The 60,989-nt window shown below is 44.7% G+C and overlaps 1 protein-coding gene across 1 annotated transcript; it reads right to left on the reverse strand.

The window, feature by feature from the left end:
- Positions 1 to 15,605: 15,605 nt before the first annotated feature.
- TMTC1 (transmembrane and tetratricopeptide repeat containing 1) lies at positions 15,606 to 60,470 on the reverse strand (the record flags this gene model as incomplete). Its single annotated transcript, XM_010018207.1, has 11 exons — positions 15,606 to 16,548; positions 17,274 to 17,351; positions 18,392 to 18,514; positions 18,880 to 19,017; positions 19,131 to 19,275; positions 20,073 to 20,208; positions 23,161 to 23,263; positions 29,161 to 29,269; positions 35,649 to 35,792; positions 52,033 to 52,146; positions 60,306 to 60,470. Coding segments are annotated over 11 exons (1,396 nt in total), but the record flags the coding sequence as incomplete, so codon positions are not given.
- Positions 60,471 to 60,989: the final 519 nt, after the last annotated feature.

A 60,989-nucleotide genomic window follows, 5' to 3' on the forward strand; every position in this document is an offset into this window, starting at 1 on the left:
ATTCCTGTGCCAGCAGCCCTGACCTTCAACGGTGTTGCATGACAGGCCAGCTTCATTGTAGAAGCCAACACAACCTTGCTTGTGTCCCCCAGTGACAGGGGGCTGGCACCATCCTTGCTCATTCAGCTGTTCTTGTTTAATCTAAAATGCACCAATCTAGGCTCTGTTGTTTCACTCCCCTGATCCGACTTCCAGTTTGGCAACCTGCCCTTCCCTGTACACAAACCACTTTTTCCATGAAGAATGTAAAAATGAAAGCCATTTCACTAACATCAGCTGCAGCACTGCTTTGAAAATGTTCACACAAAGTAAGACAGCGGACAGGGAGCTTCCCATGCTACTGCTTGATTAAAAACATATTCATGCAAGTACACTGCAAGGAAACTAGTATCAGCCAGGTCAGCAGCCTTCCCTAGGGCAGGGCAAGACCGGCCCCATACACTGTTAGGGCAAGCAAAGAGGAGTTCGGCACTGAGCAAACTCCTCTGTTGCAGCCCATTGCCCAGTGGGACTGTCTTGAGTGAAGATATCAGAAGGCTGGAGTGTGTGTAAGGGGACATTAAGGGAGAGGTGAGAACTGCCCTCTTTCCTACCTCCTGGTAGCATTGCCCATGCCAAGGCTCCCTTAGCCATTACCTGGAGTCCCACCACTGAAGGTCCCCCCTGGTTTCAGCAGAAGTGGTGGCACTCGCAATGCCCTGGTCCTGCTGTTAGCAGTGCCCAGGGCAGGTCTAGGCAAGAGGGCAATCATGCTTCAGTTTCCTGCCTACATCCATACTCCCATCTGCAAAAGACTCCTTCTGCCTTCATTGTCCCAAAGCACCTTGTAAAGCCCTTGCTCAGCAAAGTGCTGACAGCACTCCGAGTGCTGCTGCTTCCCTTTCTCCCCAGAAAAGAAGGTGTGCAGGTAGGCAGGACAAACCTGCTGCCCAGCAGGAGCCAGGGCAGATGAGCTGTTACCTTGCATGTGTCCCCCTACCATCAGGAAAGCCAGCACACAGCATGGAACCCCACACCGGTGGCAGGTTCATGCCCTCAGCATCATGCTGCAGGTCTGGCTGTCAATGAGGAGCAGCTCCACCTCCTGCAGAACTAGAACCAGTGCCACAGCTGCTGCAGGAGCAACCAGGCCACATCCAGCATCTGCAAGACAGCTCACTCCTCCAGCCAAATGATAGCCAGCAGCCCCATCGCCCGGGAGCTGCCCACACCAGTTGCATACCTGTAACATTTTTTGCAGTGACATTTTGAAGCAGTTTGGGATCACTGAGCAGATGCTCCCAACTAGGCAGGTAACGCACTGGTTTGCTCCCAGCCCGTGCCTCAAAACAGGGTTGCAGTAGGTCATTCCCCTGCAGGTCAGACATTGCTTTCCTCTTCTGAGCACCCGCTACAGGGCTGGAGACTTTCAGGGGGCAGGACAAAGCCCGCAGTGAACTGCTTACCATGAGATAGAAGCCCTGGCTAAGAGACAGCATGCTGTCTCCTGGGAGGGCTGCTGGAGAATGGGGGGCACACAAGTGTCTTCTGTCTCCTCTACTGTGGATGAGCCCCAAACCACTGGGAATGTAAAATTAAAAAACAACATTCACAGACATTTCCACCTTCTTTAAAATCTACCAAATCTCAAGCAAGCCTGCATCCTCTGAGGTAATGATTTTCTGATATCTAGAGGAGAGAGTATAAGAGACTATACATTTTTACAAACAAGGGAACTAGTCCCACTTTTGTAACACTTTGTAAGGACAGCTCTGCTTGCAAGAGGCTCCGATATACACACATGAATATTCACAGCAGCACTGCAAAGTGTTCCAAGGTCCCATGCTGCAGGAAAATGCTGATCTGCACATCCCTACTGGGACTGGTCCTCTGACAAGCAGAGGAGACCTGATGAGAAAAGGGCTACTTGAATTTTCCCATCTGGCAGGATTCACCTTCTCTTACATTTCTATTTCTGAAAGTAACTCCTTTCCCTTATCCATTACCTTTTATTCCTCCAGCCGTAACCAGAAGACCCTGCCATTTGGCTCACCTTGCCCCAGACACTAACCATGCTGTCCAAGCCTGGGAATCTTCAGCCTTGTGGGGAAGGCAGATGGGCTGAACCTCCTCCCCTGCGGAAGAATGGGTGCACAAATGAGTGCATGAACCCATGCTCCCAGAAGCATGTCTGATTTACAAGTACAAACAGCATCCTTCAAGTCACACTGTCCCTTTTCTACCCTTCACAAAACGCCACAGTCACATGTGGGTATTTATAAAATAAGAATACAAACTGAATTTAGTAACACAGTTGAATTTATACATGGCAAATTCAGAGACAGAGACCAGGAAGATTATTAGCCACCTTTGAACGTTAACATAAGCAGAAGGATACTTGGGAAGGGGACAAAAGAGGAAGGGAAACTGCATGGCAGAGACGAGGAGACCAAATTGCCTCTGTATCAGTCTCATATAGTGTGGGAAAGACTTGTGAGAAACTCTTTACATCATTGTCACCAAAGACCAGAGCTGATCAGATCAGAGGAGCTATGCAGGACTGAAAAACTCAAAAGATTCAGCTCACCCCAGACTCATACTGCTCAATTTTCCTTGATATTGGGAGAAAAATGGACCACAGTTCTCCTTGGCTGCCTTGACAGGGCACTGGTGGTGCCAAACCTTCAAAGGACTAAGCAGGGAGCTCTGTAGTTTCCTTAGGGATTGTCCATACCACTCAGATGATGTCATGGCCAGTTCATGCCAAGAGACATAGCTGTTTAGCTGCAGAGTACAGCACATCTCCACATCCTGCTCTGTAAGGAAACTGGCAGCCCTCCTCGTGCTTCATGTCAGGATGTCCGAGCCCCAGAACGAACATTTCTTGGGTCTAATTTCCCTTATTCCTGCCATTATGGGCAAACCATAATTCAAGCCAGTGAGTTAGGACATGACATGACAGAAGGTTATTTTATATTGGCTGATCTGCCAGCTGATGGTTGCAGGCAGTCATGGCCAGTTGGCTGTAACCCATTGTAGTTCTATACAACTCAGGAAATTGCTGCTGAAAAGCCTAGGAAGTCAGAGACTTGTACCAGTTCCCCAATGCTGACAACCTAAAATTACCTCAGAGGCTCTGCCTTTGCCAGAAGTAGAACTTGGAGCAAGCAGCTTTTAATCCAGCCTGCTTCTCAGTGGGCAGGACCCTTGCAGCTAATAGCCCAGGGTGATGGCCAAGAGGAAGCTGGTGGCTTTCCAGCAGCTAGCTGAGAGTTAGCACTGGCACAACAGGGCTGAAGGAACTTGCACTGGTACAGCTTGTGTGAGGGAACACAAGGACATGAAGAAAACACGAGCATAGACAGAGCACAGGCCCTGACTGAGAGATAAACTTCTGGGACAATTCATCAAAGTCTAGGATAAAAATGAACACAATTGTGTTACTTAGATAAGAAATAAAAGCATAACTGAGAGGACATTTCTCTAGTATAGGGAACATGGGAAGGAAGAAGGGTGTTTTTTCTGGACCAGTGGATCAGATGAAGACTTTGCCTGCATAAAGCAGTCTCTTGCAGTGGTACCTCATCCCCTTGGGCTCCCACTTACCGTATCAAGCTGGGTGCTGCAGATGCAGCAGGGCCATATCATGATCCCTGTAGTACAGCCAGTTAGCGCAGGGTGGATGATGACATGCGAGACAGGGATGCTCTGTTCCTGCTTCTCTGTCTGCTGGAGGTGGCGCTACCCCACTGTCACCAGCAGGCTCTTCAGAAGATTCCTGGAGGGAAAACAATCAGTGCCAGGGTGATGAAGGAAGGGGCTTTTGCCACAGAGCAAACCCTGACAGTGTCTGCAACCCTGCAGTGTGCTTCTGCCTTGGGAACTGAGGCTGGACTTTGGTAACAAGACTTTCAACTGGGCTGATTTCATATTGGCAGCAATGCAGAGCATCCCTGACCTCCAGCTGGAAAACCTGGACTTATTTTTCAGTAGATAGAATGATAGAATATTTAGGGTTGGAAAGGACATTAAGATCATCTAGTTCCAACCCCCCTGCCATGGATACATAGGTTTCTTGTTTCATCTGCTATCCATCAAGCCACTATTCATACCTAAGCAACACAGAGTTGCCAGGAGGCCTGCGGAGGTGCTAGCAGATTTCACTGCAGCCAGCTCAGTATAGGGAAAAATGACAGCTTATCTTTCGCCTTAGGTCTCACAGAACCCCTGTGTCATTTTTGGCCTTGAAACATGAAGCTCAGCCCTTGTTTCCTGCAGTTTGGGATCCTAAAAGACACATGAGAAGCTTTAAAAGCAATGGAAACTGATTGCCAATTCATTTTGGCCCCATAAATCCTCCTTTCTAATTTTATCAGTGATTTTATAAGAGGAGCAGAGGCCTACATCCAGCAGCTTTATGATACTAGAAAAGTATGGCCATTGTGTTTTTCCTGTATATTTGATAAACTCTATAGTGTCACAGTTAAACTTAGAGCAATGAGCTCCAGCAGAGTCAAAACACCATTCACTATTTCTTTTAGCAATTAGGTAGATAGCTACACTATCAGAGCAGAGTTACACAATAGATGGGCTGTATATCCCATCTTTAGCAAACCAGATCTTTAGCAAAGGAGTTTACTCTCCTCTAGTGACCCAGCAAGTGCTCTGGGGCACAGGATGGGATGGTTTTGCACTCAGTAGGAGACTTGAGCTGGGTGCATTGATCCACCTGGTAACAAGCACTGTGGGAAATGCCCGCAGGAGCTGCACAACTCCCTCAGCACAGGGCACAACTCAGCAGTGAGCTGTCTTTGCGATTTGGGCTGATTAAAGGTCTGCCTGAACTACTACTGAAATAGAACAAAACCCAGACCTGAAGCAACTGCCTTTTGTCTCCAGACTGTGTTTAATTGAGAGTCCAACAAACCCTACTGCTCAGACAAGAGTTTTGAAGCCTATTTGCTACTGATTTCTAGTAGGTGTTTTCAAACCCATCCTCAGTCTTTTCTCTGACCTCTATGAGATTGTACCCCTTCATGAAAGTCTGACTGCTGTGAATTACCACCATGCTCTTTCACCCTTGCAGCCTCTGGAGGTGGCAAATCTGGGCAGCCTGGTTTGAGGGGGATAGTACATGCTTTATTATGGCTGCCTGCCCTGAAGTACAGCTCCAAACATTTTGAATCAAGCTATGGAGGAGTTCAACCTGAGCCTTTGCTTCAATGCTTTCTACTAAATTAGGATTTCTCCTTTTTCACTCCTCGTTTAGCGAAACCCTTCCTCTAATTTTTTAATCACTTAGAAAATAAGTAACAGACTTACTAATGGCACAGCTCAGCTTTAATCCCAGGAGGCAGTTTACTGGCACTGAAAGATCCCATGCTTCCCAGCAATGTCTGATACCAGGATTGCCTGGCAATGCAAATGCAGTTAATGGGAACATCAGAACAGCATTGGCAGCATAACATGGAGATTAAAAGCACTGGGTAGCTTTGCACAGAACAGAGAAACAAGGACGTGCCTCATTATCAAGGTTACTCTTGCACATTGAAATTTTTATACCATAGCAACTTTCTCATTATTCAACATTAGTCCTCAAAAATGATGCTCAAATTGAGCGAGAAACAGATGTGAAGCTGACTGGTCGGCAATTACATTATAATGGATTATAAAAGGGCTGGCAAAGGGGCCACTTATATCATTGTCCCTGCACATTAAGAGGTCTTTAGCACAGCCCATGAAGCTGGTCTTGCATTAAAAGTACAGAAACCAATGTGACTGCTAGGAGTTAACGGGACAGTTACCAGGAGCTGCTTTTACCAGGAAGGGGCAGTGCTGCTTCTCACTCAGAAATGCTTCTCTGGATGCTCGCTTAGTGAGCAGGGTCTTTTAAGGACAAAGCCCTAGAATGATTCAGACATTTAGGAGAACCATGGTAGCATGGAGACTTCCACACCCTGATTCCTGCCCCAGGACTGCTCACACCTCACAGAGGTCCTACTTGCTGAGCAGGACTTGCTGCTCCAGGCTGACCGTGCAGTGAGCAGTGGTGACAACCACATATTCTCAGACCACACTGCCACCATGGAAATGGCCCAGTTGAGGGATATCTCCAGAGAAAGGGTCAAGTACCTTTTGAGATGATGCGACTCCTGTTCCCTCCCAGAATATTAGTATTAGTGTGTGGGATGCCCAGCTACCTGGAGCCCATGGGAGTAATTTCCAAGCCATGGCTGACTCTTGGCAGCCACCTTTAGCCCCAGTGGTGCCTGAGATAAATGAGACCCTGGAGCATCCCAAAACAGAGGGGATCAGATGGACATCTCACTTTCTTACTGCTGCAAGAGCTTCCCCAGGTCTTGATGCTAGCCAGGGGTCTATAGATCCATCCTCCTGGTCCCAGCAGCCTGCCCTCTTCCTACACCACTCCCTCTTGTGCCTTCCTGCACTTCATGCTACTACTTGCATGCAAGACAGGCTGAGAAAGTTGGGGCCGTTCAGCCTGGAGAAGAGAAGGCTATGCGGAGACCTCATAGCAGCCTTCCAATATCTGAAGGGGGCCTATAAGGATGCTGGGGAGGGACTCTTCATCAGGGACAGTAGCCATAAGGTAAGGGGTAATGGGTTCAGACTTAAACAGGGGAAGTTCAGGTTAGATCTAAGGAAGAAGTTCTTTACTGTGAGGGTGCCAAGGCACTGGAATGGGTTGCCCAAAGAAGTGGTAAATGCTCCATCCCTGGCAGTGTTTGAGGCCAGGCTGGACAGAGCCTTGGGTGACATGGTCTAGGGTGAGGTGTCCCTGCCCATGGCAGGGGGGTTGGAACTAGATGATCTCAAGGTCCTTTCCAACCCAAACCATTCTGTCATTCTATGACCTGTCAACTGAAATCATTGCTCACTGCTTTTCCTTATGTGAAAGAAAGCAAAATAACTCTCCTCTGCAGCAGGGGACCAGGGAGGCATTTTCCCTTCCCACCTCTGCAACCTGTTTCTGCACCATAAACCAAGGAAGTCCTCAAAAAAACTGCAGCTACATTAGCTCACACCAGCCAGAGTTCTCATCTTAAGCATTACACCAGCTCATTGCCTCCCACTCTGTGAGGGGGAATCAGCCTGGGAAGCTGGGCAATAAGGACTTCTAGTCCAGCTTTCACTCCTGCAAAAACAGCATTCAGTGATTTGGGGATGAAGTAGAGATGGTTCCTGCCTGCCTCTCCTCCCCCTTCCCCAGAAGGAAGGGAGCACACTGCAACACAGACTTGCCAGGGCTGCCCTTCAGGCACCAGCTGCCTCCTATCAATGATTAGAGAGAAGAATCACAGCTGTAGAACATTCTACGGGCTCTCCAGGTCAATAGGACGAACTCCACACTCCAGGCCTAAAAAGAAGACAGAAACAAGAGTGTTTTGCTGTGAGATATGGCCCCACATGCTCAAATATATTGACTCAGGCTCTTCTGGCAGGTAGGGAATCAATGGGACAAATCCCAGGTGTCACAGTTACCCAGACTCCAGCCTGAGCTCCAAGCTGAAGGCAATTATATGGAGACAAATGAAAACACACAGGGATGGCATTTGTTCCTCAGAAGCTGATGTGTGCAAAGCTGAGGTCTCCTGTGGGGTCCTTTCATGATGTGTATGCAGTAATTAAAAAAAAAAAAAGCAAATTTAGATTGCATCCAGTAGCCTAATTATTCTTAATGAAATGCAACTGGGACTTACAAAATGAAGTAACAAGTGCAACAGGCTGTAATGATGCCACCAGACTTTGCGAGTTTATTTCAAAGCTTCTATACCTTAAGTGCCCTGGGGCACTTAACTGTAAACAAGTAAAGTCATCATGAAGGATCTTACGTCTGAACTAAGCTGGTCTACCACTCAGTCTTGGCTTCGGTCTGAAACACATTGCAAGGAGACAGCTTTCTCACATCACTTTTGACCCTGACTGCACCTTAGAAATGTGGACAATGAGCATGGGAAAAGACTGAAGGATGACTATGCAGTGTGAGATAAATTCCTGGCAATCCCATTCATGTTTCCTCAGGAAATCCTCACCAGTCCTCACCCAGCAGGGAGTGATACACACACTGACAGGCCTGCCAGACCTGTGCTGCTCCAGAACGTGGTCATCACAACAAAGATGTCACAGAATGAGCAATCTCAAATATTTGGTACTCAAAGAAATCACTACAACTTCTAATATCAGAGGTCTCCATCTCCAGGCTGGGTGCTGGAGGGAGAGGGGTAGCATCAGGCTTCTGGCTCCTTTGCTGAGGACAGCAGCTCTTCCTTGACTCTTTTCAGCTGGCCTGTCTGCACCAGCAAAAAAATCACTCTGTTTATCACTCCTGTCCAATGTCAATGTTCCTCTTATCAATAGGAATCGTCCCCTGCCTCTTCCAAGCCAAGGCTGGGATGAGTTCAGTTCCCAGCCGTGCAAATATAAGCAACACAATGCTTATGATTTAGGAGGTACTTGCACCATGTCTGCCCCAGTAAAAGCCTGCAATAATTCACTGAAGTCACCAGGAGACTGAGCCTGGATCCAGACTCAGCCCTTTCTAACTTGGAGCGTATGTCCTCTTGCGTAGGCTCCTTCCCACCAGGCTGACGGGCATTAGGAAGCCCACCAATCTCCTGCGTGAAGAGCCCACATCCTCCTTCCTACCCAGACAGCCCACCATCCCAAGACCTCAGCAGTAACAAATGGTACTCACCCCACAAGCTTATGGGCATACATGCACAACTCCTGACGCACTCCTGGCTGTAGAGGGGCTGAAGTACTTGCTGCCCTGTTAAGTCCAGCTTCTCTCCCTCTCCCTTTCTTTAACAGAATTTTGTCACATTCCCAGAATTCTCTTTGGCCTCAAAGCATTCAACTACTGCAGAAAGCTCAGTCACAAAATCAAGCACAATTTTCTAAGCCACTGACTTGGACCAAGCTCTCGTCAGCCCTTGCTGCTGACTAGCTTTTCCAACAAGAGACTGGGGTGATTATTGCTATAGCAGCAAGTCTACTAGTGAGATAGAAAATAAATAGACTTTATCAGGGAGGTAAATGATGGAGAAAACACCATTCCCTTAGGTGGGGAGAGAAATAACACTAGCAACAGCAGAAGGACCAACGTACTATTGGAGCAGAGCAGGAGTGACGGCAGTTGGATGATTATGCCATCTCTTGTCTCAGCTGGGCAGATCTTTCTAGCACTAGTTTCATTACAAGGAACAAACCGCTCCAATGATCACTATTCTTGTGCCCAACTTGACCCCCTTTGCAGCCTGCCTTGTGCCTATTTCCCTCTCCTACCTAAAAGCATCCCTAGTAAATGTATTTTTACATAGGTGCAGGAGCAGGCCAGACAACAAGCTGTCAATACACTAGCCACTGCAGGAGAATGCGCAAGAAGGATTGAGAACATGCTGTCATTCATGGCCCTCCTAGACACTTTGCTGGCCTGAGAGCCCCAGGGTCACCAGTTAGCAAGCTCAGCAGGAGCAAGCGAGTCCTTGCTTGCACGGCCAAGGGATCACACAGCAGCTGAGTAGGCTGCGTGGGGGGAACGTGCCACAGCAGCCAAGGAGAGGGCTGTGGTGAGCAGGGCCTAGACAGAGAGGATAAGAAAGGCCTCCAGTCCCAGCAGAGCTACAGTACCAGCAACCCAAAAATCACTTGCCAGGGGCACGCACACAAAGCCCTGGCACAATATGTGAAATCTGGCTGGTTACATTCACTTATTTTATACCTTAAAAGAGCTGTCCACCAGTGCTTGCTGCGGTAGGCTCCACACCAGGGCATGTGTCCCACAGCCCCCCACAGGACTCACCACATGGAGCAAGAAGGAACACCAGCAGCAAGAGGAGCTGTGCTCCCAACCACGGCCCAGACAAACACCCAGTTCTGGAGCCCAGGCTATGCTCTGTCACACACAGGAGAAACAACCCTCCTCCTCCCAGCTAAGGAACCTCTTTAATAGGTGAGGGCCAATCAGTTTTGGCAGGTGAGGCCGCAGTGCTGCAGCTCAGGTGGGTTTGGAGGCTCTCCAGACATGGCTTGCTGGTTGTCACTAGTTCCATGGGCTCTCCTGGTCGCAGTTTGCTGTCCCCTACCCATGGGGACAGCATCAAGATCTAATGTCCCCCCTCACCATTGCCACCAGGCCTGGGCTGCCTCAGTGGAAACAAACCCCATTGCTTGTGCAGAGGAAGGTTAGCGCAGGCAAAGGCAATCCAAGCTCCTCGCCCAGGCAGAGCATGTCTGTGAGGTATGGTGGTATGTTTGCCTCTTCCTTCCCAGAGGACACCAAGAGAGTTGGACACCTCCAGCAGCTTTTCATCTGTGCAGCAATACATGGGGTTTAATCAGCTGCTGTAAGGACGAAAATTATCGGATGTTTTTACAGAGGGAGCTGTTACCCACCTACTGCAGGACCAACCGAAGCACGGAGCTGCCTTTTCTCTTTGGGCCAGGAGCTGAGAGCCCCGCTGGGTGCTGCGGTGCTGCCAGGCAGCTGCTGAGCAGCTTTGGGCATGTATGGCCGAGCCTGTCCCCACTTGCCAAGCCATTGCCCATCCTCACGCTGCCCTGTGGCCAGCTGGCAGCGGGAATTCCCCTCTCCTCTGCTAGTAACACCACCAAACTCTGTCTGCAAGCAATGGAGGGAGGCAAGACCACCATGCTGTGCTCCTTGTTCTGCTGAGAGGGCAAAACCTGCTCTACACTGCTCCACGGGGCAGGAGCCAGGTTGTGACCTGGACGTACATCTTATTTCTTCATCAGTACAAAGGAGGTCCTGGGCAGGTGGGCACTGGGTAGCAAGCTCCATTAGGAAACCCTGCACTGCTGGCATCTGGGAGAACTTCAGGATGTATGGGTTGACTTTAAGGTGAGCGTGCAATTCCCCTTCATGCTACAGAGGGGTTTGCACACACCAAGATGGCAGGAAACACTATGGCTTGTGTTCAGGGCTTTTGATTCTCTTTCAGGTCCATTTTCAATGGAGGTGTTTATCACCCAAGCCCTGGGAGCATACAGGAACATCAGGAAATGTCTGCCAGGATAAAGAGAAGTAGAACAAAGTGGATTTCTTTTTAATTTCTGTTCTGTTTTTCTCTTTGCACTCTGTAGACTTATTTGATACATTCCCCATAGATGTATAAAGCCTGACAGGAAGATCTTGTGTCAGTATAAAATGTCCAATCATCATAACCATGTAAGCACCAGCCCTCATCCTTTCTTATGCTCAGGCTCCAAAAAATGCCTGCTCCAGTACTTTTATATGGCCAGACACAAATACATGGGTTGCATAGTTGCTCCTATATGACCAATAACTTGGATTCCTTCGGTAGTGAAATGTAAGTCAAGTGGAGTAACAAACTTTGGCCCTTCCACCTCCAGAAGAACTTGTTCATGGTTGGTCCTAAGAAACAGACTGACCCCACAGCCAAGAGAACAAAACCAGACACAGCACTTACTTTTTTACTTTTTATATAAAATAGACATTTACATACATTTTCTTTCACAAAGTCTTTGAGCATAACTCCTTTATGTGAAATCTAGCCATAAATCCCACAGTGAAGAAAGCAAAGACTTTGCAAATTCCTGTATCACTGACGTACATCCGGCTGCTGCTGCGTGAATTTAGTTTAAAAAGATTTCTAATCCACGGGCTGTTTTCTGGTTGTTTTGTCAGGTTTTTTTTAAAGGTATGCACCGCTGATTAAGAAAAAAGATAGATACAGAAGTAAGAACCATATGAACAACAGGCAACGCAAACAACTCCTGCATGAGAGGAACACGCAGAGTGACATCCACTTCAGGCAGAGATTTCTATGGTAATACGACTGAAGAAGCCATAACTTTTACAGAGGATACCACTGGGGGTATTTTCCAGAAGAAACAGTTTTTCAGCAAGTCAGTACAAACATGGCAATGAACTTCTGCACAAAAGCATCGAGATTACCTGAAGCAACTTTGCCACATTGAATCACTAGTGAATGCCAAGCGCTGTTTTTTTTCTTCTTTTTCTTATTTTGCTGCTGGGTTTAAATGTACATGAAAGCAAAATGGTGCATTTAGAAACTGCTGCAAGAGACTGATGGTTGGGGAAAAAATAACCCTCTAAGGGCTAATTTTTTTCCAAAGATTGTGCATAATTGCATATATAGAAATAGAAATTGAGCACTTGGTCAACTTAATCACATACAGATTGAGGAGATATAAGCATATACTGTTACACTGAGCTGGAGGACGAGTGGGGCAAAAGTTCATACACGTATATTCTAATTTGCCTAATTGCTAGAATTAGAATGACAATTATCTTCTTTCACCAAATATTGTACACCATGTCTGCCCTGGTTTCTATAACTGTTGAGCTCTCATAGCTTTTGCATAATTTTAGGGGTGTCCAGCCTCCCCTGCAAGTTAGGCTCCCAATTTTGGATTTTTTGGACTTAGACTTCTTCCACCCATGTGCAAGTATGCACACCCCCCTGTTCTTGTTGAGATCTCTGGAATGAAGGCTACTTCCACTGCTGCATTCACTTACTATTTGGCCAAAACAAGCTGCCTGCACATTTGTAGGAAAATCCAGTCCAAGGATTCTATGAGAGAGAGAAAATGCCGCCACCACACCATTTATCCCAGGGGCGGAAAAGGAGTGGAAACAAAGAATGCTGGACTTCAAATAAGCAATAAAATAAAACAAAATCCATCAGCTGAGAATATTATTCATGGAGAAACGAAAAAGCAACACAATTATTATGTTTTTCATTTAGGATTAAAATGCACAGTGAGTACACAAGAGTCCTGTCTAACCAGCTTTATGTTAATTCTCCACTTTAATATTGGTGAGCATTGAGGTTTAGCCAATGCAATTTGCAGAGAGAGTGAACTCTTCCCCCTCCAGGTAGAGCTTCAGCCATTTACTAATTTGTAATCTTTGCTAAACATGCTGAGTGCTCGAGCTGGCAGAAAACGATGTATTTATAACTCATTATTTTAGAAGCTGTGCAATGCTAGAGGAAGAGGACATTGCCTATGATTAATTAAGATAATATCCAGTTTATCATAAGGTAAGTCGCTCAATTTATCTTCACAATAGCATTCTATTTTGGTGGAGGTAACCCATTTCATACCATATTCCATCCTTCTTCGCCTGCAATAAACCTTTCACACATGTCCTGAACAAACACAGCATTTCAGCATGAACACCAATGAGACAGGGAGTCAGTTCAGAACTTCACAAGCGTTTTAACTGCTTTGGTAGCTCATGGTCTGAATCATTCTCCAAATATGCTGCCAGTTTGCAGACCGTCATCCTGCATAGATGGGGTATAAAGTGCTAGTTCAGGAAAGCAGGGTTCATTACTGAGCCCTCTTCTCTCCATAACTACCATAAACCCAGGACCAAAATGTGGAGAGTTGGCCTTTCTGCATATAAACATAATCAGGTTCAACTGGGATTGAACTCCATGGATATGTTACCTGCCTAATTCAGGTGAGTGGATGAATATACATCATGCCTTCCACCAAACCACCTCCCTCACTGGGAGGACAGTCTCTCTATCTATCTATAGCCTATCTATCTTTCTATGTTATTCTGCAAGTAAGACAGCGTTGCAAAAATGGTAATCTTTCTCCAGGATCTGGGAAGGAGGCACCCAAATCTATGTTATACTTTTACACATACACCAGATTTTAGGAGGTCAAGATGGTTCTTCTAGGACAAGAACGAGACAATCATTTCTACCAGGTCTCTCAGGGAAAACAAACTAAGATTTAAACCAAAGTTAAAAACACAAAACCAAGTCTTCCCCCTCACAAAGTATTGATATAAAAAATACAACTTCTTTGAAAAAATACATTTCATCGGCCACAATTTAAAGCCACACTGCTGTGGGGCTTACAGAATATATAAGTATTTATTTAATATATCTTTATGAAGCAAAGGTTATAGCTGATACACATTTTTAAATGAGAGGTATCTCCTCCTACCTCTATCCCCATGTTTTAGCTAGCTGTCAGAGCACTCTGCAGATGCCTCCTCTGCAAGGGGCTTTGCATGGCACCGCTGTCCCAAGCTGCACCTAACACCACTCTGCCAGCTCCCAGACTCGCTGCCACGCAGGGGTTCCACAGGCAGCCAGACAGCCTGAGCACGTGGGGCTTTGCTGAAGGCAGGCTCACCCTGGGGAGAGGCAGAGAGCTTTACGGTGCAGGTACCTCTGAATACCCCGGTACTCCACCATGTACAACTCTGCAATGCACGGTGGGGAACTGACTGCTCTCAGAGGCCATTTAAGCTTTGGTTTCCCCATCCCATGGGACTCTGCTGGCATGACCCCATCTCCTCCCAGCCATCCTGGCAGTGCAGGGCTGTGCAAAGCTACTCCACGCATGGCATCAAGCGGAGCGGACTTGCAGAAACTTCAGGTCAGCAAGCCCATGGCTATAAAAGTCACATGAAATGACAAGGGTTGCTGACCCAGCCCCAGGACCTAAAACCTGCCTTGGCTCCATAAAGCAAAGCAGCCTGCTTGGCATGGGGGGAGAAGGGAAAATTCACCAGCAAAAGTCTTGCTTATTTTGGTCCCAGCTGCTCCTCAAAGGGAGACAGCAAAGAAACATATGTCACCACCTTTCCCCCTGCAGTATTCTCTCCCTCTCACCTCCGCCTAGCTGTAGGCACTGGTTGGTCTCCTTGGCCAGTGTGGATCTGTACCTCACAAGTCCAGCCTCATCTCGGTGGGCACACAGCCCTGGCAGGGCAGACATCTGCACCAGTCTGGACTCCCTCTAAGCTCCAAATGCAGTTGGAGTCATGTTAATTTGTCAGTAACTTGACCATCAGTACTGGCTAGACACAGAGCTTTCTAAATGAAGCCACCAGCACATGGCTGTCCCATCACACTGAGAGAATCTGGAGCTTGCTGAGATGCCATGGCCAGCACCAACTAAAGCCAGGTGCCACATGGATCGCTGGCACATTGACTTTTCTTGGCAGGTATCAAGGCATCAAATACCTAACCTGAACTGTCCTTTACTAATAATGTCAAACCCTGGGCTGCTCTTCTATGGGGACTGGCCACAAACCTTGTGGAAGCAGCAAAAATGCTGTTATTGCAGAGACAGTATGGTCCAATGTGCTCTGCAGCCATTTGCTTTAGAAACATCATTAGGGGGAGTTATTCAAGCATACCGTGGTGGTATTGCATTTTTCCAACTTCAGACAATACAAGTCACAACACTCAGCCACGTGGCTAGCTGTGAAGGGTACTGCCCAATTCGTATAAAAAGAGAAAATATATTAATTATTTGATTATTATAAGTTAAATAAATAAAGCTTAAAAATAAAAGCCCCAATTCTGAAGAGACTTTGTTTTCCCGCTTCAGTATTCAAAAATATAGATTTATGACTGATCAGCTATAGGTCATTTTCTGTATCTTTTGGGGGAAGGGGGGATGACACGTTGATAAAGTATTTTATCAGTGTTATCACCATGATAAATGGGCTTTGTCCCTGCATACCCATAAAAAAAGCCTCCTTAGCACCTTTCCAGTCTAGGAAATCTTCCCTCATTGTCTGTGGCTTTACCTCCTATACTGATCAGATTGGTTGGTTTTCTTTACTGGGGACTGGACAGGAGGACAAGTAATCCTAGAGCTTTCTATTGCCTTTGGATGCTTCCATGTTTTTCAGAGTAATAATTATTTGGCCTGGAGGGAGAGGGAAAAGGGTAAAGCCATATATTTGACAGTATTGTCAAACCCGAATTACTACGAAATGACTATCTTATGAGTAAAACATTCAGGTGAGGTCTTCCCTCAAAGGTTCATTTGTCCTACTTGTAGAATCATTCTTCTAGGGTGATATTTAGATATTGTTTTCCCTTCTTTTAGAATAATTTTAAGTCACATTTATAGCTGTACAAGTGGCCACCACTTCCTCAGCATTAATCCCTTGAAACCTTTTTATGTGACCATTATGACCATTTATCCTGACTCAAAAGGACCTGGCAGCACTTGAAATGAAGCCCATTAGTGGTACTTTACGTGGACAAGGTGAGTCTGTGCTGAGTAACCAGAGGTGTTACTTCACCCCTGCTGCAATGGATGAATGCTTTGTTTCCATGGTTTCCCCACTGATAACCAAGATATTGAAGGTACATGTCCCACCCACACTCCCAGTGTGCTTAAAATGGGTCCAGCCTAAACAAAAATCTTGATTAAAGGAAGGTTTTCGTTCATTCTCCAGCATGTCCCACAGAAGCCAATGTCTCCTGTAACTTTGGTCAAACATAAGCATGCATTCAAAATCTGCCTTCCGTAAATCTGAGTCCTATCAAAGTTCCATCAGCATCACTTCAAGAATAGGCTTCTACCATACTCTTCTCCAAGAGTCATGAGATTCATTCCACTGGTGACTGAATGCTATGTTTGGTCTTTCTCCTGGACTTCCTGAAACCGTTTCTCCAAGCGATCCAGTTTGGCCAGATTCTCCTTCAGCAACTTGCTGTTTGGAACCAGCTGTAAGGCTTTCTCATAGTAGCCACGGGCAGTGATGTAGCTCCCCTACAAAGAAAATGAGTGGCAGATCTCATTCACATTCCCTGACATACAAAGTTAATTCCTTGGGAATGGTGAAGACCATGATACAAAGGAAGAAGAGTTTATAAAACCTGATGTTGTTAGGTAACAGGAATACTTCATTATGAAATGGATCACTGAGTGCCATTAGCCTAAATGTGATTGAACACACATGGCAAGAAGTAGATTTACACTTTTCCGTTATATTGTACCAGAAGAGTTAATTTCACTCAGCAACACACAATGTGACTCCTTAAGACCCAAATCATAATGATATGCTAAAGTATTCAAAAAGACAAGCAATCACAGGGCAGGCTGTCTATTTCCATAATTTCATGCCAGTATTCTGCATTAGACATCTTTATTAAGTTAATTCCATAGAGAGGAATCTTAAAAGTTAACTCACGGTGACTTTTTCTAAGGTAGGTAAACAACTGAAGCAGGAAAGCTTTAGAGATGGGCAGGTTGTTCCTTGCAGCCTGCCCTCTTAAACTATGAGACTTAAATTACAAGATACATATTCCCAAGCAATCTGATTGGGAAATTCTAGTTGGAGTGGACAGATTTTCCTCCTTTTTTGGATAAAATATGTCAGGGACACTCACTGTTCACACACATGCAGCTCTTGGCAGCCTGAAACAAGTCTGGCCTTCTGTCCTGAATAGTAGTCTCTGCACTTGACATCTTAAGGAAAAGCAAAACTGTCATACCTTGATGTGCTCAATGCCTCCCATATTCATCCAGGCCTGCGCTTGGTCTGGGTTGAGCTCCACAGCCTGTTTATAGCTCTACATAAATATGAAACATTTTTAGGTTAAAAGTCTGAATTTTCAAACAAATCTTTCCCAGGAGGGGAAAGAGAAAGTTTCCTCTCCTTCTGAATCCATTAAAAATATAATTTGGAATTCTTCTCACATACAATGCACAATGAATTTAAGCTTCTTCACAGCAGAGGCAACATAATACACTGCTTCACTGCCGAGCTCATCTCGCAGGTTTTCCCTGCCCACAGCACCATGAGGAGCCTCTCCAACCCCTGCAACCCTCTCTCTGCACCACTGAGGTCTCCTGCACGTCAGGGTCATTTCCTTGGGCAGGTGCCTGCCAACCACAAGCCATGTGTTGGTTGTGATGCTCCTCATCTGCAAGGCTTTAATTTGGAGCTGGCAGCAGACTACTGTACAGCCACTTGCATGGAGGTTTCACAAGGACCCGAGGGCAATGCTGTTTCTCCCCACCGCTTCTGCCACTGTGCAACAAGGACCTTCTGGACTCTGTCAAACATCATTTCTGTGGTGCCACAACAGGAAAGGATTCAAATCGGGATTAGACATTTTGAGGGGTATTGAGAATATTCAGAACAGTCCCAGTAATATTCTGTATATATTAATGCTAAGATAATTTCTGAGCTATTAAGCCAATCTCTCAGCTATTAGGTAATAAGGTGAGATATAAGAACATGGTGGGTTCTCACAATTCCCCATGCTTCCAGCTGAACCACCTGGAGTTAGCGATCACTGGGAAGGGGGACTGGACGGATCAAGGGTCTGGTCAATGAGAAAAGGCCTAGGTTCCTCCCTAATCCCACTGCAACTCTGCCCTTAACCTCTCAGAGCAGGGAGCTCTATTTCCATACAGGAATAAGGAAAAAAGTTGCAGCCAGGTCTGGCAAAATTAGCTGCCCCACAGCTTTACCTGTGCCACCGGTGAACTTGCTGAGCTCCCAAGGCCAACAACTAGGGTGCACGCTCCAGGGAGCATTAGATGCAATGACCTAACTCTATCTTTAAATCTACAAAACTATTCATAGGGCTTAGAGCAGTCGTACCTCAAAAGCCTTGTCAAGGAGATTCTGTTCTCTTAGCTGGTTTCCTTTAGTGAAAAAGAGCTCTGATATGACTTTTGGATCCTTTGGTTTTAGCTGAAGAGCTTTTTCTATAGCTTCAAGTGCCTGTGAAAATGCAAGAGGACATTGTACTACTGTATTCTGTGCCTTTGCACTTATGGTCTCCTCACCACTAGGGCCTCCCAGCATAAAAGCTACCTTTCTCCTTTCCCTTGTTTGCCCCACACCAGTAACACACATGGAAACGAGTGTTTTATACGCTTGCGGCTGAGGGGCAGTGGATTGACTGCAGCAGGAGCAGTAAGTGATAAAAACCCCATATCTAGATTAACAGGAGGTTTTAGTAAAAAAATAAACCCACTGGATGCGCACTAAGGCACCTGACATGTCTCTGGAGAGATGGAGTATAAAATTCAACCTGAGCTCTGTGTGTGAGCCCTCGGGACAAGGGTATCCTGCAGCCACAGTACCTTAGTATAGTGCTCCTGCTTGCTGTAGATGGCCGAGAGAAGGCGGTAGCACTCCAGACACCTCACATCCTCATTGAGAATATGGTTCGTCATCTTTTCAGCTTCCTTTGTCCGCCCCATCATTGCTAAAACCTGAGCCTATGGAGCCACATTGTAAAGGGTTATGATCTTAAAAAGCTCAGCACTCCTTAATAGATGCTGCTGCACCCAGTGACTGGTGCTACACTTTTGTGGTCTCGCCCTGCACTCACCAGTGCCAGTCGGATCTCTTTGTTTGAAGGCTGCAGTGATGCTGCTTCTCTGTAAACCTGCAATGCTTCTTCATACCGCCCCGTGTTGTAATACAGAGCCCCCAGTGGGGACAGGATTTCAGCCTTCCGGGATACCTTCAGTGCCCTGGAAGTTGGGAAAAAGAGACGCTCTGGGTGGTGTGGGGATCAAAGCAGAAGAGTGAGGTGTGGCTTGTTCTGGGACAGAGCAGCGAAGCTCTGCACCCTGCTCATCCCACCCCAGAAAGCACAAATTTAAGGTCTCTTGGAGGGGTGAGTGTGCCTACAACAGCAACCATCTGGCCACCTGAGAAGGATAGAGGGCCACCTGCAAAGTGTATGTGAGCACGCATCAGGAGTGAGGATGCCTGATGGTGGCAGAACCTGGGAAGCGTGAACACAAATCTGGATGCCAGAAAGTAGGAACCCACCCCAAAAAAACAATCCACCCTGCTGCATAGTCAGAGCCTGCCTACTGGCACATTGCTGGGATGGGCCAGAATTCCTGATGGTGCCTAGGTTTTAGTGCTGGTCTGTGCAGCAGTTACAGCTGTTATTGGTGCGGCACCCACAGGCCAGCTCCAAGCAGGGTGGGAGTCATGCTAACAACCTGTTCATGCCAGCAAAAACCCTCTGACTTCATCTTTAGAGCATCCCCCAGCCAAAAGCAGCAGTGTGTCCATCCTGGGGGGTTGGGAACGGTCCAGAGAAGTCAACACTGCCTGAGTCTGTCCTGCTTCTCCAAGCACTCTCCAGAAATAGCCAACTAACCGAAGGTAACCTGGAGATTTACCTGGAGGTTTTTATCCAGATGGAGAAAGAAACATGCACTCACAGAGTCATCTGCCAGAGGCTCTCTGGCAAGGACAAGCCACACGGGGGGAGGAAGGAAACCTCTGTTTATCAATCATCCCAAATTCTTACCGCTTATACCACACTTCAGCCTCTTTGTTCTGCCCCAGGGAGCGGTGAAGCCTGCCCAGGTTGACCATGGCCACATGATGAGTGGGGCTCAGCTGGATGGCCTGCTTGTAGTGGGACACAGCTCGCTCAGGAGCCCCTGGAGAGAAACGGAGTGATTAAACCGGTGCATTGAAAAAAGCCTGTCACAAATTCAGCACACAATAATGCTTTGGGTTCTTCTTTCATCTGCTGATCTATGCATGGAAACCATTTTGAGAAAGAAATCCTGCCTCAGCCTTTTGAGATTCAGTGTAAGGAAAATTGCTGTCCAGACTAATAGGCTCCAATATTCAGAGATGATCCTGAGAAGCAGATTTTCATGGGGTGGGCTATTGCAAGTCAGGTCAATGGTTGTAGCAATCATGCTGCAGGGGGGATACATCCCCTGTGCTAAGCACAGAGCCCACCCCAGAGAGGGGGCTGGGCCATGTGTCTCATCTGCTGGTAGAGCATCCTTCCACCCTAGCCCATTGGAGATACAGGCAACACAGACATGGAGAATAAGCCACCCTGTATTCCCCAGAACCCCACGAGAGCTGCAAATAGTTTCAGGTCTTCCCCAACAGAGCTTATTCCCTCCCACTCTGTTGGCTGGCACTGCTCAGTCTCTGTGCATTGCTCCACAGGACTGGGACTAGCTGCCAGTGACGAGGTAATTCCTACCTTGGGGCAATAAATCCCAGACCAGAGGTGCCCAGGTGCCTATTTTGGATCACGTAGGCACCATCTCTGTGTTGCAAAGGAGCCATTGGGTGGCACTGCTTCACTGTGTGACAATGTGTATTGGTGCAAGGTCCCGCAGTCCATGACATCACCGAGCACCACCACAAAATACAATGCCGTGAGAAAGGAAAGGTGCCAGACCACTAGCCCCAAAGCCTAAATTTCTATTTCTAACACTGTATTTTTATTTAGCTCAATAATGGCTTTGCTCGGGAAGGATCTTGCAGTGCTTTCCTCAGGCAGGGCCTGCTGACTACCTACTAAATAAATTAACGGAGCACAGGATAAAGTTCCAGCATTCCAGCAATGCGAATATCTTATTTTTAACCCCAGTGCTCGTTAAATTGGTTTGCACACTCTAGACCAGATAATCTCCTGATGAAAACCGATACTCACAGAGCTTCATCCACCAACAAAACTTTGGGGTATTGGCATTTTTCTAAGCCAAATCACTTCACAATGTATTTAATTCAATTTCTAGCTGGAAAGCAGAACTTGAAAGCAGCCTGTGCGTGCTGGAGCACTGAGCATCTGCTGCCGTGGGAATTTTATTTTCATAGCTCTTCAGATCTAGTTTGGTTTTTCTGAGACCATCTACATAACATAAAAGTAACATTGACACTTCTCAGCATCCCCTTTACAGGAAAGAGGAGGGACGTCTGTAGGGAGGTTTAGAAGCACTTAAGATTCATCAAAGGCCAATGACATATCTTCCAGGGCAGGACTTTTTCAAAACATCCAGCAGCAGCCTCGATCTTCTCCCACCTCTGAGCAGGCAGATGTTTTTGAAAATCATATCTACAAAACATCCTGGGAAGCAGCTGGGCATGCACCTGAGCCTGTAAGTCAGCCCCTGCCTCCCCTGCTCAACACACAGGGGAAATGTGCATCGTTAAGGGAGATGAATGCCTGTGGCCACTGCAGAGCTGTCTATTACGGCTCCCAGAGCTGACTCTTGCCAGAGGCTTGTTGCACAAAGTCCTGCAAGTTAATTGGTGTGGTGCTTCACAGCATCTCCCTGTGCCCGCTGGGGAAGAACCCAGCCTATGATGGGCTCACTACCAACCACTTTCTTCATGTCTTGTCATGTCCCCAGGAGGGTTATTTACACATAATGTCTGAAGTACCAGAAGTCGGTGGTTTTTTTAATTCTAGTTTGTGTGTAGGGAAGTGTGGTAGTAAACCAGGAAAAGTTAGTTTTTACTTTGGCACAAGTGCACTGCAGTGCATTTGGACCACAGTTTTTGGCAGGAAAAGGGCAGTTTATCTGGGATTGCAAGCAGAGATAAGCACAACATCAGCGTGAAAATACTGAGGAATTTTGCAGGGCACTAATTCAGAACCTCATCCTCTGTTGCTAATGCCAAGATGCCTTTTTTGATTATGAATATTCATTTTGCCTTTGTGTTTATTTCACACTGGTACTACAGAAGACCAATAGCTGAGTGTCAGCTCAGATGTAGGACAGCCAGCTGCAGACTGATGGGCACCATTGTGCTTTCTTCCCAAGCACCACTGGAGCCAGGCATAGTGGGAAAGGGGCAGAATGGGTAGCAACCAAACACATTAAGCCTACAATATTTCATCACTGGCTCTCAGCTCTGTTCTGGAAGGAGCAGAATGAGACAGTAATTTGATTTCCACTAGTCATTTGTCAAACTTGTCTTTGCTTATAAAGCTGTCAATAAAAGTCAGCAATTACAGTGGCATTTTGTTGTTGTTATGTGAATGGCAGGAAGTGCCGAGTCCATAGAAGTTGGACAGGAACCAGGAGCCCAGAAAAGAAAGGCTCTGGACATCATTATGGAGCTCCTGAGAAATCAGTTCACCCCAGAGTATCCTAGGTTTTCTTTTCACAGATAATAGTTTAAAAGCCATGTTTGTTTTTATAGCGGTGGCACTCAACCTTTACAGTCAAAGAGCTGCTTTGTCACAAGTAGAGCTGCAAGTGCTTCAAAGACCGCAACGATCCACTTGTGTGCCTGGGATTCGGTTTGATATGGCCATGTTTTCCTGAAGAAACAGCAGTATTGTCAGGGTGCTGCCCAGCTCAAATTGAAGATGACAACCGCCTGTACGAAGATGGTGAGAAACACTGAAGGAAACAGCTGGGCTGAACGCCACTGCTGCACAGTGCCTTCATCGATTACAAATTCCAGTATGCTGTGCCATCTCGGAAGCACAGGGATATTTATTTCTAAGCTACAGTGGAGGCACATCTATTGCTTTGGAAGCTTTGCACATCCTTTTAGATGCATACTGCTGAATAAAGCAACTCAAAGGAAATAAGGCAGAAAGGGGAAATTCCTTGCTGCTTCTCACTTACCAGTATCAACCAAGAAAACACCGTAGTTGTTATGCAGATCGGAGCTCTCTGGACAATTCTCTATGCCAGCCTTATAGACCTCCTCTGCTTCCTTAAGCCGTTCCTTAAAAGAGAAGGAGATTTCTTAGCTGTGGCAGAAAGGGTGTCAGCACCATTTGCCGCATGAGAAGCTCAAGGTGCCAGCCTACCCCACTATCTAGGAGGCCAGAATTACACCCCATGGCATGGATGAGGTATAGCTGACATCTGGTACCCCAGAGCAATTCAAACAGCCTTCCCCCATACGTTTGCAATTGGAGCTACCTGAGAAACAAAAATAATAGCTGGAAAAGGTGGCTCCTGTGCAACATTAGTGAGCCCCAGCTGGTCATGCATCCAGCCAGGTAATACACAGTGACAGGGTCGTGTTGGTTCTGCTGAGAAATATCTGTCATCTGGGAGCTGACATATTTTCATTTATTTGTTTAATGAGCATCTCCCTGGCTAACTTTTCTCCTCTGGAGCTCTGCTATTCTATCCCTAAGCAGCAGGGAAAATACAAGGAGGGAAAGCTCGGCATGTGTCATGGCTGGGGGATGGGGAGCTCTAAAGGGAGATAAGGGAAGCTGGAGCAGAATGGGGGGCAATCAAAGAGTGGGGAAGATCTGACAGATCCAGATCAAATCCAGGCATTGTCAATGCATGAGATGTAGCTCACTGGGATTGATGGGATGTGCCACCACGCCAATTCCCAGATGCACCGAGCCCTTATATTTTGCATAGATTTAAAGGACATTTCTTGGTGCTGAGCATTTCTGGAATATACAGATCTTTTCTTTGGGAACACCCTGCCTACAGGAAGTGTCCCATAGGCTGCTCGCTGTCTAGCCTGAGCTACAGGCAGCCTGGTCCTGAAATGAAAATAGTGTTTTGTTTGGATAAACAGCAATTTAATAAGGTTTCCATTTCCCTCCAGCCTGCCAGAGCATGCCCACTGCCTGCACACTCACTAGTACGGGTTATCACAGTCTTTCTCCCCTCCCTAACCTCAGAGGCTTGCTGTTGCATGTATTTATGGAAGGAGGCTGTGAACAGCAGAGACAAGCAGAGTGCAGAGGGGTGTCAGGCAAGCCTCCAGCACCAAAGATGCTTTTTTCAATTCTTTGCCTTCCATGGAGTGGTACAGCCCTACAGCAACCAACTCCACAGCCTCCTGACGATGCTCCCAAGTGAAATCAGCCATTAGGGTCTCCACAGAGTTGGGCCTGAAGCCACCAAGGCAGACCTCCTGCTTGTGAGCTGAATCCACACTGAAATAAGGGGTCAGTCCACCCCCAGCTATAGACTCTGCTCTCCTCAAGTCCTGTGAATCCCAGAGCCTCTGGGGTTTTCTCTGGATTTAAATGGTGTACCTGATGGCAGCTTTTGCTCTGTAGCTGATTAAATGTGTGGGCTCCTTTCTCACTTCCTATTTCAGAACTGGGGAGCTGGAATTAATCGCATTGGAAGAGTGTGACTTGATGAAAGTGCAGTTTGCCATGGTTAAGTGCTTTCACATTTACATGATAAAGGTCAGCCAGCAGAAAAGATAGTGTGTGATAAAACACAGAAACACATTTTGAAAAAGTGCTTAAGTTTGGACATTCTGGATATATTTATGTGAATTTGACATCATTATCCTGAGGGGTCAGGAAAAGTGTAGCTATCATCAGCATTGACTAAAATGAGAGCAATTTCTTGAGAAAGCATCTGTGTTACCAAGACATTAACCAGCATATTTTCAAAGATTTCTGTATTTCTTTTCCCTTGATTTTAATTTTCAGTCAAGGAATGTGGCTTTGTGTGCACATACATCAGTTTTCTTCATTTTATTTACTGACCATAAACCCAATCTTTAAAACACGGAAGGGCTGTGTTAAACGGGATTAGCAGTGTCCCATGGCAAAACATTCACACTCACTAATATTGAGCACTTTTAGCATTTTCATCATGGTTGCATTGCTTTTTTGGCACCTGCATGCCTCAGGCTCAGCACAGAGTCTGCGATGATTTCTCTAACAAAGTGCTTGCATTAAGCACAGTCGGAAATTGGGATGGGTGGGACCAGCTTTTTGTGCCAGAGCTTTCTCACAGCATCTCTTCTTCTTGGAAGAAACGCTCTAAAATCATCAAGGCTTGATTCTCATTAACAGTTTATAATGCCACTCCCAGACGCTCATGAAACATTCATCAACCTCACAAAATTCAGAAGATTGGCTACAAAAAATAAAAGATTTTTATGATATTAAAAAAAATTATGCATGTGAGGATCTTGCAGTTGAACTCCAAGGGGTTTAAGTCTGTTTTTTCATGGCTCAGTTTTCACATGCACACACAGGCTGGGAAGAAGGTGCTGTTCAAGTGCATCAGAGTAAATCCTGGGGAACCAGGAGAGTTGTGAAATTAGCAAACAATAAGGTTTGGTTTCTGATATTAGCACCACTGCAGTGATCATGGAAAACAAGGAAAACAACAATACATTGTGACCAAGTTACAACACCAAGTAGAAAAAGCAGTAAGAAGGGCAAGCCTTGGGTGGCATAGTCTAGGGTGAGGTGTCCCTGCCCACGTCAGGGAGTTGGAATTAGATGATCTTAAGATCCTTTCCAACCCAAACCATTCTATCATTCTATGACAAAAGGCACAAATGCGCCAAACTGTTTTATACAATGTGGCAGTAGTTTTTTCCGTGTTAGCTCTGGCTTCAGAATCAACTATCAAGGAGAGAAAAGGGCAATTAACATCGAGTTACAGGCTAATTCCCCAGTGCATGGGACATTCCTTTTATGGGCACTTTCTACAGCTTGAGGAGGAAAGGACCAATAAGCCTTATTCTGGATTCACTGCCTCTAAGATGGGGGGGAACTTGCCGTATGGGACCAACCAAGGTAATCCTGGCAATATTTCACTGGGCTTTGTCCACATGTTTCCCCCCTTCTTATCCTTAGTGCAAAGCTGGAGGAGCTGGAGTTTGTCATGGGCATGGCCATCTCATGTGAGTTATTTTAACATGCCACTCATGACACTTCAGTCCCTTTCTATCACATCCCAGCAAGAGGGAACCACTTTGTGCTCTCTTCCCCAAAGCTCCACAGTGATGAAGTCCATGCAGCCTACTGCAAACTGCATGGCATCCCAGATACCCCTACAGCTGTGAGACAGACGCTGAGCCACAAGTAGACAGAAAGATGGGTTTGTAATTTTTAGACATTTTGGACATGATTGCTTGGACAAAGAGGAAAACCCAAAACTGAAAAATGGGATCCCATCATCATCCTTTGGGATGAAGATGCTGAAACTTCTGCTCTTACCCCTCTAGGAAGCATGCAGCGTTAAGGTTTGATCCTGCAGCCACAGCCATGGGCAGCAGAACGTATTTGTAGGACAGCCCCTACTAGGTGAGTGTGTGAGGCAGAAGCTGCACAATCAGGCACCACCTGCTGTGGCTGAATGTGAGAAGGTGTTAAAAGCCTGCAGGAAATAGCTATTTTCTGAGGAAATAGTACTATCTTTTTTCCCTACTACGTACTCAAGAGGGTGAGCAATCTATATGTAAGAGCAGATGAATTATTGCTGGATTTATTAATGGCATTTGCTTTGGGCAGAAAGCCTCAGGGCTCTATAATTGTTTTATTGCTCTGTTGACCTTACAATCGATGGTTCTAATTAACTATTTCAATTAATATTAAAACCAGGTATTACTGTGGAGGACTCATTTCCTATACTTGCAGGAGAGTCTTTATTGACAGGTTTATTCAAAACACAGTCCCTATTCAATGAGTTTGTTCTTTCAATTCATACACTGCATTTCTATGCCCCTGAAGCTGACACTGATAATAGTCAAGTATTTCATAGAATCATAGAACAGTTTGGGTTGGAAGAGTCCTTAAAGATTACCTAGTTCCAACCCCCTGCCATGGGTAGGGACACCTTCCACTAGACCAGGTTGCTCAAAGGCCCGTCCAACCTGGCCTTGAACACTGCCAGGGATGGGGCAGCCACAGTTTCTCTGGGCAACATGTGCCAGTGCCTCAGCACCCTCACAGTAAAGAAAGTCCCTTGAAAGTAATTTAACATGGAAAATAAAATAGCACATCTTTCAGAAATCCACATATATCATACATGAGTTTTGCAGAGTGCTTACATCATTAAAGAAACCTAAATCAGAACAAGATCTCTGCTTACAGTTTTGCTGAAATTTATCCACTTCCCTTACAGAGAGGTTTCACTAACCAGATCAATGGAAAACAGTGAAATAGGATATATTTTTGCTTTGTCTGTATTTGCATTTGGCAACATTTATAGAAAGCTTTAGCACATCATGCTATGGAACAGCTAGATCTGAAACTTGGGGGAGAAAAATATCAGTTTTCAAAGGTTTGTAGAGGTGTACTGGAGCTGTGCAGTTATGAGGACCTTGTCACCCAATCCTGTATCTCCAAACTGGGGCCACTGGTTGTGGCCAAAGCCCATGGGAGCAACGCCCAAAGCAGCATCCGTCATCTCTTGCTACAGGCATGGAGAAAGTCAGGGCTTGGTGGTTTTGACATGGGCACCCACACTTTGTGGCTTCTTCTGAACTCTAGCATTTCATGCTTCAATTTCCCTTTTCCTCCATGGGGGCAATATTTCACCTCACAGGGACCTTGTAGAAATAAATTACCTAACTACAGGGAGTAGGGAGAGCCCCGAGTAATGAGCATGGGAACAAGCCTGAGAGGAAATGAGTAATCCTGCCTCCAGAGCACAGCCTTGGCCATGCACAGTAAATAAGGCCTGGGGGCATATATTGAACAATGAGGTTAAATAAAATATTGAACAGCTGTTCATTAAGAGCAACATAAAGCTAGTGAGCCTTCCCATCCCCTGTATGTGATCATCTACCACAGTCATGAAGGGCTATATCCCGATGCATGTATGCAAGGGGCAGAATTTGGGTTGCAGAGCCCACCTGGTTTTTGACACTTCCTGGCTTTGGAGTGATTTATTATGAAATCTCAATGTTACTGTCGTGGTTTAAGCCCAGCCAGTAACTCAGAACCATGCAGCCACTTGCTCACTCCCCCCTTCTTCCCTCCCCACTCCCAGAGGAGAAGAATTGAAAGAATGTAAATCCCAGGGGATGAGATAAGAACAGTCCAGTAACTCAGGTATAATACAAACCACTACTACTACCACCCATCATAATAATGACAAAGCAAATAACAAGGGAAGAGAATATAAAACTAAAAGGGGAAAAGGAAAAGAAACCAATAAACACAACTGATGCAAAATATGATTGCTCCCCACCCACTGACTGATACCCAGCCCGACCCGAGCAGCGATCTGGGCCTTCCAGATAACTCCCCCCAGTTTCTATCCTAGGCATGACGTGCTGTGGTATGGAATAGCCCTTTGGCCAGTTTGGGTCAGGTGTCCTGGCTCTGCTTCCTCCCGGCTTCCCCTCCTCTCTGGCAGAGCATGAGACTGAGAAAGTCCTTGGTCAGAGTAAACATTACTTAGCAACAACTAAAAACATCGGAGTTATCAGCGTTGTTCCCAGACTGAAAGTCAAAAACACAGCACTGCACCAGCTACTAAGAAGGAGAAAAAAATGACTGCTGTAGCTGAACCCAGGCCAGTTACCTACGTAGGCATGTGTGTCTAAGGGGGAAGCGCTTGCCTGTTCTGCTGTCACAACAAAGTACAATGGATTAAGTCTTCACCATAGACATGGGGAGCTGCAGAGAGGGTGTTTACTCACAACTTCAACCGTGATTTAATTCAGAGACACATCATGTGGGTGTAATTACTCACTGAAAATGAGTTGCCTCCCATTCTGAAAAAGTCATCTCTAACGCAGCCCAAGAGCTCTCTGCAGACATCGGGGGACCCACGCCTGTGTGCAAGGTGAGGGTGCTCCGTTGGGATGCGCAGGAGGTGCTGCAGCAGCAGTGGATGCACACACACAGAAGGCATGAGAGCTCAAGTGATCCCCATTACCTGTTCGGCTAGCAGTGAGGCCAGGCTGGAGTAAGCATCTGCAAACTCTGGGCCATACTTAATGGAGTCCCGCAGTAAGATCACAGCTTCCTCCTTCTTCCCTTGGGATCTGCACAACAGGGAAGGAGGAAAGAAAGAAAGAAACGTTCCTGTAAGCACATGTTTAAGTCATCCCACTGATTAACTACTTTAAAGAGACATGGAAGTCCCCAGCTTGACCTTTTCAACAAAGACTAAATGATTCACTTGCGCATCCTCTCCGCAGTGTGCATACCCAGCATCTCCTCAGCCCATCACTGTTTCCGTATGCTATTCTCAGGGACTGGGAGAACATAGGCTTTAATGAATCTGCTGTTTGGTTTGCTATTACAGTGACTGTCATACTGAGCACTACATGATTATCCCAGTGAAGACAAAACACCCCCCAAAACAACTCATTCATCAGCCCCACATAGTGAAGAACAAAAAGTATTCTATTTTGGCTATCAGGCTAGCAGTACAGGCCACATGCTCTCTCTGTTGAGTCATAAAGACTAGATTTTGTAAACTTCTCCAGTCCTACCATACATATTCTCTCAGTGTTTCTCTTTATGGCAAATATATCACATTCTTATGCATTCATCCTATCAGGAGTTAAAGATACATGAAGGATAAGATAGCAAAAGCGTTCACAGGCATGAAGTACTGAGCAAGACCCTCCCATCAATGTCCTTGGGAAGTCACATTCCCTACAGGAACGGATGAATGTTCCTGGACAAAGAGTGTTGTTATAGATTCACTTATGACTTAGTTAAATTCCTATTCAAAATTAAAACATTGCTAAGTTAAATCTGCCTGGGACCTCTAAATAATTCCTTAGTAAGTCAATCATTAGGCTACAGTAGTCTGCTCTTTAGATCCTTAGATTATGAACAGAGAAAGCTGGCTATGCTCATGAGCTAGGGTTTTTTCCAGATTTGCTCTGCATTAACTACCATGGAAAACAGATAAAGGTTTCCTGAACAAAAATCTAAGGATGTTTACCTATTTGAGCTACATTTCTCCAGTATCTCCGTGTATTACTTTCCTTGGAAAAATGAGGTTTCGTGAACAAACATCTAAGGATGTTTAGCTGGACTAGAACATTTTCCTTGTGCTGGTTGTATAAAGAATATGAATAGCAGGGCTTACAAAAAGAAACAAAGGGCTCTGGGACACAAAATATGTGAACACCTTGCTGCTTTAGCTTTAGATTTCATCTGAAGGACATGGTCAAGTAACCAGATCTTGTTTATAAGGTGCAAACTTCAGCTGATAATATCTGTGGCTTTGCAGAATTTTCCCCTTTCTAGTTGTGTAGCTGGAAGAATATTTTGCCTGTGCATTAAGCTAAGTAAAGCCAGTTTTCTTCTTCTTCTTACATTGGTGTTCCATATGAATTACATGAATGAAGCATAAACAAATAAATAACCACTTTTCTCCTACACTAATTAGAAACTAGCTAGCTTGTCCATTTATAAAACTTTTGGCTAGAGTTTTGTGACACGTTTTTATAAATCAAAACCAGATGACTGCTTTATAAAGGTATTGATGTTTGGCAAAAAACCCTAGGAAATGCCAGCTACAGAAATAAAAGGATTAAGTGATCCACTCAGCAGCAATAAAAGTTCCCATTACCCATAAGCATGCACTCTGAAGAAGGGGCAGCCCTCTTAATTACTCTTTTTTTTCCCAAATGGCCTTTCTTTCTTTTTCCTTTTGATTCAAGCACAATGTTTGTCTCCTGAAAGTGGGGGTAGAGAGAGAAAGATTAAGCCATCTTTTTATGTGACAGACTGAATTACATTACAGGAAGCAGATCCAGTAGTTTCTCAGAGGGCTTAGGCCTGCAAGATACCAAGTGCTCTGGCCAAGCACTTAAACGTATACTTAACTTTTATGTATGCAAGTTGAAAATTAATTACTGGCTGAAGTGCTTTTCTGGATCAAGGCCAATACTTTGCAGGATCAAGGCTGTGGCTTTTATAAATCTCTGGCAGTTTGGGAGAGCACAGAGAATTGGAGGAACAGTCATATACGCTAATTTACCATAAACTGGGGATCCGGGGCAGGAAAAGCTAGGTAATGTATACCTTCGCTATGAAAGAGGGAAGAACAAATTCAACTGATACGAGGAGTCTATGATCACTTAATCTGATTTTTCTCCAAATACCTTGCCTTACAGTGTTGTCTCCTGACTCCCTCTTCCACTCGAGCTCCCATCCTGCCCTCTACAATCAGCGTGCTTGAACTCAGAGCAAGAAAAAGCTCTTTCCACTGGTAGCATCTCTTCCATATTTTTGCAAGTACCCCGCAGCTGGACAAGCATCAGTTTAAACCACCCCACAGAAGTCTGGTGATGCACAGGGCTGTGTGTGGGCTGATAGCCCCAGAGCAAATTTCATTTGCAATATGACGAGTAACCTAGAACTTAGTGATCTAGAGGACTTTTTAACTGTCAGGATTTGTTTTATTTTGTAAAGTTAGATTGGCTGTATTAAAGCCAGAAACACAGAACTCAGTAAGGGCTCCACAACGGTTCTGAACATCTTATCTTGGTTTCACACCTTAATCCAAGGAGAGCTTGCAGTGTCTAACTCTGCCTGCCTGAAAGGAAGCCTCTAAGCCTGTTTGACTCCCTGGTTTAAAACTGATTCACATAATCTAGATGCACTCTTTTGCCATTCATCTATACTATGTGGATGACACCAAAGTGGGGGAGTGGGCAATACACTGCAAGGCAGAGCTGCTTTTTAGAGGTACTAGGCCTTCTGATGGGAACCTCATGAACTTCAGCAAAAGCAAATGCAAGTCCTGCACATGAAGTGAGATAACCCCGTGCACAAGCACAGGTTGGGGATGACTGGGGTCCAGGTGGAGAACAACTTGACCACGGGCCAGCAATGTACCCTACATGACAAAGAAGGCCAACAGTGGGGCCAGGGAAGTGATCCTTCCCCTTTATATGATACTTTTGAGACTCCATTTGGAGCAGTGTCTGTCAAGAGCTGGGCTCCCCAGTGCAAGAGGGCCAACACAGGGCCACTAAAGGTCAGGGCTAGAGCATCCGTTGCATTGAGGAACGGCTGAGAGAGCCGTATCTGTGCATCCTGCAGAACAGAAGGCTCAGGGGTGACTTCAGAGCTGGCTGCAACTATTCGGCTGGACGATAGAGAGAAGAGCCAAACTCTTCTCAGGTGCATGGTGACAGGACAAGAAGCAACAGATGCAAGTAGGACCATGGGAAATTCTGATTAAGTATAAGGAAAAATAATTTTCACCACAAAGGTGGTCAAACACTTGAACAGGTTGGACGAAGAGATTGTGGCATCTCTGTTACATCTTGGAGGTGTTCAAGATGTAGATGGATGCAGCCCCCATCAACCTGATCCAATTAGACTTGCTCTGAGCAGCAGGACTGACCAAAGGATCTTCAGAGGTCCATTCCAACCTAAGTTATTTCTTTAATCTGCTATAAATTTGACACTGCCGGAGTTCGGATTTTTTGTTGTTTTGGACTTTTTGTTTTGTTTTAAGAAACAGGCTACAATGTGTATGTGATACTGATGGATAACTACAGTATTTCATGCAATGTAGAGTATCCTAACCAGAGACCATCCAGAAAGCTAGATGCACTGCCACTGAACATTATCACTCAGTTTGCTTCTTTAAATGGAAGGGAGGAATCACAGAATGCTTCACTCTCTAAAAGATCTTAAATCTCAATACACATAATATCTATCTGCATCTTCAGGCAGTTACACAAACCTGTGTCAGCACATGCACACACATACATATCCAGAAGCCTGTATCAGAGAGAGCAGACAGTCCTCCTTCCCTTGAATAAATGGTTTTGCTAAACATTGACTAAATCATGGCAACAGGACACATTATGTGTTACTCTACATTCAGAACAGGAGTCCTTTGAACAAACTCAGGGTTTCAGTGGCATTGTTTCTAGGCATTTCACTTTCTCTTTGGAAATGAAACAATAACACACTCAAAGCATGTAAGAGTTACAAGCCTTTTCTTTATAAGAAATAGTGTACTGAATATTGGAGTGTTTTAGGTGTGGATAAATACAGTACTGCAAATAAGAAGTTCTCTCCCATTCTTCCTGCAACAGAAAGCTGAGATAAATATTTACTTCAAGTGTTCGTAATATTTTATTTCTTGTCTCTTTACAGAACATCCCACAGACTATACATTTGTGAGGTATTCTGAATTATATTTATCTCAGTTTTTCATGGTGTATCTCCAAAAAAATGAATGTATATAGAGAAGTTAAATATTTATATAATAGGAAGCTTCAAAACAAAACACGAGAAAGCAGCATCAGGCTGCTCTGTGTCACTGATGACGGACCATGAAAGCAGAGAGATTGCTCACTTTAAGGTAGGCCATCTTTGGGTCTATTTTAACTAAGAAATCTGTTGGTATTGTTTAATTATCTACTCTCCAATATTTACTCTAAGCAAGAATATGATGACATACAATTTTATTTTAGGATACGTAAACAAAACCAGAGGCTTATTCAGCCATTACTCTGCAATGCTTCCTGAGAACATTCATCTTCTGGCACATAGCTGTCCTCATTATGGGCAAACAGAAAATGGAAACATCTTTTTTCATCTAGGACTTCTGTGGAAAAAAAAAACCTTAAAATTCAACCCTGTGGTCCTCAAACCAGATTTTTGTAAATCACAAGCAACTGATGCTTAGAGAGCTTATTTACAAGAAATAACAAGAGGCAGATTCCCACATGGGAATAGCAAACCCATCCTTCCAAAATCCTGGAGATCCCCTTTCTCAGCACTCCAGAGGAGGTGAAATCTAATATCCACCACCATATTTCTACACTATGAGTAGGGGTGGATGTAAGGGACTCAGCAGAATTCAACTGGAAATTCCCTATGCCAGACATTTTCGTTACATGTCCCTGTACATTCATGGGTGGAACCTGGGCGCTTTCTTCTAACGAGTTTAGCACAAGCACCACACACCTTTAAAAACCACAATGTATGGCACCACTGAGCAATGCTGAGCACATACAACCCAAAAGGAGACACAATACCTTAACATATTGCATACAAACCAAACAGCAGTTCTAAGAGACTTTCCCACGTCTGCTTTGCGCTTTGCTAGTGCAACAAATCCAGCTTCTACCCATCTGCTGGGTCATAAAGAGCCCATCAACAGGCCAGATTTAAACATTATTGACATGAGATGTCGCGGTGCTGCTTCTGGCTTATATCCTTTTGTATTAATATTTTATATTTAAAAAGAAAACAACACAGAGAATAATAACTAAGGCAAACATGATGAATTAAAGGGACAGTATGTATTTTTAAAAACCATTGCCACTGAAGATTAATTTCAATAAACCAAATCTGATGAATAATACAAAGACCTTCCATTTCTCTTGTAGTAAGACTGTTGTCACCATTTTTCTTTCTTGTGAAAGAATATTTCCAGTAAAACCCTCACCCACTTTCTATTTAAGAATTACTCATCTGTCATATTCTAACCTCAGACCATCATGTTTACTTGTAGTATTATTCTGACAACTTCTCCACTGCTGAACAGACCAGGCAGAACTTCAGCAATCCACATAATATCCTTTATATAAACTCACATTCAAAGATTTCAGAACCAGAAAAATCAAGTGTGTTTTGATGAGACAGTGTCACTTTAAAACCGGACCAACACTAAAGCCCAACCTGCTCTAAAGGATTTACCAGAGACCTATTACCAGCAAAATAGGTGCAGTTTATATGAGAAAAAATGTATTTTTACTACTATAGTTCATGTAGTTCTATCAGCAGATAGCATGCTATCCTCAAAAAAACAAGGTATTTTTTGCTCGTAAAACACAGTAATGCAGGATAGAGATATTTCACCTTTTTTTAACGCACCCCTAGCAGAACTTGTCATAGAATCATAGAATGGTTTGGGTTGGAAAGGACCTTAAGATTATCTAGTTCCAATCCCCTGCCATGGGCAGGGACGCCTCACCCTAGACCATGTCACCAAAGGCTCTGTCCAACCTGGCCTTGAAGACTGCCAGGGATGGAGCACTTACCACTTCTTTGGGCAATCTGTGCCAGTGCCTCACCACCCTCACAGTAAAGAACTTCTTCCTTATCATACTGGAAAAGCTTCTTGTATAGATCTGAGTTTCAGTCTCTCCACCAATCTCAGGTGACCAGCTGGGTTTAGGCACCTCATTTTGTTGCCTGATTTGGAACAAGTGAATTCCCTCCAACTGCAACACAACTGTAAATACCACCTGAAGTGATGTGGCACACTGCGTAAGGACATCCAAACTAAACTTCACCTTTGTGCTGGCACTCTTGACTGGCACTAAGAAATAATGCAAATCCTTCACCAGTTGGCAGAAAAAACTAAGTTTGGTGATGTGAGTTGAGAAAATGTGAATTTCCTTGGTGCCTGTTCTGTGTTCAACTTACTTGAGCAGGTTGCCAAGATTGAAGAGAGCTCGATTGTGCTGAGGGTTTAACTGAAGGGCCCGTCTATAGTACTCCTTTGCCTGCACCACATCTTTGGTCAACGTCCCCAGGTTGTTGAGAGCACTTGCGTGACGAGGGTACAGCCTAGGAAAAATGAAATACCACGTTACAGATATTTACTAATTGACAAATAAAGCTGAGGTTGCTAATGCTGCCAACACTGCTTTTCAGCACTCTGTAAAGGGAAGGATGTCAGCTAGGAAACACTGTTTTCGCTTCATTTGCTGAAGGTCCTGATAGGACCCTGAGGAACCTTTTCAACTCCCAAAGAGACTGTAAATCAGATCTTCTTCTACAGTTCCTGTATGCCTCCAAGGCAAAAGGGAACAGTGAACACTTCTGAAAGTCTCTTTTACCCTCCAAGCAAAAGGCAAAATGATTAAAGCAGCTTGAATGTTTTTATGCGAAATGTTTTTCAAACAAGCTAAAACTGCTTTGTCAAAAATACGTTTCCGATGGAAATATGTTTTGAAATATACAAAAACCAACAAAACAGTTTTAATTAATCTGCTTTGTTGTTTGGTTGGGGTTTTTTTAAAATCAGTTTTCCACAACAGAAGTAATAATAAAGTGCAAAAGGAAACTTGAAATCAGCTTTTGAGCAATGTTTTTAGGACCAAGCAAAATGATACAAAAATCTGGAAATAGACTGCATAACAGTATGAATTCCCTAAGCTTCTAGTTACACTTTTTTACTACGTGGTTTGGTTCTTTTAACTGATCTGTTGATCTTCACATCAATCTGTTTCAGTTACAACACTACCTGTTGGCCCAAGTGCATCTCTGTTGAAGTTCTCCATGAATTAACCAGCACGTCAAGGTCCATTCAGCTGCTTAAATTCTTAAAATTGTGCTCCTACATTAATATTTTGGTTTGGAGGTCTTCCACCAGAAAACTCCAGAGGAGAAAGTAAACCATGGTAAGATTTAGCACCCAGGACCTTTTGTGTCATAGATGGGTGAAAACTGAGATTCACTATAATAAAGAAATAAATCTATGGCTGTAGCCCACACAAGTCCCAGGCAAGCAGGAAGACCAACTGTGTGAGAAGGTCCAATGCTCTGGTATGAAATGGTGCACAGGTGCTTGCCCACTGAACTCCAGATGATCATTCATGATAGGGAGGAAGGAGGTTGATGGGCAATGCTTTGGTTTGAGAAGACCTAGTCACAAATCCCGCTGCCACTGCAGATTTTCTGTTTTAAATGAGGACAAGACATCTGACATTTCTTTGCCTTAGGTCCCTGTTCATGGGAAAGTGATGTGGATAATGACATTAAAAGTAGTCGGCTATGATAGCTCAGGGTACAGCATGAGGAGTGGCATTTAAAGGAAGAAAGGATTAAGACTCCATAATATAGTCTGAATCTAAAGTTTGCAACTGTTTTTAATCTAAGACTTTCCATGGTGGGTTTTTTTGCCCGGAGTTTTTCATTATGTCAGTTCAGCCCTGGGATTTTCTGTGCTTAAGTACCATGAATAATTTAGTATTTTATACACTGCTGCAACATTTGTATCAGTCACATTTTTGCTCCACAGCACATAAGTGATTTTGGCACAGTCTTACTTAGGGGTGAAGCTGGGAACGCATGAGGGAACTCCAGGAAAAATGGACATGCACCCAGGATGTTTCCTACAACTAAGTAACATAAGAGCCCAAAGTCTTTTTTTTTAATCCAACAATAAGCCTACCAGCCCAGGATTACTTATTAAACCCGTTATAATGACAGACGATAAATGTAGTGACCACCACTCATAGTAGCTAATGACTGCAGAGTCTATCAACCTCCCTCCTGTACAGATAAGCATCCTGTCTGTCAGACGTAACCACTTCTGCTGCAGGCCCTCAGGTGCATTGTCCAGGGTCTCCACTCACCCACACTACCTGCATTCGCTGCTCAAGTAATTTTCGAAGAGTTCCCCAATTGATTTTTTCACAGAGGAGCAGACTAGGAAATTCATGGTGAGACTCCATTTGGCATAGGAATAGTATCATTTTCCATCTCTGAAGCTACCCACTGAGCCTGATGCATTTTGGGATGTGAGAGGCTGCCTGCACTTGGGGAAGCATCAGCAAAGGATAAGCATCAGCGAAGGACAAGACAGTGATGAGGATATAGTGCTCGATCTTGACCTTGGCTCTAAAACCCACTGGTCATCAAGACTAAACCTCCCCAGCTGAAGCAAGCTAGGAGAAATGCTTTCCACAGCAGCAGCAGGAGAGCAATAGGACCAAGCTTGCTTGCTCTTCAGCACTTGGGAAGCAACTATATGTGATACCTTGACCTGGATATTGAGTGAAGAATGTCTTATCTGCCTTAGGGCAAATGACCAAGGGCTCAGCCTTGTTTCCCATTTTTATCATGGGATTTTGGCATTGTTTTGGACCAAAAGGTCTGGGAATTATATTTTTGAGGCTGTTTTTTTCAGCTGGCTGTGATAAAAGCTGTGCACTACTTCTGACAGTACTCACACATAAAAACAGCTCTAATGCTGACATGAAACTGCTTCAGCTATAAGTGGGCAAACGTATTTCAGAAAATTCTTGGGCAAGAAACAGATTAACATTTTACAACCCTAAACCTGATGATTTTGCTCTCAAACTCAGAAATTAATTCTGTTCTTGGCCTCTGGTGCTCCCATGACATTTTAGGCCCAGAAGATTTCCTTGCACCAATTTGGAGAGGAATGAAAACTCAAGATTAAAAAAGGGAACTGAGTTCACCTTTAAATTGCACAGTTCTGACCAGCAGCTCCATAAATACACTTCTGTGCTCAGTGCTGAAACCTCTCGACAGCAAATCATAGGATGCAAGTACATCTCCCATGTATCCTGGGCCCTATTTCTTGTGTTTTACATTTATTCATTACATCTCATTGGCTTTTCCAAGAAATGTGAGCGAAAAACCAGACTCCCAGCTAGCAAAAAATGTCAGCTTAAACCCACTTAGCATCTGGCCTGTAGAATTTTTGACATTTGCAATTTTACATACCTGAACAAACACTGTGAGAAAAATCTGAGCACAGTGAGATAAGGCAATGGTGTTGGGTTTTGCCACTAGGGTTCAGTTCTTTACAGCTTTATTGGGACTATTACTTTAAGGCAGTAGAGCAGGATGCCATTCAACTGAGTTGACCATAACCAAGCCCTTAAGAGAGCATCATGTCTAGGCAAGTAACCAGAGCCAGAGCCGAAGCCCATGACCATCCATGCTGTTGTACTATTAACACGGTTCCTAACGCTTTCACACCACTCTCAAATAGTTTCCAGGAGTGGTCCTGGGCTGAGTCCAGACCAGGGTTTGGTCCCAGAAGCCAAGCTGGGTTTGGCCACTATTTCTCAAAGGATACAAACACTGAATACTTGCAGGTCAATTTATGCCACCCGGCCTCAGGGCTAGAGAATGGGGACCAGACCCTTTTTTATTTGTTAGTATGGATGTTGACTAAAGCCCTAATGGCCTTATTCAAACTACCCTCTGTTCATGCACACCCACTGCTGTTACTAATGACTTCCCGGGGATAAAACCAGAGTAGAACAAAGTCTTGTGGCTGGATTTACAGAACTGTGTAAAAGTTGACCACAAACAACTAACTAAAGCAACATTCACTTAAGAACTCTCAAAACGTTTCTGCAAAAGTTGCAGATACACCATTTGCAAACTGGTTTGCTGTATGTGAGCTATTGTTTTAATGAATGGAGACACATGAACATTTTTCTCCATTTTGATGTTATCAGGAGGCTTGTGCTGTTTCTCAAGACTTTTGGAATTGACCCCAGTGATTCGCAATGTCTACTCTGATTATTTTGACCATAAGCTCTCTGATGCAAAGATTGTCTCTTCCCCCATGTATTTATATTTTGGAAGGGTCAGAAAGAAACACATTACCAGGACAAGGAGGTCTCCAGTTAACCTGAGGTCTCTTTATGCCACAATAATGACAATACTCAGAAGCCAGACCTTATTTTACAAACAGTCAGGACACTGAGATGCAAGGAATCAGCTGGAACATATATGCCTTGTTTTGCGACTTCTCTCAAGAAACAAAGCTTTCTATCTGGACACACACAGAGATGTATTTTCCTTGCCACCACCACTGATAATGGTAACAGTCTGCAGGCAATATCCTTCTTGCTATGCATCTGATTAGGTTGAAATTCCTCTAGGCCTCACCTAATCAAATGCAAGTGCTGCATTATTTATGAAAGAAAGCTGAATTTCATTAAACTTATTCTACAAGAAACAGTTCATGTAAAAAAAAAAAAAACCAGTTTCTCCTTTCTTTTAGAAATCAGAATAATTTTCTTTAAAAAGCTGCATTCACAGGTAATTATAATAGAAGTTTTGAAATGGCAAAATTGCTCTAGGAAAAAAGAAACCAACCCATAAAAGTGTATTTTTAATCAGACTGGGATTTCATTTCTAAAGAGAAGACAAGTGGGATGTTTCCTTGTCGCAGAATGAATAATTCAAATGATTCCTCCAGTGCTGTATCTGCAATTGTTAGAATAAATTTAAGCAGCTTTCCCTTTAGCTATTACAGGTATACACTACACAAGAAGTCCTGTTAGTAATTATCCCCACTCCTTTTAGGCTGGCAAAATTCCCTCTAATACCACCAAACAAAAGCCTTATTGACTTGGGTAGCCAACAGATTTCCAGTTTCTCAAGAAGGTACCAGTAATAAACCATACAGAGTCATCAAAACACTGATGACCGTTTAATTTGCCTTTTAATTTAATGCTGCTATTACCTGAAACATGTTTTCTTTAATTTGAGGGGTTTTGTCTGGCACCATATCTGAACTACAAGACAATTCCAGAAAAAAGAGAAAGGGAGGGAATTTGTTGTCATGACTACAGCCTGTAATCCACCAAGAATTTTAATTCTTTTAATTCGGATTGAGAGAGACCACTTAAGCAACTGGCAAGCTCTTCTCCCAGTCCTGACTTTAAACAGCCCTTGGTCTGGTGCCAGAGGTATTCAGGGGGCAAAAGCCATTAGTGTGACAACTCCCCACTTGCTCATAAGAGCATTATGTGGGTTTTGCACAGCCATTGTTGTGCGGGGGCAGAGAGCAACAGGGGATGGGGCCAGACCAACGTGCAATTAAGGCTGCAACGCCAGCTTTCAGGGCTCCACGCAGCCCCCCACAGCCACTGCATGGTGAAAGAGGTTATTGAAAGCAGCCCAGAGTCACCTCTCAGAGCTGGGACAGCCATGAGATGTCACACACCACGGTGTGACTCTCTTCGATGCCCAGTGCTTGGCCCCTTGCCACCCTCCAAGCATTGATGATAGGCCTGTTCCCAGTGACTTAAAACATGAGTCCTTAAAACCATTATAAAAGCTGTAAGCAACACAGAAAGAAAAAACCTGCCTGCATTACCTTGCACAATATTCAAAGGGGCTCCATGCACACTAATTTCTGCTAAAAAGAAAAATCAGCAACTTATTCAGCTGGGAAGAATGAGCATGCCTGAGTTTTGTTAATGCATCTTTTGATTAAAGAATGCATTTAAAACCTAGCATTCACAGGGAATGCTCCCCCTTTGAAGCAGCTGTGATTAATTACCGCTGCTGAGCTGCCATGACAAAACAGGTTGTGTTACCTCTCTTGTTCTAAGAGAAAAAGAGAGGCTGAAGACCCCTGGGACAGACCTCCTCTCCTACGTCCTCCATAGCGTAAGACACCTCCCTGCTGTCTGCTTTCAGCTCTCCCCATGCCTGCATGACCCTACCACAGTGCTCAGCATCCACGAGGCTCACTTTAGCCAGATTAAGCACCCAGTCAGGCCTTAATTATTCATGCCCAATTACTTGCTGGCAGCATGGCGACTAGTTTTTAAGGCATGTTTTGCCCCATTCCAACATATACTGTAATATTTTATTGGCATCATTTTGCCAACAAAAATAAGAATGTTACATGAATAACGTTTTGTCTGTGCCAAATTTTTATACTGCCCATTTTATATTTATTTCGGTATACTATTTCAAGCCAATTTTCCAGTCTTAATGTTACCTCACACTCATGTTCATGCATCTACATAGTTCTCAATAAAGCTCTATCTCATGCTGAATTAAAACTTGACTTGGTATAATTTTGAGACCAGTCATCCTATGGGGAACGATCCTGCACTAGCAACAACTTGGGCCTCGAGTGTGGCCCCTTGTTCTAAGAGCTGATCTACATGATGTAGAGACATGTAGGGTCATGGAGCCAGATCCTATGTCTTTCTCAAAACAACCTTCAATTTGCAGCATTTGAATTCCTTTTATAGAGGGAGAGATGATCCTGCAATATTAAGCAGCAGCTGGTCTTCTTTTGAAGAGTTTTTGTAGTTGCATCAATATTTCCTCAAAGGTAACACCCTTCAGCTTGGCAGAAGGTTTGTGGCAGGCTGGGATTTTTTATATTTAAAAAAGAACAAACCCCAACCTGGAAACCCTGTTGGAAAAGAAGTGAGAGATCTAACGCTTTTAGGTTCTACTGGAAGCCTCAGGCATAATCTTCTTCAGGGAAAGCATGACAAAGCAGTCAGACTCCTGGCTGTACACAGGTTGGGTATTACATCACACCCATTTCCAAATACTCAGCTGAGTCCTGGCCCGGCTCAGGGCCTGACACAACACTGGGAACAAGACAGGGAGTGATCCCACCCCAGCATGATGTGCCAGCGGCTCTCTGAGTATCCCTGAGCAGCTCTGCGGGTCCCATTAGAGTCTTCACTGGTGTTACATGGACCAGCTCAGGTCCTGATAAAGGTCTTGCTCAAGAAGTCAGTGGGGGAGTGCCTGATCACCAATGCCTATAACTGTTTCAGACACTCACCCAGGTTGTCCTCTCCCTGCTGCTGCTGAAGGGCAGGGGGTCCCCTGCCAGAGCCTTGGGTACTCCAGCCTACCTCAAATTGGGCACAGAAGAGATTGAGAGCAGCCCTGAGGAGAAGGACTTGGGGGGGGGTGGTTGATGAGAAGCTTGACATGAGCCGGCTTCAGTGTGCGCTTGCAGCCCAGAAACCAACCGTATCCTGGGCTGTATCAAAAGAAGCATGACCAGCAGGTCAAAGGAGGTGATCCTGCCCCTCTACTCTGCTCTCGTGACACCTCACCTGGAGTATTGTGTAAAGTTCTGGTGTCCTCACCATAAAAAGGACATGGAGCTGTTGGAGCAAGTCCAGAGGAGGGCCACAAGGATGATAAAGGGGCTGCAGCACCTCCCGTATGAAGACAGGCTGAGAAAGTTGGGACTGTTCAGCCTGGAGAAGAGAAGGCTGCATGGAGACCTCATAGCAGCCTTCCAGTATCTGAAGGGGGCCTATAAGGATGCTGGGGAGGGACTCTTCATTAGGGACTCTAGTGGTAGGACAAGGGGTAATGGGTTCAAATTTAAACAGGGGAAGTTTAGATTAGATCTAAGGAAGAAGTTCTTCACAGTGAGGGTGGTGAGGCACTGGAACAGGTTGCCCAAGGAAGTTGTGAATGCTCCAACCCTGGAGGTGTTCAAGGCCAGGGGGGGCAGAGCCTTGGGGGACGAGTGCGAGGTGGCCCTACTCATGGCAGGGGGGTTGGAACTAGATGATCTTAAGGTCCTTTCCAACCCAAACCATTCTATGATTCTATGATTCTAAATTTCTATTACCTTCTGGTGGGCAGAAGTCACCCACATTTTGGCACTTAGCAGCTACAGTGTAGACACTGAGAGATGGTGGTCACCTCTGCCACATTTCCCATGTGGTCTAGGACAACTCTGTCTCTCAGGGTGTCCATGCCCTATCACTAAAGTGACAATAAAACTTCCTTGCCCCATATTATTGCCTCTTCACTCACAGCACAAGTCCCCTGTGGTGATGACAACCTCCAGCTTCAGTCAGTTGCCAACACAGTGGATCTTGATCTCAGCTGGGATCTCCAGAGGCCAGTTCAGTATAAATAGTAAGTGCTGAATTGCAGCCAGGGATCAGCATAAGGAAGAAGGGTCCTGGCTGTATGGCTTCTCCCCGTGCTTGGCCACCCAGCTGGCAGGAACAGCAGCCCACAGGCACCCTACCACCAAGCCCTTTCACCAGGGTGAACCCCAAAGGCAGAGCACAGGGATGTGTTGTACCCTAATATTGAGGGAAAACTCTCTGGGACAGAAATGGGGGGGGTGGGGGGGGGAAGAGAAGCTGAATAGATTTAATCTGTAAGTTGACAAAAGCCCAATGAACTCTTTGAAAAAACCCATCCAGAAGCATGCCATTTAAAAAACAAACCTGCAGCACATTAAATAATATTACAATTTAAGAATTTTCATTAAATTTTCCAACTTGGGCAGTGGTAGAAGCTTAAGAGTTACAGTTGAAAAGAAAAAAAAAAGGATTTTAAGTCAAACAACATCACAGCTAAATATAAATAAATAAAACCATTCCTGTTAAATTCACATGTTCCCTGCATTGCTGAGGCAATATGAGGTTATCAAACTGGGCTGCCTGCTTATCCTCTCACATAAAGAATTTATGCAGGATCCATGTGAGTCCTGGAAAATCCCAGAAATCATTCAAGCCAAGCAAAGGACTAATAATTCACAACGTGCCTGACTTACAGCGCAGGCACATCCATAGAGCCCATAGAAACTAGAGAGACACCACAGCAAACAGGAGACCATGGGGTGAGTTCTTCCACCAAATGAGAGGATGAAATAACAACCTATATCTCGCAGAAGCAGATGGGATGAAATCACACCTATGATCTCCCAAGGTTAAGAGGAGCTGGAGGAAGCTGTACAGCCCCACACCGCCACCCGTAATCACTGCTGTCTCCAAGATGTCTGCGGGTTGCCTCAGTCTAAGGTGTAAATCGGAGCAGCCCCATTTCAACACTGTCCAAGTTGCTCAAAAGGGCCATTCAAAAGTCTGGGGATAAGCAGAGTGCCTCAACAACTCCTGCCAAGCCTTCACAGAACGTCTGAAGGTTGTCCTTGACAGACTCGCGGGGGGAACCAATTTTTCTGCTGACCCTTGGTAAAGAGCAGTGAAGGCAAATCTCTGATGATTTAGCACAACGATAATAAGTGCTACCTGGTCATTCTTTGATCAAAGTTTTCATAAAGACAAGGACAGACGGCTAGGGAAAAAGAAATAACTGTGGGATCAAGTCATTAACCCTTGGATGTGAGGTTCTCGTTAGCCAAAAGTGAAAAGGAGACTCAAACACCTGCGTAATACAGCCGTAAGTTTCTCTCTGCACAGCCCACATAAAAATCAAAACAGATGCCTTGTCCCAATAAGAAAACAGCTTTGCAGCTTCATTAGGGAAGCAGTTTCCATTCCCCATAATTTTAGCATCAGTTCCCCATATTTAAGAAGTCAGAGCAATGATGCAGTGTCTGAGGTAGCTTACAGAGCAGTCATTCTCACAGCTAATAGGGGCTCTTCTCCAAGAAGATGCATTTGAAAAGCCAGCAAGTCCCTAAGGGACAGTGTAGAAGGACCTGCACCCATGACAGAAGCCATGGTCTAGAAAGTGACCCTGGCTGTAAATACCAGTGTCCAGGGGCAAGTTATATATGCATTTATATGTAGCAGCTTCCACCACTGCCAGCGCAGTTACACTGCACACATACTGCCCTCTGCATCAGGGCTCATGGTTGCACTTACATCCGTTTGGGTTTTGAGAAAATAAAAGCCTATGCCTTGATGAATTAATATTTTATCACAAAAAAAGCAGAAAAACTCAGCAGAGGTGGAGCGCACCCCAAAACCGGCAGGGATTAGCACTTTATAGAGAACAAATAAATGGCTGAAGGAACTTGGCTGTCGTCCCATGCACTGTGTTGTAAAGGCCATTAAGTCTCTAATTCAAATTATCAGCCAACCTTCTCAGCCATCAATTACTACTAAATTACTCAACAGTTCTGTCTAGCTTCAGGACAGCCACCATATACACATACACAGGAGCACCAATTACCCGGAAAGCCTATTGTCAAAGCACAATTCAGAAGAACAACATGCGAAGCTGTTTCTGACTGCTTGGATGTGATCTGCCTCAAGTCTGTAACACCCACTAATACAGTGCATATTGTGAAGTCTCTATGAAGATGTTACACCAAGTGCCTAAGCAGAGGGCTTGCTCCAAGGGCCTGACCTAAGTACCATTAAGTGTCAGAAGGGCACTCACAGTTTCGGGAGCAAACAGAGCCCTGGCAGTCACAGCAAAGCAGCGCTGCACATTTTTGACTCGCTGTAAAAACAGGCTAACAAATGGTGCTGGTATTTTAATTCTTTCCAGAAATAAATCACAGACGGTATCCAAGGCCACCTGCAGTCCACGCTGAGAGGCATTTTCAAGGCACACACACACACACAAAGGGCTTTATGAACAGAATTTTTTTTACTGCATGGAGAGTGCAATTTAACTGAATTTAAACAACCCCAGATACTGTTGATTTAAGATATATAAAAACCCAGTGGGAAAGCTTAGCAAGAAACCTGAGTCTCCCTTACAGGATTAGGGCTTTATTTCTAAAGTGGAGTGAGGAGAAAGAGCAGCCTCGCTTGCTCCTTTTCTGTCCATTCCAGTGATGTTATGGACCAGTTTTATTCCCTCAGTGAGGGACACAGATATGGTACCCAGACTGCTTCCTCCTTCTTCCTCCTCCATCTAGCCTACTTTCAAGTACTGAGTATACATAAACATGATCTTGTGACACTTCTTGATGCCACAAACCAGCATTCTCAGTTTCCATGTGTGCGCAATGCCCTAACCTGTATTTGCAAGCTCCGCAAGAGCCCCATCACATGTCACAGCACCAAGTGTTTTCATACTGGTTCATCTGCCTCCTGGGCCATTCTCTCCTCCCTCTCAAGGCTGAGCACCATAGCGGCTCCCTGAGCTGCCAAGAAAGACAGCCCAAGGGTTCCTGCTGCTGGCCAGAGGCCCCCTTCCCTTGAAGATGCCACAAAGAAGAATGGAGGTTTCTGCAAGGCAGGCTGGTCTCCTTCCCTGCTCTGTTTGGTCAGCAGCATTTTGCACGGAAAGTCCAAGGGGAGCTTATGGCTATGAACCTGTTGATGGACACATACACACACAGAGGCACACTGCAGATGTGTGCACTCTTATGTACACGCACCACTGCATTCACAGTATTTTATATATGACGGATACTTCCTGCAGAACTCTATATTATCAGGTATTACACTGATGGTAAGAGACAATTCACACACTTGCCCGTGCCTCCATAGGAAAGGGCAGCACTCCGGAGGGCAGTGCTGGTTTGCCCTGAGGTGCCTGATGCTTGCAGGGCCAGCCTGAGTCCCTCCTGCCCCTGCCTTACTGTCTGTATTTCTTTCTTTCCATCACTTTTCCTTTTTCAGTCCCCTAATGCCATTTCTGTGACTTTCATCCAGCAAAAATATGTTACGAAGAAAAAATCCAGTTACGATTCCACCATTTATATTATTTGATGGTCACAGTATCAGCCTTTGCACACAGATAACTCTTTCTCTCCCACTAATAACCTAAATACAATATTGACTTTTTTAATTAAAGACAAATATATATGTTTTCATATGCAAAAATGCAAATGTAAAGTTTTAGATGTTGAGCTTTTAGATGTTTACCAGACACAGAAATGCACCTTGAATAGCACAGAACTGTTATTAGCACATTTATTCACTCATCTCCAGCAAGAAACCCAGCAACCTCCTTCAGCCCTACCTGCTGCTCCTTACATCGATCTGCCATCCATGGGAAGCCTGGCCGTGGCAACCAGCATGGAGACAGATGGTAAGACAGAGCTGCTTTGGGAATTAAAACTTTAAATAAGTGCAATTGTAGCAGGGAAGGTGAATTTCTCTGCCTCCCCCCATTGTTTAAAGGGTTATTAAAGACACAACAAATGTTCATTAAATGGGTTTTAAGGCTCTGCTGTTTTTCTCTCTGCATGTCAGCACACGTGCATTCCTGAGGAGCAATAAAACAACAGCAATGTCCAGCAAACAAGGCTTTGGAGAAGCAGGAGAAAAGCCTGGTAGCCATCAACAACAGCAAAAATGTCTTCATTAGCACATCAGAGTTGTTCTTCATATTTGCGTGAGGTTGCACAACCTCACATTCACACTCACGAACACAAGAGTGGCAAGACAAGTTTTGATCCAGACGAGACCAGGACTGTTTGATTTGCGGGAGCAGGGGGTCTCTGAAATTCCTCGCAGCACCCACAAACCTGCAGCAGAAGCAGCAGCAAGGACGTTAAGGCCAGCTTTCAGAGCAGCCATGGTCACCTCACATCTCAGATGGAGTATTTCTGGCCTTTGCTTTTTGCAAGAAAAACACCCCAAGTATCTCCTGGGGTCACTCCCATATGTCAGGCAAACCAGTGAAGCAGTCCAATCCAGCAGTGTGTTTTTCTTGTTTTACTGAAGGTAAGCTGAAAGGTTTATAACCCACTGCTGCAGCTGCAGAACGCCAGCTGTTCATCAGGTCTGCTTTACAGATAACTCATCTTACATCTCCAAAGAGCTCTGCTTCCATCATTCCCCTTTTAGGAACCCAGCATACAGGAGGAGCCTTTCCTACATACACAGAATTTTTAATTTTCATTCTCCACATCTCCAATTCAAATGTTTTTCTCCATTTTTGCATCTCAGTTCAGTTTCATTTCCCCCACTCTTGGACAGCATAATTAGACTGCATTAATTACCTAAGCCTGGCTAGGTCAGGGTGTTGTACGACTGGCCCCTGGGCTGGGGAATGAGTTTTTTGACAGGCCACCTGCAATAGCATCAACAACTGGTTGTTGGAATCAGTTGCCAAGTTTGTCTTGGAAACTTGTTCTGCAGTTTCACTGTCAGAAAAAGCACATTCTCCTCCAACACTTACCCACCCTAAAGTTAACAGAGGTACACCATGTGCCAGCAGAGGACCCACCTGATTTTGAAAGCAGTAATGGGAGCAAGCAATTAAAGCACCGGGGATCAACTTTCCAAGGATTTAGTCTCAATTGTTATTATTTCACTACATAACCTGTATGCACTTCAACATCTTTTCCCACAGCTCTAGCTACAACATCACCTACCTACTTCACAGGAGCAATGGGTTGCTTTGCTGAGCAGCTACATGGCAACTGACACTTCTGGCAGAGCAGCAGCGCGTGGAAGCGCATCGTTACGTTGGTGGAATGGTAATTGCAAGCGGTTGAAGCAGCTGAGTGCAGACTGACAGGATCACTTTTGTTTAGCAAACAGTTAAAGTCATTCACCAGAGATCAAGCAGACCTTACACTGTAATTTGGCACAAGCTTTAGAAGTGAGCTAGAATGGTGGATGAGCCGTCGCACATGTGCCTCAGACAGAGCCAGTGTGAGGCATGTGTTCTCTCTTTCCTACCTTCCAGGAGCTCCTGGGTGGTGGCAGTCCATGTCCCTGTTGACTCCATTTCCTTATTAATTCCCTCATTGATCTTCTCACCGCACACTAAGCAGATAACAATATTTTGATCTTCCCTACTTCTGACAGTGCTGCCGCAGGATAGCAAAGCCTCTTGAGTAGCTTGTGTTTTCTGTAATCTGGGATCCAGGTGGATGCCATCTCAACTAGAGAGCAGACACCCACTGATAGATACCTGGGGGAAACCAGGGAAGCTTGTTGTGTTAGCACTTCAGTGGCTGGTCTGCCTGCTCCCTGATGAGGAAATTCATGGAGTGAGAGAGTAATCCAGCTTCCCAGCTGTTCTTCCATTTTCAGGTCAGGCCAGTGACCAAAATTACCCTGAACCATCAAAATCTGGTCAGGATATTAGATATACTTCCTTCTCTCTAACTGTAGAGTAACTGGTCTACGATCAGAGCTGTGATTGCACAGCTAAAGTTTCTGAGGCTGGGTAAACAGCTTGGATATGAAATCTGTTCTTAGCCAAGACACCTGTCTAGGATCTTCCACTATATCCACCACCATGTTGCCTGTCCCACAACCATCATCTTCCTTACTGCTTCAATGCAGCCATCACATCTAGGGACCTAGCAGAGGCTGCAAGACCTACACACAACCCCAGGCATTTCAGAAGGGGTATGTCTGAGGGAAAGACACGGAATGTAATTCTCAACTGGAGAACACACAACGCTTTCTACTTGCACTTTTTTATTGCTTATTACACAAATAATTTCCCTGTGACAGGGTGGGGAAAAAGGGGTAAAAATACGGAAAACAATTGCAGAGGCAGGGGCAAAGTAATGCAGCTTCCCAATGGTGGAGCCAGCAGGAGACTCCCAACTCCTGGTCTGCTCTGCTGGGTCAGACAGCGAATACATGAGGTTGGTCTCACTTTTCAAAAGTGCCAACTTATCCTGAAATTACTGAAGTAAGTGGAGCACTAGCCCTGGTGTCACTGAGACACCAAGCACCTAGAGAAGAGAGCACGGTTGGTTCTGTGTGGCTCCAAGTCCCGACAAGGCTTTGGATGTTCTATAAACAATACCATCAAGCACAAACCACACTATCTAGTAAAGCTGAAGAAATGTTTGCAATCAGTTCTCAAAGCAGACTCTTTCATAATTGAAATACTGCAGAGCAGAAGGCAGCGTTATAATTATAATAAATGGGTGCTGCTGAGTTAAAGAGCAGAATCTTTCATTAGCAAATCTGATTTACACAAGCAGAGGCAATTTTGGTAGAAGCTGTTACATTATTTTGTGCTAGCATGTTCACTGCAGGACTTCTTAACAATTTTTGTTAGCCTTTCTTTTTAACTTGCAGTGGGTTTTTCTGGTAAGTTGGAGGAAGTTCAGAGACCAGCCACAGAACGACTGGAGGACTGCAAAAACACACGACACTGAAAATACCAGCAACTACCTCAGTGGGTTGTATCAAGCAGCAGGTAAAGGGAGGAGTTGATCACTCTATGGAAAACAGTAATGGGATCTTCAGTGTGGCATTTGAACAAATCCAATGACTGGAAGATGACATTAAACAAATCAGACTGAAAAACAAGGAGGACATTTTCAACAGCCAAGGTAATTAACCTTCAGTACAATTTATTGGTGGTTATGCTGGATTTTCCATTCCTGGAAACATTAAAAAAATAGGATGGAGGTTTCTCTAAATGACTTCTTAAATGCCCAGCACAGTAAAACAGAACAGGATGCTGCTCAAAAAAGCTAAAAATAGTTTTCACCCAGGTTCAGGCCCTCCTCAGTGACAATGAACTCTTGTCCTCCCAGCTTAGCCTGGGAGGGTTAGGAGCCCTTGGAGAGCCTTTGTTATAACCCTGTCAACTGGCCAGAAGACAAAACATAGATGTAATTTCTGGATTTTCCGGCCACACCATGTGTCAGGAAAGAACATGACTTGCACCTCCTGACATGCCCTATGGAGCTGAGCTCTGTCCTTGCTGTCCATCAGCTGAGCCACTCCTCACCTTGGCTGTCCTTCCCACATATGCTTTTATTCTAAGGACATCACCTGCACCCTCCATGTTTGCTTTCCCTTGCCAGCGCGTCACCTTGCCTTTCCCCCCGCGCTTATTCCCCTGAGGGACTTGTCCCCTCTCCCAGGCCCCCAGGACCCCAGGGGAAAGGTCTGGGGAACTGGGGTGACCTGCTTGCTGCACCGAGTGCTGCCCAGGCAGCAGGGAGCCACCAAGGCCCCAGCTGATCTGCACTAACAGCCCCAGCAGGAGCGATGCTGCTCAGAGGGAGTGACCCCATCCATACATGGTTGGGAGGGTCAGAGATCTATACCCCAGGAGATGTCCTATATTACAGACCAACCCAGGGCTCAGATTTACCATGCATCTATGGGCAAGGCAATTCACCCTCCTGCTTCAGCAAGATATTTACGCTGTTGCTGCACAGGAACATTTTCAGGATCAATTAGTTTAGTGTTCATGCAAAGCTCTGTGGACAGAGGCCTCAATACAAGTAGTAAGTACTATTATTATTACTGCACTTCAGATGGCTACAGCACTGGCATTTTCCAGGCATGCACCATTAACAATTTACTAAGATAAATGGCCCAGGAACCTGAAAATGCATTTAGGACAACTACCTCCTGCTTACCAGCATACATTCAGCTGTGTAAATGACACCTCATTGCTCAACATGTAGCTATGGTAACATTTCTATCTCATATATTGAAGTGTGCGCACACACACATGTGTGGAGCTGGAGAGAAGCCAGGCTACCTCATTTAACAACACACAAACACTGAGCCAGGGAACTTTCCCAGCCCCCGAAAGCTGAGCTGCCCCTGGGAACCAGTGGTGAGGAGCAGGCAGCTTGCCCCATGCCTGGCAGGGATAACAGCACCACATAACCAGAGCCCCATTGGGCCATCAAGGGACTTACTTGAGAGCAGTTTTGTAGTGGTAGATCGCCTCAACGTTACGGCCCTGGTCTTTGAGAAAATTGGCATAGTTGTAGTGCACCTTGGCGTTGTGGGGCAGGGTCTTCACTCCTGAGCTGCAAGAGTAACAGAAGCAGGACAGTGTTAGCGGTCCAGTTACCCCACCTTCCCCAAGGTCCACCTTCTTCTCATGGTCCCCTTCTCTGAAACATTTGCTTGGACTTTGAGCACCTTGTCACCTCCTGCACACTTGTGTTACTACCCTGAGTTTGTCCCATGCACTGGTACACCACGCACTCCGAGTGGACATAAATAGGTGGCAGGAATTCAACCTGTCCTGGCCGCTGTCGCTGCAGGCACCTCTAGCAACAACACAGCAACACTCCCTGTGTCCAGGTGCTGTCATATTTAAAAATCTGAATTATTAAATTGAAAGATCCTAAAAAGGCCAATATTTAGGGGGAAAGAGAGTAGCACTTTCTCTAATATATCCATAACAGACGCCCTGCTTAAACTTGAGTGTTATAGAGCACCTTACAAAAAATCTTGATTTAAATTTGGATGCAGGTACCAGAAAGAAGGTCTCTTTTCCATGTGCATCATCCACTAGAGGGGATGCATAGCATACTCTGAGTACTAAGCCAGCATGTATGTGCTGCTTAGCGCTGAGAGGAGTATAGCCAGGAAGTGAGGGCTAATGGCACTTTTGTCCTTAGCTGGGACTCTTGTCCTCAGCTGGCAAATCATACACTCCGGCATTCTGACACATGACTGAGGACATGTGGCCGCTCAGCCACACCATCGCTCCCCTCCATCTCCCCTGCCACATGTAGATTGGACTCAACTATTTGGAATTAATAATGAGGGCGCAAAGACAGAAGGAGAAGAGCAAGCATATGCTTATTTATTTAATTAAGAGCACAGAAAGCAAGGTGCACCTTGCACAGCTGGAGGAAATGCCGTTTCAAGGTTAAAGAGAGAAAATAATCAGAGGCACATACGGCATGGAAACATTTCCCCTGCAAGAATCCAGAGAAGTGCATACTCTGTTTAATGGGGGAATCCTTTCCAGCACATAAATAGGGGCTCTCTGAGGTAATGGGAAATAAGGATTGACTAATCTGTTCATGTAAAAGCAGACAAAGCGCTGTTTCTTGCTCAGAAACAGATTCTGTCAGTTGCTTTTTCTCCCCCCATCTTTTCTGACCCTCCTACCTCAGGCAGAAAAAAGTAAAGGATTAGGATATTCTCAAGTGTTGTTGCTTTGCCCTGTCTGTCTCTCCTGTTTGACTTTGGAGGGTATGGAAGTTAATCATAATGATGCAGGGTCGCACACAGTCCCCACCAGTGGGGGAGAATGCACACATGGCTGCAGAAACCCTTTGTTGGGGATTTCACTGTAAAACAGCACTTAAGAATCCTAGTGGCAAATAGGATATCTTTTTTGCTTATCTGCAGCCAGTGGTATCAAGCGTCGCTAATGCCTACTTGTGAGAGCTTCCCAAGCTTCACCCACGGCTGCCTTACAGAGTTTAGCACAACATAGCCACGGTTTGCCTACTGAAATTAAAAATACACCTTGTATTTGGCTTCCTAATCATTAGGTATTTCCAAATTACTTACTGGGATCACTACAGGAATAAGACATTTTGTGACTAATCACTGAATTAAATCAGTTAATTGATGCTATTCTTAAGAGAATGATTTTCTATACTAGTTTTCACAAAGATATACTGCAGCAGCAGCAAGTAGTGTGTGACTGCTATGGCTGTGTTAATTTCCATTGGCCTTGGGAGCTATTAACTACACACTTACAACCTCTGGGCATTACTGGAATATTAATTCTTATACAGAGAGTTTTCATTACATCACTGCCAGTGTTACACGCAGAGACACGGACAGGCATTCAAAACTGCTGAGAGCTACATGCAATGAGTTGCTGGCTCAGCTACAAGCCTCTGCTGAAACAGAGCAAACAGTGAGGAGGACAGTGCATATGCACAAGTACTTCAGTTCTAATGCGATACGGTTTTAACAGTAAGATGCGTATGTTTAAATATTTTAACTCTGGACTGTCTCCCTTTAGATAGAATTTATTATTAATCCTGCTGGTTCCTTTTATTAAATCGTCACTAATAAAGCTTCTTTCACCAGTGTGCTTCTGCTGGAGGTGGGGGTGACATAGGACAGGCAGAAATCAGTTCAGGTTCTCACTTGGGCTCTCTTCTGCGTCAGGCTGCTCACACTCCCTGACCTATTTATTCTCCTAGCATAGGCAGGGAGGGGGGAGCTTCATTTTGCAAAGCACATAGCAATGTCAGAGGCTGCTTGGAGTCTCTGTGCTGTGGGAGGTAGTAGCAAACACAGCGCTGGACATGGAGGGTTTTTTTTAGGGGAGTTTAGGCAAACATTCCTGTTAATCGATTCTTGGGCCAGCCAAGAACACTGTTTGCTCGTTGACAGAGGAAACAATAATGTCCATAATGAAAGCCAAGCAGGAAAGGGTGGAGTACAAATAACAAAGCAGAACACAATGTTTTTTCCATTTCTGCTTCCCGCAAGCACCCAGTCTCTTACAATTTCAATTTAATTTTCCAATGTGCTTTTCCAAACTCTCCTACTTCCCTCTTCCCCAGCCCAGCTCACATGTGCCCTTCTGAAAACCTATGGCACCAATCTGGCTCCAGCCAGAAACAAGCCCACTGAGATCAGACGTCACTCCTCTAGGATTTCCTTCCCTTTTGGCTTCTACAACAGCAGTAAGTGACATAAATGGAAAATAAACAATAGGCAAACCCTTTTACGTAGCACTTTCCCTCCATGGAAAGTCAAAACCCTATTAGCTGTAAATCAGAGACATAAAACACCACTGGTATTTTCCAACCTCAAATACCAGCATCACCCAAATCTCACTTCAGTTGGGAAAAGCCTCCTGTGATCCTCTCCACTGTTTTTCTAAGTGCATGTTCTGCTCTGCAAAGCAACTGGGGTGCAGGGCAGAGGCTTCACTTGTTTTGTGTGATTTCCATACAAAAGGTGCTCTGCTTACAGGGAAACAAGGCCTCTCCTGCCTCAGTCAGAGCCCTGGGAAAGACGATGGGATCTCCTCTGCTCTGGGAATCATTATCACCAATAAAGGTTCTCTACAGCCAATTATTCTCTGGATGACACAACCAACCGCTTTCCTTGGCCTCCTACCCTTGTATTGATTTCACAGATATCAATGTTGGGCCACATTAAACTGTGCTATAAAAGATGCACAAAATGCAATAGCAGTTGCTCTCCTCAGCTGAGCCATCTTTCAGAATTAACAAAACACCACAGCAGTAAATGCCACCTTTGGAGCTGGGTTGGTTTTTGCGAATTACTGAAGCCAGCAGACCTGGCTTAGGAGGGAAAACTGCTGACTAAGAAAGTGCCACTTCCATGCAGTTCCTTTGCTGGTTACAACTGTGTTTCCAGGCACTGTCTGTCACAAACATGGGCAGTACATGCAGATGCTTTCCAGGAGCAACAGGAAACATGGCAGCTTGGCAAGCCTTGAAAAAGTTGGTACAGCGGATGCAGAGGTTAGCCCACAGCCCTCACCTCCCTCTCCCTGGCTTCAGAAATTAACACTGACCACAGCTGGAGGCTGTGGAGCCTGACCTCCTGGCCTGTACATTCTCTCTATATGGTAGTTCCTTAAATAATGCACAAATAAGCCATCGCTGCCCACCTGCCAATACAGGAAAACAAGCTGCGTGGGGCCTCCAGAGATCTATTGGAATAATACATAGTTGGGCACTTCTATGCTCTCTGTGTATTTGAGCTCTTTATATATATATGAGCAATTCTTATACTTTTGCTTCATTTGCTTCTCCTTTAGTCCTTGCACATACGCTTGTGCACCTATGTGGAGATGCAGCATTTCCTCAGACAGCATCATCCTCCCACACTGCTCCTTTCAGCCAGGAGCCTACAGGATTTCTGCATCCAGAAAATTTGGCCCTTGGGCTGGAGACTGAGAGCCAGGATGGCCCAGAGGTAGCAACAGTGCTGCTGCACAATGTTGAAGTGGGGTAAGCCTTGAGAATGAGACACAATGGGGTACAAGCACAAAACCGGTAACATGTTAGGTATACAGTCATCTCCTGGATCAGCATAGAGAAAACTTGTATAAGAGAACAGGTCTTTCTTGGCCAAGGGAATCAAAACAGATTGACCAAAAGAAACATATCCAAGCAATGAAGGAATAGAAAGTAGAAAAAAAAAATAAGAGGGGGAGAAAAACAGTAATTAATTAAAGCAGGAACTGGAAAAGAATGAAGAACTAGGAATGGGAATAAAGAATCTCTCAGCACATACTTCTTAAAAATAAAATATTCAACACATGTAGAGACTACCAAGTAGGTTGATTTATGTCTCCTTTCCCACATCTATAGATTTGCTCTGTTTCATTATTATTTTCCCTCATACTTCTTTACTGCTCCTTATCTCCTCCTCCTGCTCTGTCCTTTCTAATTTATTGCTGTTGCACGTGTCTCCATCCACTTCTCCCTCCTCTCCTCATCAGCCTATATATAGCTGCCTCCTTCTGCCCAAAGAGATCTCCCACTCCTGGATGACATTATCTTCTTGCTATACTATTCTTTTGCATTTCCTTCCCATCAATAATAAGTATCCTACCGTATTATAGACTCAAGAGAGATATATAACACCTAACAAAGAAGATCTTAAAAAGACAACAAAAAGACCAATATGGTTAAACAGCATAGTAAAGGCGGCTACAAGAAATGAAAAACATCCTTTAAAAAGTGAGCATCACAGCTACAGAAGGAAAAAAGAAAAGAGTATAAACTTCAGTAAGTTAAACATAAACCATAATTAGGCAGACCAAAAGAGATTTAAGGAAAATCTTGCTAAAGCCGTCAAAGCTGATAATGGAATACATCAAATATAGGAAACCTGCCAAAGATCCCCTAAGGCAAAGAGATGATGGAGGTCTAAAAGGAGTGCTTGAAGAAGAAAAGGCCATAGGAGAAAAGCTAAATGGATTCTCTGCACCAGTGCTCACTACAGTGGTACTGAAGAGGTTGCCACATGAGAGCTTTTACCTACAGGGGCAAGTCCAAAGCCCTGTCTCAAATTGAAGTGGCAGTAAAAGAGGCTTTAAAACAAATCGACACCAAGAACAGCTATAAATCCATTGGGCCTGGTAGTACACACGCAGAGGAAACCAAATGTGAAGCTGCTATTAGCTGGAGTATGTAGCCTGTCATTTATATGAGGCTGGCACTAGAGAAATGGAAGGTGATGAACATGACTTCATTTGGCTCCAGGGGAGGGATCTGGGGGCAACACAGCAGCAAGTCTTGATTTCCACTCCAGGTAATTTGGGAAAATCCATAATAAAGACTGGTTCTAGCAAAGTTCCGGATAACTACAATCCAACAGAGAATAATTAACCTTTTTTTTCTGCAGAAAGAAGTTAGTTGGGCAGATCTGTTGTTCTTTGACAGACTCAACAGCTACGTGGTACTGAAACTATGGAAAGCTTTTCTGAAAATCCAAAATAGCCCAGTCAGTCTGAATCACACACATCAACGTTGTGCACTCAAATATTCAAAAAGGCTTTTGCTAAAATCCCTCACAAAACACTTCAAATTTCTTAAAGGCATCATGGAGTAAGAGGGAAGGTCCTCTCCTGAATCAACACCTAGTTGAAGACAGCAAGCAGAGAGCACAACTATGTGAACATGTTTTACAATTGGAGAAGACTGCAAGCAGGGTTCCCAAGAGACATGCAGTGGCATCTGAGCTGCTTCATGTGTTCACATAAGACTTGAAAAGGGAGCAAACGTGGAGATGACACGTTTGCTGGTGACACCAGCGTGAATAACACTGCAGCAATTAAAGCTAACTACAAATTGTTACAGAAGGATCTCATGGTATTGAAGGCTGGGCAAGAAGATGGCAAATGAAATGCAATTCCGGTACAGGCACAAGTATCAGAGTGTATATACAAACACTCTAAAACTGCATAAATTTGCTCATAGATTCATGTCTATATATCAGGCACTTCCACTCATAATTGGTACCTTGGAGTTTTGTGGACAGTGCTGTGAAAGTATCACCCACTGCTTAGAAGAGGTGACAAAAGGCATCTGGAAGATCAGGGAACAAAAACCAGAAAGAGTCCTACGTTGCTGTGCTGTACATATCTCTTGAAAGGTGATTCTGGTCTCCTTCTCAACTGGACGGATTAGAGTTTGAAAGCATTCAGCAAAGACTGACAAGCAGGAACAGAAATGCAGAACAGCTTCCATATGAGGAGAGTTCAAAACCAGGAGACTCCAGCATGAAAAAGAGAGCCTTGGGGGAGATGGAGATAAAGGCCAAGGGGGACAAGTGCTGAGCTGATGGTTACTCACTACTCTTTCAGCACACCAGAACTAGGAGACACCAGACAAGACGACCAGGCAGAAGGCTGACAGAAGGGAAGTCTTAGTTGTGCACACTGTGTAATTTAACGACAGGGCCCAGCGCACAGGATGCTGTAGAAGCCAAAACTATAAATAGATTTGCAAGAACAGTCAGACACATTAATGGAAGAAAAGTCCATCAGTGGTTGTTAAAAGCAAAAATAGCAAGTAACTCCTGATTCAGGAAGTCTTTAAACTGTAGATTACTGCAAGCTGGGAAAGGACTGGAAAGAAGCATCGCTGTTGCTTACACTGTTCTTACACTGCTTTTCTAGCCATCCGCTGCTGATTCCTCTCAGGGGAAGGCCTTGACATGAGGTGACCCAGCAGGAGCACACTTATGTTCTTGCCTTCTCCTGAAAAGCCCAGGGAAGATCCCTCTCCTGGAACTGTCCCTAAAAGTCATGAGCTGAAGAGCGAGCCAGCTTGACCCAAGCCACTGAGCCCTACATACTACCCTGTGCAACACCAAATCCCTGCCTTGAGGCAAGGTATATTAGCTCCAGCTCAGTGCTGCATTGAAGCAGTGCCATGGTTTCTGAGTATGAGCTGGCTCGTACATGGCCACCCTGCTTTGAACGGAGGTAGGATGGACAGAAGTCCACTTGTGTCCAACTAGGTAGATATGACCTTTTTCTTCTCTTCTGTGACAGACCCCCTGGCATCCCATATCATCCCAAGAGTGGTCCTTATAGGAGGAGATGTCTTCCTGCCATCTGCTCCAGTTTGACTTCATTGTTCCTGAACACAGGTGACCATAACTGTACACAATGTGATACCAGATGATGCCTGCAATTCAGCATATGGAATTACCATCTTTCCACCCCCCTTTCAATGGCAGAGTCATCCAACTTGGAAAGCCTGATGCTTTTCCTCCGACCAGCCACTGTTAGCCAGAAGGGTTTGGACTGGAGGTGTGCTTCACAGGGATTGTTGTGTGAGCCCAGACCAGTCACCATGGCTGCTGTTGTTTGAACAGCAAACAGCCTTTCAGGGAAACAGGCAATGAATCATGTCAGAGTGAAGAAACCTCTATTCCAGATTTATTTTCTTTTAAATCCCACTAACAGAGCTCCAGCCACTTCACTAGAGTTTCCTGAAGACCGAAGGCTACACATAAAAACTAGTTTCATACTCTTTAGGGCTGTGTAAATTAAACTTTGCTCTGGCCAGTAAGTTAGAGAGTAAAGCTAAGCAACCCATATGCAGATCACCTGCACTTCGCGATTACTGCACAATTAGACAACTGCTGAAAGCAGCCAGAGGCAAATGCAATGTATTTGCTAGCAAAACACAAAATGAAACAGTCTGTTTCACTGCAAAAAAATGTAGAAATGAAGTTGTAAAGAGAGCTCTTTGGCAAAGAGTAATCAAATAAAATGAAATATGGTACATCAAGTTGGGCACTTCATGGCATTTCATTTTTTATCATTAAGAACATCACTAAGAAGAATTAAATATTTTCCATGGCATTACTATGATATTCTGGAGGATCACAACAAACTTTTGCCATGTCTTTAAAAAGGAAAGTGCTACGTTATTGGTAAATCCACAGAACTGAAGTTATGTAAAAATAGCATGCCTTAAATATGCAACTGCCAGAACCAAAGTTTGTGCATAAGCATGTAAAGTGCTGACACCAGTTTCTGCACAGTTGCCAGAAGAGAGAAAGTAGGTGTTATTTTACAATAATCAAAAAGTTAATCACAACAATGTATCAATAGCAGGACTCATGCTAAAGAAGACTATTCCATGTAACAAACATTTTCAACAATAGAAGAATGCAATTGCTCTCCCGTGGTCACTCATACCTGAAAAGAGATTCTCGTGACAGCCAGATTTCGTTCTGTTTCACGGTCTTCCAAGAGAAGAGCAGCAGCAGTAAAGCAAAGAGGGTCAAAACAGTAATTCTCCACTTATTTAACCATGTATACAGCTTTTTCAGACCGTGGACAAAGAGGATGCAGTACCCCATACTGGAAAAAAAGGAAAAAAAGGAAAATGCACCACAAGTTGTATTCCAGTACTCTGTTTATATGCAAGACCATGCATTATTCCATTTATTACACAATTAGAGGGTTCTTTGGACTAATTATATTTTCTGGGCTAACAAATTCCAATTCAACATCAGCTTTCCTCAGGTCACTACACAATTTCCAAATTAATCTAAATGATAGACCCAGATGCCAGAAGTACAGTAGCGTACATAATACCACCCAGCATAATAGTAGCTTACACCAGCCCGCAGAAGGCAGCTGCTTTTCTGAACAGCAAGCTAAGAAAGGACCATGTAATAACAGTAATACTGAGCACTACTGGGGCAGCAGGGAAGTGAAAAACATTTTTAGTACAGGGAAGTCTCCAAACAACCCCAGCAGTGGTCACTATTAATTCTAGTTTACAAACTGTGAAGTTGTAGTGGGAGAACAAGTGTAGCCAATGCCACAGGAGGAGTAAGAGGCCATGTCAAAATCTTGGAGCAGATTCTCCTGGAA

Source organism: Nestor notabilis, unplaced genomic scaffold, assembly GCF_000696875.1.
Source record: "Nestor notabilis isolate BGI_N333 unplaced genomic scaffold, ASM69687v1 scaffold13167, whole genome shotgun sequence".
NCBI lineage: Eukaryota > Metazoa > Chordata > Aves > Psittaciformes > Psittacidae > Nestor > Nestor notabilis.